The following is a 61,455-nucleotide window of genomic DNA, read 5'->3' on the forward strand; positions in this document are numbered from 1 at the left end:
AGAAGAACAATTTGCGTCAGTCTAAAATTACCATCACGCATCAAGGAACGTACCTGACGTCAACAAACCTGAAGTCCCTCCCATATTTAACTCTACTAAGCCAACCACGGGAGTTCCGCGTTCAAAATACCAATCGTTCGTTTATTTGTATGAGAAAAGATTTGTCGGTGGCTGGGGAGGAAACGAGCCGAAGCGCGGATAGGTGAATGTCGGAAGAGAAGGGGAAAACCTTCCGAGTCCTGAAACAATTTTCGTTTCGAACAGCTCGTCCTGCTGGTGGGGAGGGTTGCATAAATATTCGAGGTTGCGCATCGTGCTCGACATAGCTGGAAACTGCTGGCAAGCGAACAAGTGGTGGAGAAGGAGCACCAGGACCTTAGTTTCGCCACAGCTCAGTACCAGTTGCGCTCCATACGAGTATTCATCCAACCTGCTCGAAAGGGTGGAATTCCAACGTGAAGACATTGAGTTCGGTGACATCGGTGAGTTTAAATCCACTATATCTTCTATGAAATCATCGTGACGCTAAATGTAGTTACAAGAAATCATTCTAATTTATTTCTGTGTGTAATTTCTTTTCTTCATTTCGCGTGGTTTCTTACTTGGTCAAAAAGGTGAGGAACTTTTATGCGAGGATACTGTTGATAAATTTTCATCGTCCATCCTTTATTGAATTTATACGCAAGACCATCGACGTTGAGTTTCGCTCGATCATTGTCTATCGAATAATTATAAAATTTATTCTGATTTTTGTGCGTCTTCGGTCCTTTCCTTAGCTTTGTCCGATTCTTTTTTATTTGATCTGATTGATTGTAGCAATTTAAATACGAGGAGACTGCTGGTCAGTTCGAATCGATTATTTTCTGTGCAGTAATCGTAGCAAAATGAATATATTCTAATTTATACGTGTCCTTTGTCCCACTTTGTGCCCGCTCTTTTTCCCCTACTTTCTACTGTTTCGAGGCATGAATGAATCCTCTGAACTTGTTGCTCTGGCAGTGAATGAAAAGTGAAGTTTAGGATTGGAAAGTGAAATGAAAGTTTCAATTCCTCGCTTGTGTTTCACTTGTGGAAAGAATCTTCATCAGAAGTTTGACATTTTTGATAGACGCAAGTGTTTGTGCTTACATTTAGATTTTAGAAAGAATTTTGAATTGTATATGTCGATTACGTATATTGGTCATTTAAAAAAATCATAAACACTGTTCAAGCTTCTAAGGTACAATGAGAAAAATACAATGTTCATCATTTTATCTTTCCCATGCATTACTGTACTATTACTTAGTGCTGGAAGTTATAAATACCTCTTGTCGTAACTTATCAAAATGTTCTGCTCAATGATATAGTCCCATTCATCCCCTGTCATTCCCACCCACCATTTACATCTCATAACATAATAATAAAACAGTACTTGACATGATTAATAACATATTAAAAGCATCACCTAGAAGAGATGAATTATTTCATAATATAAACTTTCATGTTTATTAATCCCTTAATGTTTTTGTATTCTAATACTTTTGTATATCGCTTATGCTGTAGGTTGAATATGCAAATTAATATTTTTATAGATATAATTTAAATAATACTCGATAATAGCACTGGATAATATTATATCGAGTACTATTCCTCGAATATTTTACACGTTTTTCCATATTACATAATGGAACATAATTTTTGTCTAAATTACGATGCTTCTAATTAAATTTAAATATAAACGAAAGATTGCTTTCCTTCAAAGTTATTGAAATTCGTAAGAAAAGCGAAAGACAAAACAGAATCGATGTATCGATTAATTCCTTAAAAATTTCTACTCGATAACTGGCCCTTAACATTTCACGAACTATACGCGTTTTAATATTCATGGTTACAAGAAAGTAAGAAGAAAGAAGCCGAAATAGGTCGACGCGTGTTAGCGGCATATTTTTTATTCATGTACCCACTTCAAAGTCGTCTATACATACCTCACCGACCTAATACGAACAGCTCTCTTTTCGGTCTCCTCCCTTTTATTTCTCTCGCATTTTTCTTCTTCCATTTCCTCCTGCCCCCCCCCCTCTCACTCTCTCTCTCTCGTTCGTTCCTTTGGCCTGGATATTTTTCGCGTGGTTCGAGCAACGATGAATTTCCGTGCCGCGAAATTGATGACACGAGGGATAATGAAAATTTATCGAGTATAATAGCCGACGTTCTGATCAAAGACCAAGCCAATCCGTGCCTAAAAAAAAAAAATTTTTGGATACCGTCAATGAAGCTGTATTATATTTACATATAAACTATATTATATATGGGACGCAGGTGTTCTATATTAAACATAGCTAAATATAGGTAAATGCAATTAAATAGAGTTAAATATACCGTAATGAAATATATTTAGTTTATGAAACTTTTCCTAAATTAAATGGGAAAATTATTCGCATAGTTGGAAATTCGTATAGTATCTATAATAAAAATTTATAAAATAACAAGACAGCTCAGAGGACTTTTCAATATTTTTTATTTCGATATATATACTGCATTTCCATTAATCTTCGTTTCAGATATTTTTAAAAGGTACTTATTAATATCACTTCTAGTCATTTTTTAACATCATTCGATAAAGTTACATTAACAAAATCCTGTTTTTCAATTATACCATTTACTACTCTTTATCTTCATGATTATAATTGATTATACAAGTATCCCATATATCGTAATGAAGCAATTGTGTATAGTTGCAGCATTGTAAAGTTATGACTCTGAGACAACAAAATCGTAAAAATTCTTAAAAAAATTGGCTGACAGAATATCCTACCAAGTATTATTTTCAGCGAAGCAACAGGTTTTGTCAAACGTATAACCTTTATAAATTTCTGACGTAAAGTATTTCAAATCTATCTTCTCCAAAAAGAAGAACGTCGTAGGATAAAATTGTACATTTTAAAATGTACATTGTAAAATTATACATTTTCGATTTATTTCTTCACGTAGAAAATTTTACCTTATCCTTTATAGTACGATTAATGAGACACACTAAATATTTGAATGCTACGAAACTCGTAAGAACCAGTTGTACTATGCTTTAACCAGTTACACATACTAAACGGTATCAAGTAACTTATCGATCAGTATCGCTTTCCTTTAATATGAAAGAACGAAATAAACGTAGAACAGAATTTTTACGAACAGAGAAAGTATTAGGTTGTCCGGAAAGTGTCTTTCTTTCGCAAGCGTGTCTTTTACAACGATGCACCTTCGTACAAACGTAAAACCAAGTCTGTGAAATTTATCTCAACAGAACAAATTGGATCGTACGTAATTCGACAAAATAATATAAAACAAAAAAACGTTGTGCGTCTATTATTTCCTCATAAAACGAAAGAAACTTTTTGGACAAGCTAATAGTTTTCGAAAGATTTACGACTTGTCTATGGAAGACGAGGGATTGAAAGAACGCCGAAGAATGAGGTTCAATGGATGAACCAGCAGGAAGTTCTCGAAGCAGCCGCGAATCGCGAGTACCCCCTCGAAAAGAGATGAAAGTGAATCGAAACTGTAAGACTGTTACGACTTTTCCTCTCCGATATTCGTGAATTGAATCACGGTCAACTCAGCTTGAAAGAGAAGTTCGATTAAAAATCTTCTATTGTTAAATTCCTTAGTCACTCAGGCAGATCCATGCGATTAACTCTTAATTAGTATTCTTGGTACAGCAATAGTTACTCAATTTTAGAGTTTCAATAATATACGTTGATTTGTATTTCGTACTTTACGTAATAAGTATCATTGATATTATTTACGGCGTAACACTAAATAATAATTTAAATTTCAATATTGAAATTCTGTAATCATATATTAAAATATTGAAATTGTATACTGACAGTATTTCATTCTGTTAGCTTAATTTGCTCAGGAGCCACGCTGATCACCTTCATAAATTCAAGCATAGAGAAAAATAACAGAAAACAATTAAAAACGCTTTTGAAAATTTACCTTGGAGCCTGTGACTTTTTACAATTCCTTGCGATAGATAATTGCAAATTTGGAAAAATAGATCGTTCGTTTTTTAGCATGCTGAATATTAATTATATACTTAAATAATTAAATCGAGGAATTTTATATTAATTTTATATTTTTCACAAGGCTGATCAGTTTCTCGTGTGAAAATCTCAATGAAAAGAATTCATATGCTATTGTTAAATTAATCCTCGTCTTAAATCCTCGTTACTGATCTAATTTATACAAAATAAGGTTACACACTTGCAACAATAAAGAAGCTATAGAGCGGCGAAGATATCCTCAAAGAAGGAGAGAAGAATCAATTATACGAGCCATTATTCGCCACTTACCTAATCTTAAATCTAACTGCAATTGTCCTTTGTTAATTTTATGATTTCCATTACGCGAATCGAGTTGAGTGTAAAAATTCTGTTTTACGACTAAACCATATTTACGACTAAACGAATCCTTACAAAACATATATATAAACATTATAATGCAGAGATTGGAACACAATTCAATTTCGTGGACAGCATGTGTTCGTGATCAATCGACGCGTCAGATAATTTATTATTGAATAAACTGGCCGGTGGCGTCTGCGTTTCATGATTGGCAAGTCGATAACGATACAACCGATAGGTAACCGAAGTAAATGTTCTACATCTGCGAAGTAAACGTTGTTCTACTAAGCTTTCGACGAGTGAATATTACTCTTCTTTCTTTCCATCGATAAATCGCGTATCTCTTAGTAACATTCAACTAAATTTTACAAATTTCACCATAGGCAGAGTAATTCTATAGCCGAAAGATAGAAAAAAAGAAAAAAATGGAACAGCGAAGGAACCAAGTCAATTTCCCTCTTTCATCCAGTTTCAGAGCGAAATACGACATATATGATATTTTCATGCTTCAATTTACGATCAAAGGATATTCAGAGTCGCAACTTTTTATCGAATCGAAACTCCCAAGCTGCATGTTTCACGCAGAGGAAATGGGAGAAAGAGTTACATAAACACTGATAAGTGAGCCAGTGAGAAGTTAAATTGATCGATTCCATTTTTAAACAAGTTTTTTCGTTCTAAGATCCGATCGACTAAATCGCTACACTCACTGCTGATATTTATTTAAATTTATGTTTTTATAGAGCGCGACGAAGGAGAAGAACCTAGACAGAAATTTATTTTACTTACTGAACTATTAATAGCTGCTAGACTTTGCATATTTGTACACTTTCGCGCGTATTTTTACATCTTTCAATTTACGGTACCACAATGTCGCTATAGAGACCAATATAATGTTACTCTAGAGGCTTTCACTGCTCGAATTGTCACAATTATTTTTTATACTTCCGATCCTTGATCATGCCAAAGCGTTATTTTTAAAAAATAAAATATATAATAGAAGTGTGTATAGAACTGTTGAAAGGGTCCGTGTAACAGACTTTCGTCGATGATCTATACAACTAAAATTCTTAATATTAAATTCAATTCGTAGAATATTCAAATCTATTTATAGTTTGATCGAATCTTCGATTATAAATCGACGTAAAATTTTTGGGTACTACAAGCGTAGCCATCGTTCAGTATCTCGTAAACGTCTGATGAAGAAGTACATGTTACAAGGCTTATACGTCAAATCTATAGAACACCTGAATATAACTGACTTCCCAATATTTCAATATTCCAGGTCCCATAGCTATATCGGATGTCGATTAATACGAAACATGAGAAGTCAATCAATCGATATGTTCAATGGCACGTAATCTTGATAAAAGCTGTACAAACTTGCAGTCCTTTCCTTGTTTATAACGGGAAATTGAATACTTTGTAATTAAATTGTAGAAACAGAAGCAATAAAATGTTGCGTGGCCTGTCGCAATAACGTAACGAATCGATATAATGGTTGCCACAGATTAATTAATTAATATCAATCCCGCGATCCTCCATCGCAGCTGTCTTTATTTCCGCGTAGTTTGTATCGAATTCGTCGCGTTTCATCGTGAGAAATCTTCAGCCGTTCCAAAAGTTTCGTAAAGATTAATCCTTCATAATTGAAGAGCGGAAGTAGATAAAGTTGCCAGTATCGAAACTAAAGTTTTCTGGGAAACGACTGTTTATGAGAAATTGTTTGTTTATGGGAATGTTATTTATTAGAAAAATATAACGATACTTATTTATTACGCATATTATAATACTTTATATAATTTTACGATATCTCTATTCTATCGTTTCAAAGATCTGTTAATTAACGATAAAAAAAATATCTTCTTTATATCTTAAGAGAAGATATGTAAGTCCATTATGTAGTTTGCTTAAGAAGGTCAGTAGAGATTTTCTTATCTGATGGGATAATTGAGGCAGATTTATCTACGCACATGTTCAAGCACGATGGAGGGAGTTTGCTGGCACATGGTGCACACAGTCTAATTTAGGGAACTAATCGTATAACATACATCATACACAACCTATATCACGTATGAAACGTTAAAAACTGTACGAATTATTATGATTACACTTCCCTTCATATTTAGTGATAATAACCTTCATACAAACAACCTCTTCAAGGAAAAACAAAATTCTTTTTCGAAAATGGCACTTCCAATTCTTCTTATTCTCACTATTTAATTGCTAGCCGTATCAAGTAACAACGAAAAAAATAATAATATCTAAACGTTAAGCAGGTCCATATTTTGGGGGATACAATTAAAAAAGTAAATCGTCGGTGGAATATCAAGAATTTTGGAAGATATAATTAGAAAGGTACAACCTGGGTAGAAAATTGTACTCCTTATCGAGCATTTTTGAAAATATAATTGAGAAAGTGGAATCTGGATAGAAAATTGTTTTACCTACGAAGCATTATAAAAAGTAAGTTTAATAAAACTATACCTTGGACATTTCATATATTTTTTCATATTATACGCATTCGTTAAAATTTTACACTCCCAAACATCCTGCTATACTTGCACAAAAAAGCGCAGTCTAGTAATATCCCCCTCACTGCTCCTCGCATTTTCTTTCTAATCATCTCTCGTTCGCTTTTCCTGATATTATTCTCAGCGTAAGTTCAGAGTGGCGGTTTTTAAACTCAGGAACGCGCGGCTGTTCGTTAAATGAAATATCAAACGTAAGAATTGCCGCAGTCTTAACGCGAGATAATTCATTTCGTGGCACAGAGCGCACGTCGTTGAATATTAATTCATATCTCATATAAGTTGCGAATAAAAAAAGCAGATAAAAGAGGACAAAAATCCGATAATTACCGCGAATCTTTACGCAATTTCAAGAAATACAAAAGAAATTTGTTTGTAAGCATGCTACTAAGTATTATTAGAAGTACTGTACTTTCGATATTTTACATATTCTTGCATATTTTCTACATTTTTCTGTATTTTTGTATCCTTAAACTTTCCGTAAACGCGTAAACGTCTGCGCTCTGACAATGACAAGGAAGATTCTACTGATAAAAATAAAGCATCGAATTTCACCGAACTCTCAGCAATGTAATTCTCAGATCACATAAATTAAAAAGAAAGAACAAAAGAAAATACAAATATATATATATATATACATACGTAGCCACAAATCAATTTGGATCACGACAGATAAAATAGGTAGCAATAATGTCTCCACGAACATTATCATAATTTATTGGAATTTACATAAAAGCCAAAGAATGCTATTGTTTCAATGACACGGCGTTTTGTCGAGTTAGATAAATATGAATTGTGTGTTTGAACAAGTGTTCGGTCGTGTTTCACGCGACGAAAAAGGAAATCACAAGACAAGGTGTCGCCTCGTTGGAAGCAACAAATCGCAATACGAGGGTGGAAATTGGGTGACACCGGGAGGATTACGAGTGATGAAAAATCTGTCGAGAGCGTGAAAGGCTCGCGGTCACCGGGTTTCTCCAGTTCTGTCGCTTTTAACGCCGAGTTCTTCCGCTTCGAGGATAGAAGCTGCGAAATATCGAGGCCATTGTCCAAAGATTTTCAAGAATATCCGATGCAACGTCTTGAAATTTACGAGAGCAAGTCTGATAAATTCTTATCTCTGGTCCATTCGTGGCCAATTTTTTAATACCCTCGTAACTTGTAACGACAAATAAAAATATTGGTACAGGCCAATTTTTTTTTGGATAAAATCTTGTGTGAATTTACAAAAAATACGATTCTTCGTTTAATTTTTTTCCCTTATTGTCTTTACATATTTGGAGTTTAAACGCGTTACAAGTACGTTTTTTTTTTAACATGATTACGTAGAATTCTTATTCTGAATAAATTATTTGTTTCCGCTTCATAACTGTTTCTAAATTACAGCGCATTTAATCTTGGAATGCACAGTAACATTTTATACTTTTTACGTTCTAAGGAATTTTCAGGATCGGTTAAAAATTAAATTACAGTAATGGTAATACTCGATATTAATGTCAGACGTGGATACTTCACTGTTTTGTATAATAATTTGTTATCTTGGCATCGATCAAGGTATTTAATATACAAAGCGTACAGATTAATAAGAATTTTAATTAATCCTTCTTCTATAGTATTCACCGTTCTTTTCGAGCTCGTACCATTTCAAATAGACTTTCGAATAGATTTCAAAGATTTGTCTGTTCAAATAAAACGCGATCTTTTTTATTTCCCTATCAGTCGTGCCGTTACTGTTCCGTAGTTTCCAACAGATTGCAGATTCGTTTAAAAAACATTTGTAACGAAAAACAAACCCACTCGCAGAAATGTTATTCAATATCGCATTTATAACTTTCATAGACATCCCCCTCTCATTGCTATCATTGTAAACAGATTGAAACTTCGTTTGCAAACACTCGCGATTAAAAAAAAAAAAAGAAGAATTAATCTTAAACAATTTTATCTTGTGTTCCATTTATAATTTTCATAATTGTCTTCCCGACGTTGTATCATTTTAAATGGCTTTTTTCTATCCATCTATGTTGCAGCGAGATCAACGGTCCTAATTACTAAATTGCACGATGTGTTCATACAAATTCACTTTTTATGAACGCGATGAAACGAAATGAAACCTAAGTAGAGATTTGTTTTCTCATCAAGTATAACGAGTTTTATACTTTGGATAGATTGCCTCGTTGTGAGAAGGTCTTAATCGTTTATAATTGCGATTAAGTAATTGCAATAAGTCATATTTTTAAGAAACGTTCTCACATGCTGTCACACACTCTAATTAGAAAAGGATCATGAAACATTCGGTTTATGATATTATTTGTTTGTAAATCTTCCTGCTTCCGGAAACTTTTTTAGATATGAAAATATTTATATACAAAATTAAATATTTTTTTCAATATCAACACTTCTTGCGTTTATGTTGTCCTAGTCAGAATTATATTATTTCGTATATCCTGTTGCTTTTTATATGATAGTCCTCCCGTTGGTAACGGATTCGTTATCAAGCCTGAGGCCCTCGTCACTAGTGTAACTATCGACAATAAAGGTACCCCACGCGCGACCGGGCGATGGAGAACTTCAACGCAGAACCGCTACCTCCCGCGAGCCTTCCCCGGGAGGGCGCCTCGAGCTCGGACTCGGAATGTGACTCGAGCTCGGATTCGGATTCAGACTCGACATCAGAAGTGGCATCCGAACACACGTTGTCGGCACGGGATCGTAAGAGTATCGTGCGCGCACTAAAGCGGTCGCTAGGGAAGAAGAAGAGGAAGAAGAAGAAGAAAGGACACCGGGCAACCTGGGTATCGCTACCGCGCTTCAACCCCGAAGCCGCGGACGCAGATCCAGCCGCCTGGTGCACAGCCGTCGGCCTGCTCATGAGGGACCACCCCCTGAAAAACAGCGCACTGTATTCTGCCCTAAACCGTGCCCTAGAGGGTCCGGCAGCGTATTGGCTTACGCAGATAATGAACGGCGACGAGCTCACCTGGCCAGATTTTAAGGAACAATTCGCCGCGCACTTCGGTGGCCAAGAAGTAGCAGCCGCGTCGCTAATCAAGGTAACCGAGGAACTACCGCGGGACGGCGAAACACCAGGAGCGTACGGAAATCGTATCATCACCCTCCTGGGGTCGAAGTGGCGAAATTCAACCAAGGAAGAAGTACTCGCCGCCACCGCCCTCCATCTGCTGGGCTCGCGCGATGAACGTTTTACGTTTAAAACTAGTCGTTACTAGCGCTCACGAGTGACATCACGTCGGTGACACAATTCCAAAGAGAAATGAAGCCCTTCCTATACACGGAGTGGCCCCGCCCCCGCCGTGGAGGTCATTAGCGAGCTCCGGAAACAAACGAGGCAGGTCACCCGCCCCCTGGACCAGGTGTGGCCACTGCGGTATTTACGGACATCCGACATTCGAATGCCGCAAGAGGGCGAAGTGGGAACCGAAGAAGGACCCCCGACGCCCGGAGGAAAGCCGACCGGCTGCACCACCAAAAGCGTTGTGCTTTCACTGCCACATGCCGGGACACATCGCGTCTCGCTGTCCATCGCGGCGAGAAGAAAAACATTGCCCCGAGGACGAGCGCCGGGTCGATGCCTGCGTGGTGGAAGCCCCGACGGGTAGACTAAGCCAGCAGGCCACACACGAGGACGTGTAAGTGTCAGGATGGCCGAGTCGGAGACGAAAGGACGCCGGGGCCCCTCTGGAACTTCAGGACAACACCCTAACCTTGCAACCTAGAGCCTAATATAGCCATAACGAAACAATCGCAAGTATCCAAACCGATAGCAATCGTACGTCGATCGGAGGATCGTGTGTACTGAGACACTCGACCGGAGTCTTGTTTCGGTGGCGTCGTTGGGATGACGAGCAGTCTTGCTAGAGAGCTGATCGGTGAAGGAAGTCGAGTGCCTTACGAGCAGGGAATGGTGCACGTGTGAGTTAGAGCAAGGGAACCTGTCCTCCCGTTGGTCACGGATTCGTTATCAAGCCTGAGGCCCTCGTCACTAGTGTAACTATCGACAATAAAGGTACCCCACGCGCGACCGGGCGATGGAGAACTTCAACGCAGAACCGCTACCTCCCGCGAGCCCTTCCCGGGAGGGCGCCTCGAGCTCGGACTCGGAGATTCAGACTCGACATATATATTATTATATATATTATATATACTATTATATCTATATAATATATGTATTTATATCTATAAATATATGTATAAATATATCTATTTAAAAAAATAAAGTTGACCTTCATATATCGCCAATAATATCGCGTGCGTAAAAAGAAACTAATTACATTTAATTCTTTTTTACATTTATTTATTTTTTATTATTTTCTTTACAGCTAGTTACATTTAATTATTACATTTACATACATTTAACTATTATTACATACATTTACATACATTTAATTATTATTTTTTTCATAATTATATCTCGTTTGAAATATTTTTCGACATAATTAATTGTTTCAAAAACACATATTCCAGCCTTCTAAATGATTTATTTTGCGTATTATACGAATTATTCCATCTATAAATAAATTGTTCTCTATACACACAAACACGCACACAGTCTGTTAATTACACGAGTTAATTGTATCATTTTTCTGGATAAGTTGACAGAGCAAGGAAAATGAGCGACGAACCTACCTACAAACTAATCTGCTTCAATGCCCGTGGTAGTGCCGAACATATACGGTACATATTTGCATACATTGGCATCGAGTATACCGACGAGAGGATCCCCGTAGAACTCTGGCCTGAATACAAGGATTGTAAGCGTGAAGAATCGATTTTTACATTCATCGTTCAACTCTCAGATATCTACCATTTACTCAAACTTTTCTGTATATAAAACTTTCGTTTCACGTGCAGGCTAAACTTACTTAAAGTAAAATTTCATACGGAATAAAGTCGAACTTTTCATTAAGTTTTGCTTCCGTAATATCGTGTTTATCGAATACCAACTTAATTCACTTACGATTCTCGAATTTTTGTGTTGCAATCTTTATTGTTTTCAATGAATCGAAGCATTTCGAATATTTTGAGAAAACCGTAAATAGGTGACTTAAAATAGGAATACAAAAATACTTCTACGTTTCTCGTTAATTTAAAAACTTTTTAGGACTTGTCGGAAAAAAAGGATAAAAAATTGAAATCAGTTCGGAAATGAACAAGAACATAGCTAAAAAGTCGAAAGAACAAAGCAGACATAAAATTCGATCTTCCGTTGCGACATTTCTATCGTAAATAGTATAATAAAAGTTTTACGTAGCATAGTCTTCGATATAATCTTATATGTCGCTTGCAGATAGAGAAACAAAAAATCAACGTAAGTCTGTAAATCAATCCTGTCGGTGTAAAACACAAAATTACGTTCGCAAGAGACATTCGATTTATATTCCTTGCATTTCAATTTTCATTACAAGAACCGTGTACATTTTCTAATATTTTTTCCGTGTCTGGTATTATCTTTTATCCTTGATTTTAAAAACTTTGGGTTCTTCCCAACAGTCAAAAACACGCGATACCCTGTCCATCGTAATCGTAAGAAAAGAAAAAAAGGAGAAAGAAGACATTTCTGTATTTCTTTACTAGGCCATGTTGATTAAAACCGAAATGATTTCGATTCATCTATTCACAAGAACGCAACGGCCTCGGAAGCTGTGTTGTGATTTCCTATCGATCGTTTCCCTCTACACAGTGTTCATATGAGCCATGTTTGTTCTTAGCAATGCCTTATAAAAAGCTGCCTGTGCTGGAGGTAGACGGGAAACCGGTAGCGCAGGGTAACGCTGTGGCGCCTTACTTGGCGAGGAAGTACGATCTAACGGGAAATTGCAAAGGGGATGCGCTGATATGCGAAGTGCTCGTCGATACTCTTGAAGATTTGGAGCAAGGTGAGTAACTGATGAGATGACTTTGCATTTGTGTCACCACAGAGACAGACGTTCAAGAATTCATTGTGAAAAGACGAGTACAAACAAGATACGTATGTCTTTCCGTTAAGCGAATGTTACAGTTTGTTTGCAAAAGTCAGTTTTTAGATTATAGAATCGTAGATAGAATTTAGAGGATAGAAACTTTTAGTAGTCACTTTTAGTTTAGTAAAGTCTTATCGACAATAAGCAGACTACGTTATGATACAACGATTCCAACTGAAGATTTCTATCGACATCACGAATTCGATGGCTTCCAAATTTTCTTCTCTGCGATCTCAGACGCTCATCTCGAAAGAATCTTTTAGATCCCCCGACAAACACTCGACTCAGGTTATCTATTATCGTAATCTTCTTACGGGATTTTTTTTAACTGCGTTGCGTTAACGAATAACGGGATAACATCACGTTTCTCTCAACGCCTTTCAACGTTCTACAACTTTTATTCTTTGCAAATCCCTGTCTCTATATGATAAACGCTGGTTATCCGCGGAAGGAGCGAGGACAACGAAGTGTTACTCAATGATCAAAGACAGGAAGATCCTGGTACGCGATAACGTTACTAATTTCCAATTACGATATGTGTGATTACGTAACATCTGCTGTCTGCATAATGCGTTAACGATCCGCGCGTTGATCGCATAAATATAAATCGAAGGGAATGGAATCGCTCGAAACTCATGCAACTATCCGCAGGTGTTTAAAATCGTGTTTTTACACCGCCAACGTAACGTCACGCCAGTCGAATCGAAAAATTATTACTAGACAGAGAAGGTGAACAAAAAACGAGGTAAATAGGCTACCGATTGAATAATATCATAACGATCGTATCTCTGGTTTTTGCTCGTCTTTTATATTTGTTTCAAATGTATAAAATATAATCGTATCGATATCGTCCACGATTAAAGCCATCCATCCGCCATCGACGAGGAACGAACGATTATATTTTATCATTTATGAGAATCCTTCTCTTCTCTTCTTTCTCTATTTACGCCCCTCGCCTTGCTTCGTACCGCCGATGATTCACAATTCGATGCACCTGAACAGCTGGAACGTCGCAGATTTTTCCGTACGATAACAAACGTGTTTTTGATGGCCTGCTTTAAACCGTGACGATCGCCATGACGTGCATCAATTGTCGAATGATGTAGTGCGACGATACTCGTACGCAACTTTTTTTTACGCTGTTTTTTCCTCTATTTTTTTCTTCCTGTGTGTTATCACATGATCATGAGATACCTGTATAGAAGATGCAAAGAGTCTGTGAAGAATTTACAGATATTTAAGATTATCATAATGATTAAGCAAAAGCTAAGACGCAAAATATTGCTCAAGATGTAATTATGTAATATTTACTCAATTTCTAGAAGACTGTTTATATCTTGTTGTTATTCTTGATATGGAGATAAATATAGTATACTTTATTAAGACCTAGATAAAAGACTTTTTTCTCGTTTCTCTTCTCTTACTTAATCACTAAGAGTTATATAAAGTTTATTCGATAATTCTGCTTCTCCTGACCTTTCCACAAATGGTTGTTTATATCTCGACATTCTTGGTACTTTTAATCAAATTTTAATAACAGTACTTTACTCGTCAGAAGTAAATAAAAAAGCTCTAAGTAGAAGCAAGGATTTACTTACCTTTCCTTTCTCGAATCTCAGTTAGCAATGTTGTTCCTCTTGAAAGATTTTCCAAGTTTCCAAGACAATTTCCACGCTGGTAACATTGTATATATTTCAAGTATCGTGAACCACAGGAACTTGTTGAGACAATATTGAAGAAAGCAAAGAGAATGAAGAAATTGTAGGAACTATGAGAGGCTACTCCTTCTTTCACAACTTATTTTCTCTTCGTTTGGGGGGAAAAACACAAATGAACGTAACGGTTGGTTTCATATACGTTTCAGATATCTGCTACTATCGCATGGAGGAGGATCCTGAAAAGAAGGAAGCGAGGAAGAATCAACTTTTGAACGAAACAATACCATTTTACTTGACTAAATTCGACCAGATTATTGGCGAAAATGAAGGATATATCATTCCTTCTATCGTAAGATTTTTTATCCAAATTTAATGTTAAAATTTTTAGTCTTTGTGCAAACTGGGCCATGTTGTCCATAAAAAATTATTGAAACTTTGTTGCGACAAGACAGCTTTAATTGTTGAGAGCAGAGTGTATCTTTAAAATTCACTCCTGTTAGTTTATGTACAAATGAATTTGCCAAGATTTTCAGCTTTTAGATAATTATTCATGTATCTTCCTCATCAAGTTTGATAGAAATTATTACTATCGTAATCAAAGCAAAGATTAAGATATGTAAAATCATTTCTCTGGATATGACACTCTTGTTTAATGAGTGATAAATGATACCATTCGAAATATCATATTTATATAATATATAATGATACTTATAAGTGTAATCACTTAAGTACAGATATCTGAATTTTTCTCACTGTCACTGACATAGATACGTATTATCGTTCCTTAGATTACCTGACCAGTTTATTTCTTTCATCACTGTGTTATTATATAATAATAATAAATAGTCACATTAAATTAATTTAGTATGATTATGTTGTTTAATAATACGTGTTTCATTGCAAAATATTTAGCGATTGAAGGGCTCATAGGAAACATGAAAGTGAAAGAATACTAGAATCTAGAGTTTACGATTTCAATTTCTTTAACGAGATATTTATCATATTACACAATTCCTGTAAATGTATTTGTAATTATATCGCCGAAGAATTGTATTTAATTAAGCTATGAAGTTGTGGAATCGTGAGAAGGATTATTTTTATAGAACTGTCTAATTTCCATTCGACATTGATTCAGGATACACATTACTCTTTTTTACATAATACCAGTTTTGTCATTTTTAATTAACAAATACCTCCAAAGGTTGAAGTTTCTAAAATTAACCATTAAATTCTGACAATAAAATAAAAATCCAAATTCTTCCTAAAAAGCTAGTGATCTTTAGTTAAGAGTTCGATTTTTCACATTTTTCAAGGTAAATTAAAAAAATTGTTTAATAGAGGAAGTACAAAATAAATGTATACAAACCTTTTTTCAGACGACATGGGCGGACTTCGTCTTTGCAGCAGCCCTTGAAAATTTTGAGTATATATTTGGGGCAGCTGCTTTCGATCAATATCCAGCTCTGCAAACATTGAAGAATAGGATTCATAGAATACCCGCCATTTCTGATTGGCTGGGGGACCATCCTGCCAACTACAAAGGCTGCCCAGCATGTAAAACACTATACACGAACAGATACCCTAAGCTCAGAGCAAAAGAGGTATCCAACCAAACACCCAGCCCGCCGAAATTCACGACTACCCCAACCCCCTCAACCAACCAAACACCCAGTCCTACCAAATTCATCTCCACCTCAACCTCCTATGCCCAAGCAGTACAAGGCATCCAAAATAACCCGAACAGCCAAAGGAATCTTCCCCAAAACAGTGTCCCCAACCCACCTAACACAGACAACTCCTCAAGGCTTGAAAAGCAAATAGAGAAACAATCAGAGCAAATAAATCACTTGCTATCGCTACTAACACTCATCGTGGAAAAATTAGCACGCCGCGACTCAAAATAAAACCAAGGCGCATAGCACTGTGGAACGCCAACGGTCTAGCGCAACACAAACTTGAACTAGAACTCTTCTTAAAACACCAGCAAATCGACGTAATGCTCGTATCGGAAACCCACTTCACCGACAAGAGCTACCTGAAAATAAATGGTTACAAATTCTACCATACCCAACACCCCAGCGGAAAGGCCCACGGTGGCACCGGAATAATAATCAAAGCAAGTATTAAGCACTACGAACTTCCATCATTCCAGAAAGACTACCTCCAAGCAACAAACGTAGCAATAGAAGACTGTCATGGCTCAATCACCACCTCAGCAGTATACTGCCCTCCCAGACACTTCATCGTCAAAGAAGACTTTGATAACTTCCTGGACACCCTGGGCAATAGATTCATAGTTGGAGGAGACTATAACGCCAAGCACAACCAATGGGGCAGCAGACTGGTTACAGCAAGAGGCAAAAACCTTTTAAACAGCATAATAAACAACAACCTCAACTACCTCACCACATACGAACCCACATACTGGCCCACTGACACCAACAAAATACCCGACCTTCTCGACTTCTTCATAACTAAAAATATCCCATCAAGACACGTCCAGATCAACTCCTCGGCTGATCTCTCCTCTGATCATTCTCCCGTGATAGCAACAGTCAGTTCAACAATCATCGAGAATACACCTAATGGCTCCATTCACAACCAACACACCAACTGGCAGCTCTTCAAACTAAAAAAACTCTATTGGCTCACGGGCCGACGCTCCAAACTAAACATACAGAATAAAATTACCCTCTACGAGACCGTAATAAAACCTGTCTGGACCTACGGAATCCAATTATGGGGAACAGCAAGTAACTCCAACATCGAAATACTACAACGATTCCAATCGAAAACGCTAAGAGCCTTAATAGACGCACCTTGGTATGTTACCAACGAAACCATCCATCGCGACCTCAAGATACCTACAGTCAAAGAGGAAATAGCAAAATATAGCGACAGATATAGCAAAAGAGTCAACAAACACCGAAACCCCCTAATCACTGGACTACTCGATACGACGGACCAGATTCGCAGGCTGAAGAGGCACTACCCGCTAGACCTAAACGTTAGATTCATTTAATTATCCAAATTAAGCATATGCACTTACTTATAATACTTATAAATTATACCTATCTATAATAAGTATTAACTTATTGTAAATAAACAGCCATGTCACTGCGCCACGCCAGAAAAATTACTGAAAATTCTCAACGCGAGAATTGATTGTAATTTCAACAAATAAATAAAAAAAAAAGAAAAAAAACGTGCATTAACGTTTTCAAATCCATTTTTTATTTTCAAAGAACATCATATTTGTACTCGGTATTGCCAGTAAGTATCATGAAGAGACGAAACGAGTATCTCGAGTTATGTATTGTTTAAAATAGTATATAGACATCTAGATATAACATTCAATGATTTTTCCCTCACTTATTGTAAATTATTGATATTGTAAAATTATAATTGTAAAATTATATAGTAAATGATATTGTAAAATTAAATAGTAAATTCACACGATGTTCAAATATTTCGAAATAACGATAGACCAAAAGCTGTTTAAACGAGACAAGAATTAATCGTGCATTTTATTAAAAAGTTAAGTACGGATAAAAGAAAGAAAATTTTCGAACTTTTTTCGAAAGAACATACATTTATTATAGAACATACATACATTTATTATATATTGTGTTCTTTCAAACACAATAATACCTTCCATAAAGGAGCACAGCTCAGATGAGACTTTTTATAGTTAAACTTTTAACGTACTCATAGACACGAAATTTTTTTTTTAAATAGAACTGTTACATTTTACGACACGTATAACATCGAACATTTACCAACATAGCGATGCCAGTGTCACGTAATTTTTAGGGTTGGTTGGTTGGTGGAAATAAAATATAGTTGAGTCGTAACACAACAATTAACTTTGTTTTAATCAACCTTTATTGTGAATTCACCAATCACAATGTAACATGCACTGAATTAGCATAAATCACAATTCACTCCAACCACGTTATGTAAGACTTAGTTACAACAATACATTAAGTACGCGACTTATAAGGGTAGAGACCGATATAGATATGTTGACTATTCTAAGGATACAGAATAAGTGAAGTTTTACTGACGATACTGTGTCTGAGGAAAGCTAGGGGTGGGTGTGTCTAAGGACACGGGACTATCGGATTTGTTGATGACAATTTTGGTTAAGGAAGTGAGGGCAATAGACACCGTCTCCGATTGGATAATAGGACGGTTGGAGGACCAGGAAGGGTTTTAGCCGCCCTCGCGAGAAAGTTGCCAACGGAACATACCAGATGTGGAGAAAACCAACTTTCTAAGCTAAAACGTGGTAGACAATAAACGTAAAGGGAAATTTAAGACAGGAAATACTCGCTTGGTCCGAAGGACCTTAACTATAAAAATGCCAAGGCCCCTGGTGGGCACTTAAGACTATTGAGGGTGCGTGCCAAGGATATGCAGACATCTGGGTGCCATCCTGTCCGTGGTGTGTGGCCTGGTCTCTGATGTGAATTGACGTTACACCAGCGTACATATATATGTAATATCGTGATATAATGTATTTACAAGGAGTGGACAATAGAGATGTTAATCAGACAGAAAAAGACGATTGTTGTTCAACCTGAACTATTCACGCCAAACGTACAGAAAACAGCGCAACTAAATAACTAGATAGCGACTCGACTTTTACCAAAACGCAATCAACACTCTCTCGGCAACGCCACTCGCAAACTCTGTCTCCGCTCAACTCGCACTCGGCTCCTCGACTCACACTCTGTTTCTCGACTCACACTCTGGCCGTTGTCGCATTCTATTGCCTTTTTCCTAGGCCCACCGCACACGTGTTCTGCAGACGCTCGTAGCCAGGGTCACGTAGATCTTTTCCACGAAACTATGCACTTGAAAAGACCGATGACACATTGATGGGCCCGACGGCGTTTCGGCTCTCCCGACATTGTTCATAGTTCGCCCGATATTTCTTAGGCCTTTCGTCCACGATACTACATATATGTAGTGGTGTACTGGTCATCTTTTTTCCACACGTTTTTAGCTTTTTAGCTGTTTGTGAATGGGCGCCTAATCAGCCAATCAGAAATGGCCGGTATTCTATGAATCCTTTTCTTCAATGCTCGAAGAGCTGGATATTTATCCAAAGCTGGTGCCCCAAACATATACTCGAAATTTTCAAGGGCCCCTGCAAATACGAAGTCCGCCCATGTCGTCTGAAAAAAGGTTTGTATACATTTATTTTGTACCTCCTCTATTAAACAATTTTTTAAATTTACCTTGAAAAATGTGAAAAATCGAACTCTTAACTAAAGATCACTAGCTTTTTAGGAAGAATTTGGATTTTTATTTTATTGTCAGAATTTAATGGATAATTTTAGAAACTTCAACCTTTGGAGGTATTTGTTAATTAAAAATGACAAAACTGGTATTATGTAAAAAAGAGTAATGTGTATCCAGAATCAATGTCGAATGGAAATTAGACAGTTCTATAAAAATAATCCTTCTCGCGATTCCACAACTTCATAGCTTAATTAAATACAATTCTTCGGCGATATAATTACAAATACATTTACAGGAATTGTGTAATATGATAAATATCTCGTTAAAGAAATTGAAATCGTAAATTCCGCAGATAACCAGCGTTTATCATATAGAGACAGGGATTTGCAAAGAATAAAAGTTGTAGAACGTTGAAAGGCGTTGAGAGAAACGTGATGTTATCCCGTTATTCGTTAACGCAACGCAGTTAAAAAAAATCCCGTAAGAAGATTACGATAATAGATAACCTGAGTCGAGTGTTTGTCGGGGGATCTAAAAGATTCTTTCGAGATGAGCGTCTGAGATTGCAGAGAAGAAAATTTGGAAGCCATCGAATTCGTGATGTCGATAGAAATCTTCAGTTGGAATCGTTGTATCATAACGTAGTCTGCTTATTGTCGATAAGACTTTACTAAACTAAAAGTGACTACTAAAAGTTTCTATCCTCTAAATTCTATCTACGATTCTATAATCTAAAAACTGACTTTTGCAAACAAACTGTAACATTCGCTTAACGGAAAGACATACGTATCTTGTTTGTACTCGTCTTTTCACAATGAATTCTTGAACGTCTGTCTCTGTGGTGACACAAATGCAAAGTCATCTCATCAGTTACTCACCTTGCTCCAAATCTTCAAGAGTATCGACGAGCACTTCGCATATCAGCGCATCCCCTTTGCAATTTCCCGTTAGATCGTACTTCCTCGCCAAGTAAGGCGCCACAGCGTTACCCTGCGCTACCGGTTTCCCGTCTACCTCCAGCACAGGCAGCTTTTTATAAGGCATTGCTAAGAACAAACATGGCTCATATGAACACTGTGTAGAGGGAAACGATCGATAGGAAATCACAACACAGCTTCCGAGGCCGTTGCGTTCTTGTGAATAGATGAATCGAAATCATTTCGGTTTTAATCAACATGGCCTAGTAAAGAAATACAGAAATGTCTTCTTTCTCCTTTTTTTCTTTTCTTACGATTACGATGGACAGGGTATCGCGTGTTTTTGACTGTTGGGAAGAACCCAAAGTTTTTAAAATCAAGGATAAAAGATAATACCAGACACGGAAAAAATATTAGAAAATGTACACGGTTCTTGTAATGAAAATTGAAATGCAAGGAATATAAATCGAATGTCTCTTGCGAACGTAATTTTGTGTTTTACACCGACAGGATTGATTTACAGACTTACGTTGATTTTTTGTTTCTCTATCTGCAAGCGACATATAAGATTATATCGAAGACTATGCTACGTAAAACTTTTATTATACTATTTACGATAGAAATGTCGCAACGGAAGATCGAATTTTATGTCTGCTTTGTTCTTTCGACTTTTTAGCTATGTTCTTGTTCATTTCCGAACTGATTTCAATTTTTTATCCTTTTTTTCCGACAAGTCCTAAAAAGTTTTTAAATTAACGAGAAACGTAGAAGTATTTTTGTATTCCTATTTTAAGTCACCTATTTACGGTTTTCTCAAAATATTCGAAATGCTTCGATTCATTGAAAACAATAAAGATTGCAACACAAAAATTCGAGAATCGTAAGTGAATTAAGTTGGTATTCGATAAACACGATATTACGGAAGCAAAACTTAATGAACAGTTCGACTTTATTCCGTATGAAATTTTACTTTAAGTAAGTTTAGCCTGCACGTGAAACGAAAGTTTTATATACAGAAAAGTTTGAGTAAATGGTAGATACCTGAGAGTTGAACGATGAAGGTAAAAATCGATCCTTCACGCTTACAATCCTTGTATTCAGGCCAGAGTTCTTCGGGGATCCTCTCGTCGGTATACTCGATGCCAATGTATGCAAATATGTACCGTATATGTTCGGCACTACCACGGGCATTGAAGCAGATTAGTTTGTAGGTAGGTTCGTCGCTCATTTTCCTTGCTCTGTCAACTTATCGAGAAAAATGATACAATTAACTCGTGTAATTAACAGACTGTGTGCGTGTTTGTGTGTATAGAGAACAATTTATTTATAGATGGAATAATTCGTATAATACGCAAAATAAATCATTTAGAAGGCTGGAATATGTGCTTTTGAAACAATTAATTATGTCGAAAAATATTTCAAACGAGATATAATTATGAAAAAAATAATAATTAAATGTATGTAAATGTATGTAATAATAGTTAAATGTATGTAAATGTAATAATTAAATGTAACTAGCTGTAAAAAAAATAATAATAAAAAATAAATAAATATAAAAAAAGAATTAAATGTAATTAGTTTCTTTTTACACACGCGATATTATTGGCGATATATGAAGGTCAACTTTATTTTTTTAAATAGATATATTTATACATATATTTATAGATATAAATACATATATTATATAGATATAATAGTATATATAATATATATAATAATATATATGTCGAGACTGAATCTCCGAGTCCGAGCTCGAGGCGCCCTCCCGGGGAGGGCTCGCGGGAGGTAGCGGTTCTGCGTTGAAGTTCTCCATCGTCCGGTCGCGCGTGGGGTACCTTTATTGTCGATAGTTACACTAGTGACGATGGCCTCAGGCTTGATAACGAATCCGTGGCCAACGGGAGGACTATCATATAAAAAGCAACAGGATACACGAAATAATATAATTCTGACTAGGACAACATAAACGCAAGAAGTGTTGATATTGAAAAAAATATTTAATTTTGTATATAAATATTTTCATATTTAAAAAAGTTTCCGGAAGCAGGAAGATTTACAAACAAATAATATCATAAACCGAATGTTTCATGATCCTTTTCTAATTAGAGTGTGTGACAGCATGTGAGAACGTTTCTTAAAAATATGACTTATTGCAATTACTTAATCGCAATTATAAACGATTAAGACCTTCTCACAACGAGGCAATCTATCCAAAGTATAAAACTCGTTATACTTGATGAGAAAACAAATCTCTACTTAGGTTTCATTTTGTTTCATCGCGTTCATAAAAAGTGAATTTGTATGAACACATCGTGCAATTTAGTAATTAGGACCGTTGATCTCGCTGCAACATAGATGGATAGAAAAAAGCCATTTAAAATGATACAACGTCGGGAAGACAATTATGAAAATTATAAATGGAACACAAGATAAAATTGTTTAAGATTAATTCTTCTTTTTTTTTTTTAATCGCGAGTGTTTGCAAACGAAGTTTCAATCTGTTTACAATGATAGCAATGAGAGGGGGATGTCTATGAAAGTTATAAATGCGATATTGAATAACATTTCTGCGAGTGGGTTTGTTTTTCGTTACAAATGTTTTTTAAACGAATCTGCAATCTGTTGGAAACTACGGAACAGTAACGGCACGACTGATAGGGAAATAAAAAAGATCGCGTTTTATTTGAACAGACAAATCTTTGAAATCTATTCGAAAGTCTATTTGAAATGGTACGAGCTCGAAAAGAACGGTGAATACTATAGAAGAAGGATTAATTAAAATTCTTATTAATCTGTACGCTTTGTATATTAAATACCTTGATCGATGCCAAGATAACAAATTATTATACAAAACAGTGAAGTATCCACGTCTGACATTAATATCGAGTATTACCATTACTGTAATTTAATTTTTAACCGATCCTGGAAATTCCTTAGAACGTAAAAAGTATAAAATGTTACTGTGCATTCCAAGATTAAATGCGCTGTAATTTAGAAACAGTTATGAAGCGGAAACAAATAATTTATTCAGAATAAGAATTCTACGTAATCATGTTAAAAAAAAAAAGTACTTATAACGCGTTTAAACTCCAAATATGTAAAGACAATAAGGGAAAAAAATTAAACGAAGAATCGTATTTTTTGTAAATTCACGCAAGATTTTATCCAAAAAAAAATTAAGATTTTTTGAAGAACGTACAAGACGGAACACGAACAATAAAAAAGGGATGTTAAATACAAAAAATAGATTGAAATTTAGATTATGAAATATAAAAAAAATGATATTGCATAATTTACAATTATTTTCGATAGCTTACGTCAGTATGTTGGAGTGTAAACTATAAAATATTCAAAAACTGATACCATTTAGAGATAGTTTAGAAAAACAATAAATTGCGGAAACCGATAGTTAAAACTCGATACGATCGATACTCCAAAACTCTAATCCTAATAATTACTCAGCAATAATAACCGATAATTCATGTTGATTAATGTTTGAACTCCGTTTTTTTTTCTGTATGTGTATACAAATTTTGTACAGTTTGATAAAGCGAAATTAAATTATCATCTTTTTGTACTACTTCAAACATTGAGATTTGTCATCTTCAAGGTCGATCACACATAGTTTCAGATTGCGGAGTTGCAAGGGTAATTAATTTTGCAATCGGTTTTCCTTTGATACAGATGTGAATACAAATAGCCATTGATTGACAATATACCGAAGCAATTCTAGTTTAATTTGAAGTCATCGATCCTTAGATATTTTTGGAAGAATAGTAAAAGTACAGAGAAAACAAGAAAAAATGGCGTTAACTAAAAGATAGCTCCAATGTATCTCATAAATATTATCTATATATCATTTGTAAGATGTAAGTGACCAAGATATCGAATTATACAAAAATTGTATGTAATGATTAATACTTGAACGTTACTTACATTTATGTACATGAAAATTTGATCTTTTATTAACTAAGTTATTGATCGACAAAATGACTTCCTACATAATTCTCCGCCTGAACTGAAATGCATATTTTTTTTTACGCAAGCCTTATGTGTAGCTAGCAACGAGCAAACAGATTAATTACTTTACACACGGTCGTATCTTGTTTGCTGTAGGCGAGTTCTCTCGTGTAATCAACGAAGTACTCAACTTTAAAGCGATAACAGAAGAACATTATTGTATCGATAAAAATCATGCTTTTTTCAAAGAAATATGTAACTCGTATTTTTTTTAAAGCAACCCTCATAACGTATTGAATAAAATAATCATACATTTTTTTTTGTTCGACATTTGTAAAATACGATATTATCAAGATCACCAAGGAGGTAATCTTCAATTCTTAATGAATATAATAAAAAACATAATTAATGATTGTTTGATGGTTTTATTATTATCTCTATAATACAAAAGCACAACATCGTGTCAACAGTTTATATAGTTCGTATGTTTCTGTAGGAATACACAAATAATAGTTCTCTATCACAACGTAATCTAAAGGGAAAACCCTAACTAAATGACAAAAATATCGGTAATAACTGGAACTAATGAATGTTAAAAGCAATCAGTATATTCCATACAAACTTCCATCAACACGATTCGTTCTTCATTCTCTCAACACACTAAGACCGCAATCTTTAAACGCTTATAAAACCATAAGCAATCGTGAAGTTTAGAATTCGCTAACTGGGCGTCTCTCAATCCAGTTTTTGATCTTGGGCAGAAGGAGGACCTTTTTCTCCAGCAGCTTCAGATTCTCGTAATTCTCGATCAGATCAGACTTGTACATAAAGTTCAAATAATCGAGCAGAGCAACGAATGTTAAATCAGCCCAAGAGAGAGTACCATCGTAGAAGTAGCCGTCATTTTCCTTCACTTGCTGGTCCAAACGTTCTAAAATGAACGGCAGCGTCTCTTCAGCAGCCTTGCGTTTTGCAGCTTTGACCTTCTCGTCCTCCTCATAGTGGAAGGCGGCAATTTCTGAAAATTTGTTTTCAGTTAAATACTATTCGCTAATGTTATACTAATTTGAATACAGTGTTGTGCGAAATTTAAATGATACTGAAGATAGAATTACAATCCTTTTTAATCCTTTGTCTTGTATTGTTGACATACGTGTATCGTTCGATTAAATCAAATATTAAATCGGATTTCAACTAATAAATACCTGAACAGATACGTACTATCTGTTATCAAGATTCTCATAAGATTTATGCAAAACAGCACTGGATACTCACTATGACGAATATCATGAATAGTATCAACAATGGCATCAATATGAAGATTTGCCCAGTCAGTCTTTCCAGTTAAGTCATATTGTTTGGCTAAGTAACGGCAAATAGCTGTAGACTGAGCAACCTTCCTTCTATCAGCTACGAGCATAGGAAGCTGGCCATAAGGAGTCACTAAAAACATACAACTAATAGAATCAAAGATTCTATCGAACAAACAGATTATGATGCTTCTTAAATATCTAGCTTCCTGTTATCTGTTTTGGAAAGATATAATTTAATTTATTGATAATTTATCAGCAAACAAAGGGCATTGTCTCCTTAACAATACCTATTGTTCTCCCACATATCTTATAGAGCAATGGAGAGTAAACAATAATCTCTGTCATACTCTGCATAATTGTGTTCTACTTTATTTAGCTACTTTAGTTAAATTAGGAAAGATGAGATTTAAGAAACAGAATTTCTTTAAATTTTAAGCTTACAGGGCTTTATTTCTGGCCAGACGTCCTTTTTGATACGTTCATCTTCAAATGGAATACTAGCATAGCTGAAGAAGAACGGATTGGTTCTGCCAATGCCGTAACTGGGAAGTAAGTCAATTTATAGAGCGGCATCTTCCTGGAAGTATAATATATACAAAGTAAAAACAAAGAATCATTGATGACAAGAATTATATTATTACAAATTATGAAGTATAAGACAATTTAAGTAAAAAGCATCAACTACTAACTACTCGCATAGCTATTTGTATCTTTATATTTTAATATAGCTTAGATATAAAAAGAATATTATTTTTGGATGTAATAATGTATAAACTTGCGCCAAATATTATAACAAAATATTGCACTTTCTATTTAAGTAGGATAGACATATTACCGGCATTTATCTTTTTTCTATAGCAATGAAAGTGTTTATAAAAAAGTTTATAAGAAAACTATCAATTAATGCAAACAACGCATTTCAAAATATTAATTACATTCGCACGATTCGTTATCTCTAGTATTAATTTAACCATATGGTTCTATACACCCAAGACCCTCTAACAGTAATTTAGTACCATTACTAGTCGTATGTACAATGTATGTTTGTATACAACTTTCGTAACTACAAAACATTCAGCATGATTATATATTCTTCCAAACTTAAGAAACATTTTCTAATTGCATACTTAAATTTATCGATCAATTATGAACATATGATAACATTTATTTCTTTCAACTACTAATTTTCAAATCCTCTGCTGTTCCGTTAATTGAACGACGCGCCGACTTTTCGTACAAGTATCTTGTATCTTATCTGTATTATTTAGTTATCAATAAAGAAGAAACATTTTCTAATTGTATACTTAAATTTATCGATCAATTATGAACATGTAATAACATTTATTTCTTTCAACTACTAATTTTTAAATCATCTGCTGTTCGGTTAATTGAAGGATGTCGGCTTTCTGTAGAAGTATTTCATATTTATTATTTAATTATGAATAAGGAAAAAACATACAAAATATAGTTTTTAAACGGTTTATTATTTATAAAGAGAAACTTTGACTCAGGATATATATACTATATATATACTACTTACTTACAATTTTTTTTTTAAGACTTCAAAGTCGAAACAAGCACAGGAAATTACCAAGCCGGTTAACAGAAACTCGAATGAGACAAAAATAACCTTTAGATCAATATATGTTCTTCTTCCCCCCTGTTGCTTCCACGTAACTCTTATCCTATTGGTGGAGCTGTGCTGATATGTGAAATTATGACTACATAAAAACATCCGGAAAGACTCATTGAATGATTTTATAGTTTAAGGTTAATAAATTTCCATAAATTAAAGTTGAAAATTTATGAGAACATGTTTTCTGTAACAAAACTTAGTAAAAACAAACTAGTAAGGTTTATAGATTCTTTAATGATTATGTATGTATTCATAAACTAGTTCGATAAACATCGTTCGATAAAACGTCGAACAACACACAACATTGAAGCGCGAAATTTCAAATTCAAGGAAAGATAAATAACAAATATTGCGAACAAATGATATTAAATTTACAATAATCTCATGTAAAAAAAAATAAAAGGGATAAAAGTAGTACAGAAGATAGAAAAATCTATAAAACTGGTGGCTGGGAAATAGAAAATATATAAATTTATGTTATTAGAGTTTAGTACTTCTGTCGATCAATGTGTTACGACCGTTCGCGGAGAGACGCAGTCGCAGTAACGAGAGGCGTAAATTCTCGCTACGATTCGGTGAATCGACGCCGCGAAGTAGTCGTTCCCCTGTTTCGGTTAAGATAAGAGGTGGTTAAATGAATATGACACAGTATAGTAAGTTATATTTCACCGTTTATTCCAACAACTTATAACGAAGGCAGTTACGCTGGTGCGTATGTACGAGATGAATAAGTGACTGATCTGTGGGTGTGTCCTACCCGGTGGAAGGATATTGACCGTTCGAAGGATGTAAAATCAGAACTGTCTTGGGAGACGATGCTGTCTCGGAGGAAAGCTAAGGATGGCTAGCGCACGGGACCATCGGATTTGTTGGTGACGATTTTAGTTAGGATTTTAGTTCAAGCTGAGTTGACCGTGATTCAATTCACGAATATCGGAGAGGAAAAGTCGTAATTCACAATATTACACACAATAATACCTTCACATAAAGGAACACAGCTCAGATAGAACTGTTACATTTTACGACACGTATAACATCGAACATTTGCCAACGTAGCGATGCCAGCGTACATATATATGTAGTGGTGTACTGGTCATCTTTTTTCCACACGTTTTTAGCTTTTTAGCTGTTTGTGAATGGGCGCCTAATCAGCCAATCAGAAATGGCCGGTATACTATGAATCCTTTTCTTCAATGTTTGAAGAGCTGGATATTGATCGAAAGCTGGTGCCCCAAATATATACTCGAAATTTTCAAGGGCCTCTGCAAATACGAAGTCCGCCCATGTCGTCTGAAAAAAGGTTTGTATACATTTATTTTGTACCTCCTCTATTAAACAATTTTTTTAATTTACCTTGAAAAATGTGAAAAATCGAACTCTTAACTAAATATCATTAGCTTTTTAGGAAGAATTTGGATTTTTATTTTATTGTCAGAATTTAATGGATAATTTTAGAAACTTCAACCTTTGGAGGTATTTGTTAATTAAAAATGACAAAACTGGTATTATGTAAAAAAGAGTAATGTGTATCCTGAATCAATGTCGAATGGAAATTAGACAGTTCTATAAAAATAGTCCTTCTCACGATTCCACAACTTCATAGCTTAATTAAATACAATTCTTCGGCGATATAATTACAAATACATTTACAGGAATTGTGTAATATGATAAATATCTCGTTAAAGAAATTGAAATCGTAAACTCTAGATTCTAGTATTCTTTCACTTTCATGTTTCCTATGAGCCCTTCAATCGCTAAATATTTTGCAATGAAACACGTATTATTAAACAACATAATCATACTAAATTAATTTAATGTGACTATTTATTATTATTATATAATAACACAGTGATGAAAGAAATAAACTGGTCAAGTAATCTAAGGAACGATAATACGTATCTATGTCAGTGACAGTGAGAAAAATTCAGATATCTGTACTTAAGTGATTACACTTATTAGTATCATTATATATTATATAAATATGATATTTCGAATGGTATCATTTATCACTCATTAAACAAGAGTGTCATATCCAGAGAAATGATTTTACATATCTTAATCTTTGCTTTGATTACGATAGTAATAATTTCTATCAAACTTGATGAGGAAGATACATGAATAATTATCTAAAAGCTGAAAATCTTGGCAAATTCATTTGTACATAAACTAACAGGAGTGAATTTTAAAGATACACTCTGCTCTCAACAATTAAAGCTGTCTTGTCGCAACAAAGTTTCAATAATTTTTTATGGACAACATGGCCCAGTTTGCACAAAGACTAAAAATTTTAACATTAAATTTGGATAAAAAATCTTACGATAGAAGGAATGATATATCCTTCATTTTCGCCAATAATCTGGTCGAATTTAGTCAAGTAAAATGGTATTGTTTCGTTCAAAAGTTGATTCTTCCTCGCTTCCTTCTTTTCAGGATCCTCCTCCATGCGATAGTAGCAGATATCTGAAACGTATATGAAACCAACCGTTACGTTCATTTGTGTTTTTCCCCCCAAACGAAGAGAAAATAAGTTGTGAAAGAAGGAGTAGCCTCTCATAGTTCCTACAATTTCTTCATTCTCTTTGCTTTCTTCAATATTGTCTCAACAAGTTCCTGTGGTTCACGATACTTGAAATATATACAATGTTACCAGCGTGGAAATTGTCTTGGAAACTTGGAAAATCTTTCAAGAGGAACAACATTGCTAACTGAGATTCGAGAAAGGAAAGGTAAGTAAATCCTTGCTTCTACTTAGAGCTTTTTTATTTACTTCTGACGAGTAAAGTACTGTTATTAAAATTTGATTAAAAGTACCAAGAATGTCGAGATATAAACAACCATTTGTGGAAAGGTCAGGAGAAGCAGAATTATCGAATAAATGTTATATAACTCTTAGTGATTAAGTAAGAGAAGAGGAACGAGAAAAAAGTCTTTTATCTAGGTCTTAATAAAGTATACTATATTTATCTCCATATCAAGAATAACAACAAAATCTATAAAACTGGTGGCTGGGAAATAGAAAATATATAAATTTATGTTATTAGAGTTTTTTATTGATTTGCATAAAAGAAAATTATTTATTTTCAATGTTGATTTAGGTGACTAAATTAGCAATGATATTATATGAAATTTTCAGCAGTAGTTAAGTACTTCTGTCGATAAATGTGTTACGACCGTTCGCGGAGAGGCGCAGTCGCGAGGAAAACGCGTCAGCGAGAGGCGCAGTCGCGAGGAAAACGCGTCAGCGAGAGGCGTAAATTCTCGCTATGATTCGGTGAATCGACGCCGCGAAGTAATCGTTCCCCTGTTTCGGTTAAGATAAGAGGTGGTTAAATGAATATGACACAGTATAGTAAGTTATATTTCACCGTTTATTCCAACAACTTATAACGAAGGCAGTTACGCTGGTGCGTATGTACGAGATTTTTTTTTTTTTTATTTATTTGTTGAAATTACAATCAGTTCTCGCGTTGAGAATTTTCAGTAATTTTTCTGGCGTGGCGCAGTGACATGGCTGTTTATTTACAATAAGTTAATGCTTATTATAGATAGGTATAATTTATAAGTATTATAAGTAAGTGCATATGCTTAATTTGGATAATTAAATGAATCTAACGTTTAGGTCTAGCGGGTAGTGCCTCTTCAGCCTGCGAATCTGGTCCGTCGTATCGAGTAGTCCAGTGATTAGGGGGTTTCGGTGTTTGTTGATTCTTTTGCTGTATCTGTTGCTATATTTTGCTATTTCCTCTTTGACGGTGGGTATCTTGAGGTCGCGGTGTATTGTTTCGTTGGTTACATACCAAGGTGCGTCAATTAGGGATCTTAGCGTTTTCGATTGAAAGCGTTGGAGTATTTCAATGTTGGAGTTACTTGCTGTTCCCCATAGTTGGATTCCGTAGGTCCAGACAGGTTTTATTACGGTCTCGTAGAGGGTAATTTTATTCTGTATATTTAGTTTGGAGCGTCGGCCCGTGAGCCAATAGAGTTTTTTTAGTTTGTCCTTTAGTTGCTTCCTTTTATCTGAGATGTGTGTCTTCCACGTTAGTCTCCTGTCCAGGGTCATGCCCAGGTATCGGACTGTGTCCCTGCTAGGAACTGTTGCATTGTTGATGGTGACCTGGGAGCAGGTTTGTTTTCGGAGCGTGAAGGTTACATGTGAGGATTTCTTTTCGTTGACTTTGAAGCCCCATTTACGAAACCACTTTTCCATGGAGTCGAGACTTCGCTGGAGAGTGGATGAGGCTATTACCGGGTCTGCGTGGGTAGCTAATAGCGCTGTGTCGTCTGCAAATGTCACTATTGTTATATCGTTTGATATAGGTAGGTCGGCAGTGTAGATGGAGTACAGTAGGGGTCCGAGGACACTACCTTGGGGTATGCCGGCTTCTATTGGGAATGTTGCGGAAGTGGCGTCTAGGCATTTAACCATGAATTGTCTATTGGTTAGGTAAGATTTTAGGATGGAGTAGTAGGGGTGAGGTAGGATCTTTTTAAGCTTGTATAGTAGCCCTTCATGCCATACTTTGTCGAATGCCTGTTGGATGTCTAGGAAAACCGTTGAGCAATATTTTTTCTTTTCGAGTGTTTGGCTGATCGTATGAGTTAAGCGGTGGATTTGCTCTACTGTAGAATGATGTTTTCGGAAGCCGAATTGGTGATCTGGGAGTGTTTTCAAGTTCTCTAGGATTGGAAGGAGTCGGTTCGTGAGCATCTTCTCGAATAGTTTGGACAGGGTAGGTAAAAGACTGATTGGGCGATAGGAGCAGGTTTCGTATATCGGTTTACCGGGTTTAGGGATGAGGGTAATCAATGAGATTTTCCAGGCCTTAGGATAGTGTTCCAGGCGAAGGATAGCATTAAAAATCGATGTGATGAGTGCTATCCCTTTTGTGGGAAGTTCCTTGATTGCTCTATTGCCTATTAGGTCGTGTCCTGCTGCTTTCTTGGGGTTTAGGCGACTGATTGTTTCTATAATCTCTGCAGAGGAGAAGGGTTCGATAGGAGGGGACATTTGGAAGGGGGTGTGCAGGTATTCAGTAACGTCCGCGGCGGCTTGGGGGGAATGGGGTTTGAATACTTTTGACAAGTGTTTGGCAAACAGGTCGGCTTTTTCTATAGGGCTTCGCGCCCATCCACCTTGCGGACGGCGGATAGGTGGGATTATTTGTGGGGGGCGTGTGAGTTTCCTGGAGGCCTTCCATAGTGAGTAGTTGGCGTCGGCTGTGGGGGATAAGCTGGCGAGGTATTTATGGAAACAGTCGTTTTTATAGTTTCTTAAGGTTCTGGATAGCTTTCTAGTTGCGCTGTTAAGTTTGCGTTTGTCCTCCGGTGATCTATGAGTCTGCCATACTCTTCTTAGTCTACGTTTTTCTGCTATTTTTTTTAGTATGTATTGGGGATATTCTTGTTTGCTGCTAGATGGCTTTGTCGGTGTGGAGAGGCGGATTGCGTTTATTATGCTCGTGTTTAAGTATTCCGTGGCTGCTTCGATATCTTCCTTTGTTTTTAGTGGGGTGAAGGCTGAGGTTGAGTGTGTAAAGACTTCTCTGAAGAGCTGCCAGTTGGTGTGTTGGTTGTGAATGGAGCCATTAGGTGTATTCTCGATGATTGTTGAACTGACTGTTGCTATCACGGGAGAATGATCAGAGGAGAGATCAGCCGAGGAGTTGATCTGGACGTATCTTGATGGGATATTTTTAGTTATGAAGAAGTCGAGAAGGTCGGGTATTTTGTTGGTGTCAGTGGGACAGTATGTGGGTTCGTATGTGGTGAGGTAGTTGAGGTTGTTGTTTATTATGCTGTTTAAGAGGTTTTTGCCTCTTGCTGTAACCAGTCTGCTGCCCCATTGGATGTGCTTGGCGTTATAGTCTCCTCCAACTATGAATCTATTGCCCAGGGTGTCCAGGAAGTTATCAAAGTCTTCTTTGGCGATGTAGTGTCTGGGAGGGCAGTATACTGCTGAGGTGGTGATTGAGCCATGATAGTCTTCTACTGCTACGTTTGTTGCTTGGAGGTAGTCTTTCTGGAATGATGGAAGTTCGTAGTGCTTAATACTTGCTTTGATTATTATTCCGGTGCCACCGTGGGCCTTTCCGCTGGGGTGTTGAGTATGGTAGAATTTGTAACCATTTATTTTCAGGTAGCTCTTGTCGGTGAAGTGGGTTTCCGATACGAGCATTACGTCGATTTGCTGGTGTTTTAAGAAGAGTTCTAGTTCAAGTTTGTGTTGCGCTAGACCGTTGGCGTTCCACAGTGCTATGCGCCTTGGTTTTATTTTGAGTCGGGGCGTGCTAATTTTTCCACGATGAGTGTTGGTAGCGATAGCAAGTGATTTATTTGCTCCGATTGTTTCTCTATTAGCTTTTCAAGCCTTGAGGAGTTGTCTGTGTTAGGTGGGTTGGGGACACTGTTTTGGGGAAGGTTCCTTTGGCTGTTCGGGTTATTTTGGATGCCTTGTACTGCTTGGGCATAGGAGGTTGTGGTGGAGATGAATTTGGTAGGACTGGGTGTTTGGTTGGTTGAGGGGGTTGGGGTAGTCGTGAATTTCGGCGGGCTGGGTGTTTGGTTGGATACCTCTTTTGCTCTGAGCTTAGGGTTCCTGTTCGTGTATAGTGTTTTATATGCTGGGCAGCCTTTGTAGTTGGCAGGGTGGTCCCCTTGGCAGTGGATGCATTTCGCTGGGGTTTCCGGTGATTTGGCGCACTGGTCAGTGGAGTGAGTGCCTGCGCATTTAACGCAGCGGAAAGTATGGTTGCAGTATTTCTGCGTATGACCGTACCTTTGGCACCTTTTGCACTGCACTATTTCTTTTTTCACGAGCGGTGGTTCGATCTTTACTATCGCGTTCATTAGGCGACTGATGTTGTAGATTTCTTTATTGTTCGGTTTTTGTTTAATGTCTAGGAAGAATAAGGATAACGGGTCTTTCGAGACTCTGTGCCTTATATTACTTACGTTGATGACTTCGTGGCCGAGTTTTGAGAGTTCGTATTTGAGTTCGTCTATGTCTGCTGAGTGGTGTATGTTTCGTAGGACCACCCGGAAAGGCCTTTCCTGTTTGAGTTGGTAGGTGTGGAAGTTGGCGTTCAGGGTCCTGAGTGTCTTGGTGAGTTTTCTGTAAGCTTCTGGGTTCGTCGATAGTATTTTAACTTTATTGTTGCTTATCTTAATGTTATATTCCTCCTTGCTGATATCTCTCTCTAGGGACTTGGTCATTGTCTGTATATCAATGACGTCGTCCACGAATATTGGTGGGGGAGGGGGGATTCTCTGTGAATGTTGGTTTGGTGGCGGTTCTACGATTTCTATGGCGTCGTTTGAGGATTCCAATACGGCGAACCTGTTGTGTGTGTTTATTTGCGTTGCTGTTTCTATTTTCCTTTTCTTTGTAGTGTTAGCGTCGTTAGTGCGGAGAGTTCTGCTACACTGCTGCCACGGGGGGGGGGGGGGGGTGTAGCGCGGGGTAGCTGCGAGTCTGCTCCGGAGAGCCTGGTCGCGGTTGCTGGGCCATCATCCAGCTAGTTAATTCGGAATGAACAACTAGTCGTGAGGCTGTGAGGCTAGTATTCGAGTTGGGGTTAAGTGCGTGGGATTTTCTTCTCCCTAAAGGGTAAGGGAGGGACACTTAGCTGTGTTCTCTTTCGACGGTTGGGCGACACGTGTTGTTTTCGGACTATGCTGGGCACTAGAGACACGTCTGCACGCTTCGGCATTCCACAGCGAACTCCTGTCGCTTTTAACGCCGAGTTCTTCCGCTTCGAGGATAGAAGCTGCGAAATATCGAGGCCATTGTCCAAAGATTTTCAAGAATATCCGATGCAACGTCTTGAAATTTACGAGAGCAAGTCTGATAAATTCTTATCTCTGGTCCATTCGTGGCCAATTTTTTAATACCCTCGTAACTTGTAACGACAAATAAAAATATTGGTACAGGCCAATTTTTTTTTGGATAAAATCTTGTGTGAATTTACAAAAAATACGATTCTTCGTTTAATTTTTTTCCCTTATTGTCTTTACATATTTGGAGTTTAAACGCGTTATAAGTACGTTTTTTTTTAACATGATTACGTAGAATTCTTATTCTGAATAAATTATTTGTTTCCGCTTCATAACTGTTTCTAAATTACAGTGCATTTAATCTTGAAATGCACAGTAACATTTTATACTTTTTACGTTCTAAGGAATTTTCAGGATCGGTTAAAAATTAAATTACAGTAATGGTAATACTCGATATTAATGTCAGACGTGGATACTTCACTGTTTTGTATAATAATTTGTTATCTTGGCATCGATCAAGGTATTTAATATACAAAGCGTACAGATTAATAAGAATTTTAATTAATCCTTCTTCTATAGTATTCACCGTTCTTTTCGAGCTCGTACCATTTCAAATAGACTTTCGAATAGATTTCAAAGATTTGTCTGTTCAAATAAAACGCGATCTTTTTTATTTCCCTATCAGTCGTCCCGTTACTGTTCCGTAGATTCCAACAGATTGTAGATTCGTTTAAAAAACATTTGTAACGAAAAACAAACCCACTCGCAGAAATGTTATTCAATATCGCATTTATAACTTTCATAGACATCCCCCTCTCATTGCTATCATTGTAAACAGATTGAAACTTCGTTTGCAAACACTCGCGATTAAAAAAAAAAAAGAAGAATTAATCTTAAACAATTTTATCTTGTGTTCCATTTATAATTTTCATAATTGTCTTCCCAACGTTGTATCATTTTAAATGGCTTTTTTCTATCCATCTATGTTGCAGCGAGATCAACGGTCCTAATTACAAAATTGCACGATGTGTTCATACAAATTCACTTTTTATGAACGCGATGAAACGAAATGAAACCTAAGTAGAGATTTGTTTTCTCATCAAGTATAACGAGTTTTATACTTTGGATAGATTGCCTCGTTGTGAGAAGGTCTTAATCGTTTATAATTGCGATTAAGTAATTGCAATAAGTCATATTTTTAAGAAACGTTCTCACATGCTGTCACATACTCTAATTAGAAAAGGATCATGAAACATTCGGTTTATGATATTATTTGTTTGTAAATCTTCCTGCTTCCGGAAACTTTTTTAGATATGAAAATATTTATATACAAAATTAAATATTTTTTTCAATATCAACACTTCTTGCGTTTATGTTGTCCTAGTCAGAATTATTCGTATATCCTGTTGCTTTTTATATGATAGTCCTCCCGTTGGTAACGGATTCATTATCAAGCCTGAGGCCCTCGTCACTAGTGTAACTATCGACAATAAAGGTACCCCACGCGCGACCGGGCGATGGAGAACTTCAACGCAGAACCGCTACCTCCCGCGAGCCTTCCCTGGGAGGGCGCCTCGAGCTCGGACTCGGAATGTGACTCGAGCTCGGATTCGGATTCAGACTCGACATCAGAAGTGGCATCCGAACACACGTTGTCGGCACGGGATCGTATGAGTATCGTGCGCGCACTAAAGCGGTCGCTAGGGAAGAAGAAGAGGAAGAAGAAGAAGAAAGGACACCGGGCAACCTGGGTATCGCTACCGCGCTTCAACCCCGAAGCCGCGGACGCAGATCCAGCCGCCTGGTGCACAGCCGTCGGCCTGCTCATGAGGGACCACCCCCTGAAAAACAGCGCACTGTATTCTGCCCTAAACCGTGCCCTAGAGGGTCTGGCAGCGTATTGGCTTACGCAGATAATGAACGGCGACGAGCTCACCTGGCCAGATTTTAAGGAACAATTCGCCGCGCACTTCGGTGGCCAAGAAGTAGCAGCCGCGTCGCTAATCAAGGTAGCCGAGGAACTACCGCGGGACGGCGAAACACCAGGAGCGTACGGAAATCGTATCATCACCCTCCTGGGGTCGAAGTGGCGAAATTCAACCAAGGAAGAAGTACTCGCCGCCACCGCCCTCCATCTGCTGGGCTCGCGCGATGAACGTTTTACGTTTAAAACTAGTCGTTACTAGCGCTCACGAGTGACATCACGTCGGTGACACAATTCCAAAGAGAAATGAAGCCCTTCCTATACACGGAGTGGCCCCGCCCCCGCCGTGGAGGTCATTAGCGAGCTCCGGAAACAAACGAGGCAGGTCACCCGCCCCCTGGACCAGGTGTGGCCACTGCGGTATTTACGGACATCCGACATTCGAATGCCGCAAGAGGGCGAAGTGGGAACCGAAGAAGGACCCCCGACGCCCGGAGGAAAGCCGACCGGCTGCACCACCAAAAGCGTTGTGCTTTCACTGCCACATGCCGGGACACATCGCGTCTCGCTGTCCATCGCGGCGAGAAGAAAAACATTGCCCCGAGGACGAGCGCCGGGTCGATGCCTGCGTGGTGGAAGCCCCGACGGGTAGACTAAGCCAGCAGGCCACACACGAGGACGTGTAAGTGTCAGGATGGCCGAGTCGGAGACGAAAGGACGCCGGGGCCCCTCTGGAACTTCAGGACAACACCCTAACCTTGCAACCTAGAGCCTAATATAGCCATAACGAAACAATCGCAAGTATCCAAACCGATAGCAATCGTACGTCGATCGGAGGATCGTGTGTACTGAGACACTCGACCGGAGTCTTGTTTCGGTGGCGTCGTTGGGATGACGAGCAGTCTTGCTAGAGAGCTGATCGGTGAAGGAAGTCGAGTGCCTTACGAGCAGGGAATGGTGCACGTGTGAGTTAGAGCAAGGGAACCTGTCCTCCCGTTGGTCACGGATTCGTTATCAAGCCTGAGGCCCTCGTCACTAGTGTAACTATCGACAATAAAGGTACCCCACGCGCGACCGGGCGATGGAGAACTTCAACGCAGAACCGCTACCTCCCGCGAGCCCTTCCCGGGAGGGCGCCTCGAGCTCGGACTCGGAGATTCAGACTCGACATATATATTATTATATATATTATATATACTATTATATCTATATAATATATGTATTTATATCTATAAATATATGTATAAATATATCTATTTAAAAAAATAAAGTTGACCTTCATATATCGCCAATAATATCGCGTGCGTAAAAAGAAACTAATTACATTTAATTCTTTTTTACATTTATTTATTTTTTATTATTTTTTTTACAGCTAGTTACATTTAATTATTACATTTACATACATTTAACTATTATTACATACATTTACATACATTTAATTATTATTTTTTTCATAATTATATCTCGTTTGAAATATTTTTCGACATAATTAATTGTTTCAAAAACACATATTCCAGACTTCTAAATGATTTATTTTGCGTATTATACGAATTATTCCATCTATAAATAAATTGTTCTCTATACACACAAACACGCACACAGTCTGTTAATTACACGAGTTAATTGTATCATTTTTCTCGATAAGTTGACAGGGCAAGGAAAATGAGCGACGAACATACCTACAAACTAATCTACTTCAATACCCGTGGTCGTGCCGAACATATACGGTACATATTTGCATATACTGGCATCGAGTATACCGACGAGAGGATCCCCGAAGTACTCTGGCCTGAATACAAGGATTGTAAGCGTTAAGGATCGATTTTTACCTTCATCGTTCAACTCTCAGGTATCTACCATTTACTCAAACTTTTCTGTATATAAAACTTTCGTTTCACGTGCAGGCTAAACTTACTTAAAGTAAAATTTCATACGGAATAAAGTCGAACTGTTCATTAAGTTTTGCTTCCGTAATATCGTGTTTATCGAATACCAACTTAATTCACTTACGATTCTCGAATTTTTGTGTTGCAATCTTTATTGTTTTCAATGAATCGAAGCATTTCGAATATTTTGAGAAAACCGTAAATAGGTGACTTAAAATAGGAATACAAAAATACTTCTACGTTTCTCGTTAATTTAAAAACTTTTTAGGACTTGTCGGAAAAAAAGGATAAAAAATTGAAATCAGTTCGGAAATGAACAAGAACATAGCTAAAAAGTCGAAAGAACAAAGCAGACATAAAATTCGATCTTCCGTTGCGACATTTCTATCGTAAATAGTATAATAAAAGTTTTACGTAGCATAGTCTTCGATATAATCTTATATGTCGCTTGCAGATAGAGAAACAAAAAATCAACGTAAGTCTGTAAATCAATCCTGTCGGTGTAAAACACAAAATTACGTTCGCAAGAGACATTCGATTTATATTCCTTGCATTTCAATTTTCATTACAAGAACCGTGTACATTTTCTAATATTTTTTCCGTGTCTGGTATTATCTTTTATCCTTGATTTTAAAAACTTTGGGTTCTTCCCAACAGTCAAAAACACGCGATACCCTGTCCATCGTAATCGTAAGAAAAGAAAAAAAGGAGAAAGAAGACATTTCTATATTTCTTTACTAGGCCATGTTGATTAAAACCGAAATGATTTCGATTCATCTATTCACAAGAACGCAACGGCCTCGGAAGCTGTGTTGTGATTTCCTATCGATCGTTTCCCTCTACACAGTGTTCATATGAGCCATGTTTGTTCTTAGCAATGCCCTTTAAAAAGCTGCCTGTGCTGGAGGTAGACGGGAAACCGGTAGCGCAGGGTAACGCTGTGGCGCCTTACTTGGCGAGGAAGTACGATCTAATGGGAAACTGCAAAGGGGATGCGCTGATATGCGAAGTGCTCGTCGATACTCTTGAAGATTTGGAGCAAGGTGAGTAACTGATGAGATGACTTTGCATTTGTCTCACCACAGAGACAGACGTTCAAGAATTCATTGTGAAAAGACGAGTACAAACAAGATACGTATGTCTTTCCGTTAAGCGAATGTTACAGTTTGTTTACAAAAGTCAGTTTTTAGATTATAGAATCGTAGATAGAATTTAGAGGATAGAAACTTTTAGTAGTCACTTTTAGTTTAGTAAAGTCTTATCGACAATAAGCAGACTACGTTATGATACAACGATTCCAACTGAAGATTTCTATCGACATCACGAATTCGATGGCTTCCAAATTTTCTTCTCTGCAATCTCAGACGCTCATCTCGAAAGAATCTTTTAGATCCCCCGACAAACACTCGACTCAGGTTATCTATTATCGTAATCTTCTTACGGGATTTTTTTTAACTGCGTTGCGTTAACGAATAACGGGATAACATCACGTTTCTCTTCAACGCCTTTCAACGTTCTACAACTTTTATTCTTTGCAAATCCCTGTCTCTATATGATAAACGCTGGTTATCCGCGGAATTTACGATTTCAATTTCTTTAACGAGATATTTATCATATTACACAATTCCTGTAAATGTATTTGTAATTATATCGCCGAAGAATTGTATTTAATTAAACTATGAAGTTGTGGAATCGTGAGAAGGATTATTTTTATAGAACTGTCTAATTTCCATTCGACATTGATTCTGGATACACATTACTCTTTTTTACATAATACCAGTTTTGTCATTTTTAATTAACAAATACCTCCAAAGGTTGAAGTTTCTAAAATTATCCATTAAATTCTGACAATAAAATAAAAATCCAAATTCTTCCTAAAAAGCTAGTGATCTTTAGTTAAGAGTTCGATTTTTCACATTTTTCAAGGTAAATTTAAAAAATTGTTTAATAGAGGAGGTACAAAATAAATGTATACAAACCTTTTTTCAGACGACATGGGCGGACTTCGTATTTGCAGCGGCCCTTGAAAATTTCGAGTATATGTTTGGGGCACCAGCTTTGGATAAATATCCAGCTCTTCGAGCATTGAAGAAAAGGATTCATAGAATACCGGCCATTTCTGATTGACTGATTAGGCGCCCATTCACAAACAGCTAAAAAGCTAAAAACGTGTGGAAAAAAGATGACCAGTACACCACTACATATATGTAGTATCGTGGACGAAAGGCCTAAGAAATATCGGGCGAACTATGAACAATGTCGGGAGAGCCGAGGCGCCGTCGGGCCCATCAATGTGTCATCGGTCTTTTCAAGTGCATAGTTTCGTGGAAAAGACCTACGTGACCCTGGCTACGAGCGTCTGCAGAACACGTGTGCGGTGGGCCTAGGAAAAAGGCAATAGAATGCGACAACGGCCAGAGTGTGAGTCGAGAAACAGAGTGTGAGTCGAGGAGCCGAGTGCGAGTTGAGCGGAGACAGAGTTTGCGAGTGGCGTTGCCGAGAGAGTGTGGATTGCGCTGTTTTCTGTGCGTTTGGCGTGAATAGTTCAGGTTGAACAACAATCGTCTTTTTCTGTCTGATTAACATCTCTATTGTCCACTCTTTGTAAACACATTATATCACGATATTACACTTTTTGGGGGCTCAGCCGGGATTGGACAAGACAGAAAACGAAACGGTTTAACAGAGCTATTCGAGCTAGTTGTGAATTTACCGGTACGCGGTGCGGTAAAAGACGATATCGTTGACGGTTTAAGTTCGTGTAGTGTGAAAAATGACAAACGTCGGGGACGAGCGATTGTCGGGTGAAGAGGGTTCGACGCTGGAGGAGCTGAGGAGTAAGCTCGCGCGAATGAACCTCCCTATATCGGGTGCGAGGTCAGTGCTGATTGCAAGGCTGAATCGGGCGTGTAGGGCTGGACAATCGTATCGTAAGGGATCGACGGGCGGTGAAGAGCTAACCGGTCAACGAGATTTAGAAAATGTACAGAGAGCTGAGCGTGATTGTAACGAAGATGAAGATTTTGAGAAAATGAATACGAAGGAGTTGAAGGAGCGCCTTGCTAGTTTGGGTTTAAAAACGACGGGAAGAAAAGTAGAATTACGCGCACGGCTACAAGCGGCCATGGATGGTAACGACATATCGTCGGAAGAAGAAAGCGACGACGAAAGTGAGGATGAAGATGACAAGAAAAACGCAAGAGGATACAAGAGAGATACGCGAAGGGTGTATCAGGACCGTGATGAATATTGTCGAAGGGCATGCGTTGGTTCGACACTGAGTTTTAGAGACGTCGAAGATGTATTAGAGTCGTTTAGTGGCGACAAAGGTGAAAATGTCGAACGATGGTTCGAGTCGTTCGAGGAAGTCGCTGATACGTGCGTGTGGTCGGATCGGCAGAAGGCAGTCTACGCAAGGAAGCTGCTGAAGGGATCAGCGAAAATATTCGCGAGCTTCGAGTGTCATGCCAGGACTTGGCATGAGTCGAAGAGGGGGCTAGTGAAAGAATTTTCGAGGAAAGTCAACAGTAGGCAAGTTCATCAGAAACTTGAAGAAACGAAAAAGGAGAGTGATGAAGCATGTTTGGCTTACATGTACCGTATGCTCGAAATAGCCAGCCATGTGGACATGGAGGAGGAAGCAAAGGTGGAATACATAGTGGATGGAATAATAGACGACGAGAACAATAAGGCTGTATTGTACGGCGCTACGTCAATCAAAGAGTCGAGGAAGAGGTTAGTGATGTACGAAGAGCAGAAGAGTCGCAGAGCAAAGTCGATCGTGAAGCCGACTAAAACCCAGAAGAACGGGAAGCCCAGTCAATCTGTAGACGCAATGAAGAAAAGAAGATGCTTGCGGTAGTGAGGATCATCTAAGTGTTAAGTGTCCGGAGAGGGGAGAAGGTGTTAGGTGTTTCGAGTGCAGCGGATTTGGACATATTGCAGCGAGGTGTACGGCACGACCGAAAGAGACTTGCGTAGTGTCAAGATCCGAAAAGGGGAAGTATGTGAAGGAAGTAATCGCAGGAATTAAGCTTCTATTCTCTGAAATTACTCTCAAATCTCAGAGTCAACCCTTCAAATTCTCCACACTGGATCTTCGATTCTTAATATTTGTAATATCGTAGAATAGTTTTGATTGGAGATCGGCTGAAATTAGAAAACACCGTGTACGTCGTCTTTCGTGGTTTGTTTACATCCAAGAGCGCCCAGTAACAGTGACGCGAGAAAAGATAAGCAGCGTCAAAACAGAAGTACGGTTCCACATTTCAAGGAGTGGCAATCGAGAGGCCAGAGTATGTGAGCCGAAAAGTGTGTGTGTGTGTGTGTGTGTGTGTGTGAGAGGACGAGAGCAAGAGCGAGCACGACCGAGCAGGAGTGTATTGGCGAAGATCAGAGCTAATTGAGTCGTCGAAGAGTAGAGTCGTTAGAGGTTTCGAGTCGTCGAAGAGTAGAGTCGTGAGAATTGATAGAGTTGTTAGAGAGAGAGAGAGAGTGTGTGTGTTAGATTCGTTGTGACGAGAGCGATCAAATAACTGTAAAGTTATTTGATATAGATACGAGTATTGCATTTAGTTTCCGTTAAATAAATATCGTTCTCTGTCCAATTTATATTTGTATATTCAATTTAATATTAATAAATTGTAAGTAATCGGAAAAAAATTTCTATCCTTATTTTCCGATATTACATATTTGAAGCATAAATTAAAAATCGACACATTGACTACTTCAAAGAAATTAGCCCGAACGAGACATAACTCGTTCATCGTGGTTTTCGCGCGAAGTAAATATGCGGTTTCTCAATCGTTGTGAGATTCCAACGACATTAATTCTGTCGAAACGGCGACGCGCGACGATCGCACATTCTGTTGCTAGCGAGTGCTTGCAAATCGCGACGATATCGAGCGTAAAGACTAAGCGCAAAAATGGAGGACACTCGGCGGGGAATTGGAAATGCTCGATGACGAAAGGTATTTCAAGGTGTAATTACATCCACATCCAATTGGATCGCACCTTCGTTCGGTTGCTAGGTCAACAACCTTCGATGTTATTCAAATAATGCAACGGCTGGAGCAGCCGGTAGCGAGTCGTAAAAGTTTCAATAAAACACGTTCCTGCTAGTGAACGTATGTTAAGACTTACACCGAGTTTTATTTCGCTACGCCGTTTACTAGTTCGAAACGATCGATTGCATAATAGTAGCTGTTTCTTTCATCTCGGAAACACGATCGTAAACGGTGACAACGATCCAGCTTATTCCTGATCGTGTTAATTTCCACGCAAACTTTGTAAACATTATACGTCGCGACGCTCTCGTTAACGCGTCATTCCCTCCAACTCGAAAGTCTTGCAACTTTGGTGATCCGTTTTCTGTGTAAAATTGGTTACGAGCATCAGGGGACTTATCGTCGTAATCGGTAAATTGTTTATTAAGGATCTACAGCTTTTAAGGATTTCTCTCTAGAGATTTAGAGATTAGAATTTTCATTAACGCGTTATCGTATCTCTAACTCGATCTTTTTTCGTGTAAATTGGTCACGAGACTTACGAGCTTCGTTGTAAATAGAAGATTAGTAATATTTCGTAGTTTCGTGATAGTATATAGACATTTTAGTGCTTAAACGCGCAATTTTTAGTTCGCTTTTCGCTCGCATCGGCGCTATGAAACGGATCAATATCTCAACACTTTCCTTTAGTTCTACGAATCATCTTTCGACCGGCTTTTCTTGGCCTACCGTTTCCTAACGCTGTCCTAATACTATCGTCTTGCTGAGATCCTTTTTCCGATTGTATCTTCTGCTTATTTTATTATAAATCCGAACTTTCATTCACGTCGTATGTTTTACAGCGTAAAATCCGCTAGAGCGTTCCAATAAATGTAACCAGTAGGTGCTCTAATACTCAAACGCACCTGTGCGTATCTCTGCATATTTGCTGAAAAAAAAGATGAATCTTACGTTACATTTTCAATATGCGTAATAAGCCGAAAATTTCTCTGATGCTAATCCTTCGTAACAAAAGGATGGCATCACTATATGCATGAAAATAGCATTTGGCAATCGTTAGAAACACAATACATGGATATATATGTAGTTGCCAAATTAACCTTCGCGGTGTTCAAAGTGAACGGCTAGAAACGATTGCTTTTTGCTATACGCGCATGGTTCGATTGCACCATAATTCGTTATTAAGACGTTTCGAGAGAGGCAAAGGATGTGGTGTCGCAACGTGTTGCGCTCGCACAATGCTCCTTGGATAAAATTCCCGGAGCGCGTATTATCGCGTACGCCGCGCGAACGCGTTGAACCTTCGCGCAAACAATGAGAGCGTGAACGCGAAAAAATAGCGTTGAGCACGTAACATTCGGCCTGATATCGTTGATTGGCCGCGAATCGTCAACGTGCACGGGACAGTTTTACGTAAAGACATTCGATCCGTACAATTATGTCAAGACGTCGACCATAGAACGTACTACGTTGATGCAATTAAAATTTCAATGAAACAGGAGAACGCGCTAATAACTAGTCACCCCGTTGTTGACCATAACGTACAAATACTTTTGTTTAAGAGCTGCTCGTTAGTGTTTACCGCGTGCAGCGATTAAGTGACGAACAAATTACGTTCAAAGGGTATAGAGCTCGTTCTCGATTAAAATTCTCCTAACTTTCTAATGGTATTAGAAATTATAACTTGAACGTATGTACGCGACTGGCAATAAATATCAGGACAGCCGCGGATATTTAGTATAAATCGAATATGTGTTCCATTGTCCTTAATTTCTTTTATTATCGATTATTATTATTATAATTTTTATATTAATATTAATATTATTTAATATTTTAATATTAATATTATTTAATTTATTCTATTATTGATTCGTTCCATTCCGTTTACGTCATAATACGTAGCCTGCGGATTTTTACGCATATTTTTCAGAATATAAAGGAAGCGAAAGAAAAAACTAGAAGCTGGATAAAAAATTGTTTTACCTCGATTAAACGTTACAAAGCGTGCTACTTTCCGATGTTTTATATATTTCCACGTGTCACACGTGTACTTTGCAATTTTGCCCTTTCAGATTTCACAGAAATGCATAAAACTTCCGTGACCTAATTTTTTGGCACGTGCACGTGCTTCAAAATAAATTCGATGATATTAAATACCAGATTATAGGAACCAGAAATGAAGAGTTCTACAACGATGGAATGGGTAAATGATTGTCGATCAGACGAAAGACAATAGCAAACAACGATATAGCGATGATTAATTAATGGAAGATTTTTTCCTTTCAGCAAACAAAAATAGAACTTAACGAACTCAGTAATTGATAAATGATTACGTATAAGATAAGTGCATTTTCCAACTGTGAGTCATAGTTAACGTTTAGTTTAGCCTAGGTAGGATCTTAGCTTTGGAGTAAATAAGTATAATAGTAGCAAAAAATCGATAGAATTGTTAAAAGGCTGTGACTAATCCTGGTCGACTGGTCAGTTATCATCTGAATCTATTGTTATTTTGCTAGTATACTTTTCGAATCATTTTCAGCTATTCTATGGGCAAGCATTCGTTTCTTTCGCGCATGCCACGTATCATCATGCCATCGCTCATTAACTCGTTTTTGAAAGCTTTTACCGGCGAATGAAAAACGTAACGTACACTTGCATAATGCGTTCGAAGTGTTCGTTCGTTCAATATTCATGTAAAGGTTAGGCGATACGCGTGATAAGTCGCGATGCTACGAGATGTGATTAGATGCGGATGTTAATATCTTGTAAATACCTTTCCTCGACTATGATAATCATCGAACACTAAGAATTTCGCAAATCGATGCAATTAATCGGTGATCTTGTGGGAAGAAATTTCGATATCACGATAATGTTAACGATAGTATGTTAATTACGACTAGTACCGTTACTGTTACATTGTTTCATAATTAGTATTAGTTTAATATAGTCAACGACTCCTCCGCAAGCATCCGTGCAAGTGTTATTTATTATTATGCTCACCTTCTATTGGAAAGTTCTTGCCTTGCTCAGCAAGTCTTTTTGATTTTTTTCCTGTAGAACTTCCGCGTGTTACCGATTTTTATGCTATGTACGTGTTTGTAGGAGAACTTTCTCTGAGCCGCGAAGTTTTCTTTCGACGATTCAACGATCGAAAATCAAAGAGAACCAATGTTCTCTCTTTCGATAAAGTATGTGATGATAGCCATTGCCAAAATTATTGATATATTTATCTGGTTGAAGACAATCTAGCAAATTATACAGCAAGCCTAATGAAATAATAATAATCTTTATCATTAAATTGCGCCATTATTTCATAATTTCATTGAAGGATAATAGAAATTCACGAAGCCTTCAAATTGGATTTCATATTATAATAATGTAAACATCGTTTGACGGTATTATCTGGTTGTGAATAGGGTTGATTTGATTTAGACAGCGCCAGTCATCATGACATCGACTTCCTATCTCGTTATGTAACATTCATCAGAATAACAGACGCAATTACCGTCACTGAATTATCTTAATGACATTCGTTATTAATGAGTAAGTGTTTTCGACATACGTCGGAGGTCGCAAATCTTGGATCATCTTTCTTTATTATCTGTTTAGATCCAATCCAGTTCCCTCACAGAACTTCTTTCCCTTCAATTTACCTAATTTAATAATTCTTCAAAATTTTCTCATTTTCATTTCTCATTGCATTGTTTATTATATATTCTACAAACCCGTATGAACACAACGCAATAAATTGACACGATAAAAGCGTTGAGATAATAACCACGAGACAATACTCGACAATAATAGTACGAGACAATAATAATCGAAAAGGCTGATGAAACAAAGGAATGAGTAATTTGTAAAGACAGGAAAACAGCAATTAACGTACATCCAGCTACAATTGAAAATAACTTTCTTCGCTTTAAATGAAATTCCAATCAAATACGTTTTATCAGACTCGACTAACAATCAATATTATTAGCTCAACAAATACTCGAGATTCCCAATGTTTTTTGTCGAGTTTCAAATAGAACGTTAATTACTCGCTTGTCGGAACGTCCATCGGCATCGAAGACCGTGAACCAATCTACGTTATCTTCTCCTTCGTTTCAGGCTGTCGCTGGCGATACCAGTCAACCGCGAAGGTTACTCGAGATGCAGCATGTACGATGTAAATTACACGGAAATTTTGCTAAATGGAAGCCACGTACCGGACCCATCGTGGCCAACGAAAGATTGCCAACAAGGATGGGAATTTAATTATACCACCGTCCCTTATGCGTCTGTGGCATCCGAGGTGACAGAAAATGTTCGACTTGTAATTTCCTGCTTTTTGAATATTTTATCTGTTCCTATCAATCAATCCCTTTATACTGTGTATGTCGTATTCGATTATTTGCATGATCTATTTCGATAAAAAATAAGCGTAGTGTACAATTTTTGGAAGGAAAGAAGAACGATGGAAAGGGTCGAATAAACGTTTGTGGAAAGATCGATAGTTCAGAAGTGGGAAAATTAACAATGTCGATTTCCACAGAGGAAAATTATAGTACGTAACAGAATTACTAGTACATATTGCAGTAATAATTAGTGCATGTAGTGAAATTACAGAGTACATTCTAAATTCAAGCGTTACATTGCCATATAAAATACAATCGAATAAATATTTATAAAAATACTTAAAGAAAAAAAAAAGGATAAAAAATTTCGAATTATGAAAGCTGATAAAACTAGGTTGCGATAAAACTGAAAATGAAAATACCGGATTGAAAAGAAACTTTAATAAAACGTTATAACGAGCAACAGCGCGAACACGCAGATTTGTTCGACATAAATTGCAAGACTTTTTGCTCCAGTGGATTTCCATGAACTTTGCGTCGCTCGTCAGGAGGAGAATTATTCATCGAGGGGTAGGAAGCATCCAAGGGTCTTAAGCTTCTCCTTCTTTTTTCCTCAAAGGGAAAGAAAAAAGGACAGAGGCGCGCTTCATTAGGAATTTCGAAACTTTGATCGAAAATTCGTTTAATCGAGGCGTTGAAATTGCTATAAGATTTCTGTGATGCTGATCGTGATCAGAAGTAAATCATTCGACTGTAGTTTTCTGTTGCAGCTGGGATGGGTTTGTCAGTATGATGCATTGCCAACCATAGCTCAAAGTATCTTCTTCATCGGCGCTATCTTCGGAGGATTAATTTTTGGATGGGTTGCTGATCAATATGGAAGAATACCAGCTTTGCTCGGAGCTAATTTAATGGGATTTCTCGCTGGGGTGGCTACTGCGTTCACGGGTAGCTTCTGGCAGTTCACTTTGTGTCGTTTTTTCGTTGGATTCGCCTTTGATAATTGCTTCACTATGATGTACATATTAGGTAACCGTTTTTCAATAATTTCTTTTTTGCCCTGGAATTGAGTTTGAAAGCCACACAGTGGCTACAAAAAGTACTTGTACGTATGTATCCTTATTTCCCAATGAAGCGTCTCTCTTCCTTTTTTTTAAATCAGTTTTTACGTTTCATTTTGATAGCATTAATTATTTATAAGCATGTATGAAAGTATTACAAATGATACGAAAGCTAATATTTTAATCAGTCTTATCTTAAGACTTAGTCTTAATTAATTGGTATATATATAAATGCTGTTCTAAATACGATGGTGTACAGTTACTTTTTGTAATTACTGTAAGCAGGAAGATCTCTAAGTTTAAATAACAAAGTAATCTCTACAACATACTGTAAAACTGTTGTTATGCTTGATTTACGACTGACGTTTCTACAAGTATATGAATTTTGCAACAGAACTCACGTTGCCATGCAACAATTTAAATGAAATTGAAAACCATTCAAAGTTACGAAGAAAGATGCTTAAATACATATGAATATACATGAGGTCATACATATTTATTTTTTAACTGCGGCGTTTATATCAAAGAGAGGGAGAGAGACAGAGAAAAATTAATTTTCCTGTTTTATAAGAATTTCATGCAAGATAAAAATATGAAACTTTAAGATATTTGGATTTATATATACCATTGAATATTTATAATATTTAAAGGTAGTTAGTTCGCAATCATTTTCTATACTAATATTTTCCCTCTATACTCGCGATCAATTATAATTTTGTTTTCTCTTTTAACGAGACAATATTCTGATTACAAAGGATTAGTTGTTCAAAATTGCTTTTCATTTCTGGACAACTATAGCATACCAGGGTTTTCATAAATTTTCACTTCCCAACGGAAAGCGAAGGTAACGAATGAATGGTTCTACAACGAACGCTTCCACAACTATAAATCTATGTATATATATATACATACATACATGTATATGGTTTTAATTAAAATGAACATCTTCTTCTAGCAAACTTATTTAAAATTCGTAAAAATATCACATAATAATATAAAACAATCAAGTAACATTTTAAATATTCCATTGAAAATTCTAATAAATTGTTTAATATAAGATCGATATAATTCATGCTGAATTCATTGTCTGATATCCATAATACAGGCAATTTATAATACAAAATTTTATTATAACTCTACATGAAAAAATTTCAATTATAATACTGTAGAAATATATTTTCCAGTTATTGTTCTAATATCAATATACTGAAGAGAAAATCTAGACTAGTCTCTGTCTTGAAAGATATTTTATACCCTGAAAGTACAGCGTTAAGACCCTGATTGAAACTTTTGAAGAGACTCTGTTGAAACGTAAGAACGCTGATTGAAAGTTCATCAGACGAGTCATTGAAACGAGTTTTCTTGATCGAATAGCAAGTTTGTCCTGCAGACAGCATTCCAATTGTGAAAATCGAGACCAAAGAAACTCAGGTGACGTGCATTAACCCTGAATCGATGACTCAAGCCGAGGTTGGAAAAATTTACGATTTGTTCGACAAAACAAGGCCAAGTTGACGAGATTCGTGAGCAAGTGGCTGGTTCGTTAATGATTTGGCGTTCGAATTTTCTTATTTCTATTCTAATTATCAAGGTCGATTAAACGATTGATCACGAATATTCGACGGAAATATTGAGAAAGAAGGCTCGATCTGTACGAGTGTAAATCGTATTTTAATCAATGACTTGAGAAAGTGAGGTATTGATTGAAACTAAGATAAGTGATACTAATTCGTTTCGAGCGCGTAACAAATTACATCATCGGATTCATTGATTTGCAAATAATTCTATATTCAGTTCCGTATTTATAATCGAGCGTAGCGAAGATAAAATGAAAGGGACGTGATTATCCGAGGGTCTCACAACTAGAGGAAAATCGATGGGAACGAGGAAATCCTTAATTATAGAAACTGCGTAGAAAATACCGTGGAAAATATCATATATATTTTAATAGAAATATTTTTGCACTTTTTTTTAAACATTAAAACTTTAGAGCTTTAGAAGCTTTATGTATTAGTATATGTATTTATACAGACTTTGAAATTCATAACAAATTTCTCTAGATAGATGCGGATTTTTTGTATTGTTTCGTATGTATACTTGTGTCACTTTTCTTTCTAACGATATTTAGTTAAAAAGTTCGTCTATATCATTTATAATAGATTTTGTTTTTATTTATATTAATGTTAATTTTATATCAATAAAAATCACTGAAATTTTCAGTATCATCATTATTTAGTATCATCGAATTTCTTTCTTCTTTATGTTCCATATTATTATTAAAATTCTCTAATAAACATTCAAATATCCTATAGAATATTTCCATTATTTTTCACGTATTATTTGCAGTCATATTTTCCATATTTTATTATCGATAAAGTTTGAGTTGGTTCTTTAAATTCCTATTCAACATTCCAGCTAACCAGTCGATATCAATAACACGTGCCTTCCTGCACTTCCTGCCAGGATTTATAACTTATTCAAGCAGAACCTCACTCGACCAGCTCGTTGAAAGCGTAGAATTCGATCAACTTCATACAACTCACATACAAATTGCAGATAATGCTAACAGTGGGAGGAAAATATGAGACTGCAAAGCGTATAAACCTAGTAGTTTATAAAAGCATTTACATATTTACCACAGAAAAATTATATGTATGTAGAATATGTGTTATATAAAACATTCTGAAATTTCATTAGCATTGTAATGATTATATTGGTAAAGTTTGAAGCATTTCTGAAGATGCACATAGAAGTTACGAGATATTTAATGCAAACATTTATTTAGTACAAATATACAGCATAAATAGTTATCTTAAACATGTAATAAATGGTTATCAAATATCGGGATTTATTAATATAATAAATGTTTGACTATTTTTATAATTAAATATTTTTGTAATTACTGTGAAATATATAATTACGCTAAATAATTTTGTATCTTGTATATAGATTTTTAAATTTACTTAATTGAAACTCTGCATTATAATAACCGTATTTATAATTCTGACGTCATATTCGATATAATTATTATATGACTTTATTACGATCCTAATGAAATTCCAATATATTCATGAATATATAACAGAAACGTAATAATACTTTGTTGTACTAATTATGATACCATCATATATAATAAATATAAATAAATAAAAGATGTCTATAAATGCTAAGATACTTTTACGAGCCAACAGGCGAGAAGGAAGAAACGAAAGAAAAGAAAGAAGAGAACGAACGTTAATCAGTTTCGAAACGTTAACAACGTCCTTGCGTTGGACGGTGCTCGCGTTTATCGATCGGTCGCATTGCGAGATATCGGTCAGATTATTATTATTAATACGATCGTCTGTAATTTATCTTTGCTAACTGTGCCGCACGGAATCTTCGTTTACAATAAATGAGTTGTCGCTTTTGATCGAACGGTAACACGATATGAAATTACAGGGTGACGGAAACAGCTGGGAGAAAAGCGAATACTTTTTCTGCGCGAATAATGTAATGTTAAAGGCAGTAAACCTTGAGAGGCGAAGTGATGAAACGAGTGGTCTCAGAGAAGCTTCTTTACGTCTTCTTCTCCTTTCTGTATCCTTTCTATGAGAATAATATCTCGTCTTCAGAAGAGATCTCCTCGCCCTATCTACGCGTTGTAAAGGCAATACAAACCGAATGATACATATATTTAAAAAACGATATTTTGTTGGTTCTATGAATATTGATTTTTATAACGTGAGGTTCTTCTACTCTTATTTTCTATTAAATTAATGATACATATATTTTAGAATGGCTGTCGCAATGGTGATGATGATGATGGTGATGATGATTTGCGAAAGATGTTGAAAATTACAGACAGCATAAATAATATTTAGATTTCATGGAAGTTGATTTTTGTAATGCGAGGTTCTTCTATTCTTATTTTTCATTAAATTTCTATGTAGAAAATTATTAAACATTTGGATATAACTGGGAGATTATTTCCGTTCATGCGTACCGGAGTTACTCGATGGTCTCGTACCGAAGCTGATAACCAACCCAGATTTTCAGGAAAGCGATTAATAGCTTAAAATTTATTCGTGCGAGATAATAATCCAAAATGTAGTTAAAGTTTTTAAGCATTGTTTGTTAGGATTACGAGAAAATGATGAATTAACAGTTATGTATAGACACGTTATATATATGTAGGAGGTCCAGAGCGTATTGGGAAAATTTACGGCGAATTAAACAGGAAATTCCGAGATATTTGCTCAAAATATCTGATTTGTGGAATTATCCTATAGCTATTTTATTTAATAAAAATTAATTCAGGTAATTTTAGAGAATAGAAATATCTGAAACTCGTGATTTAAACGAACGTTCGTCATTTTGGTTTATTATGAATTATAAATTGGTTCATTATGAAGCATGAAAAGTAAAATTCAATGGTACAAAGTGATTTTAAATAAGGAAGCGAGTTCCATGGTAAACATGGTTCGAGCATCGCAATTATAATAAAGCAAAAAAAAAAAAAAAGAAACAACCACTGAGCGGTAATTATCAGGAAGCCACTAGTTACAACTAATTGAAGGTGATTCCGGATTAGAAGCAAGCCACTATTAAGTGGCTAACACGGTTGCTTCATTAAGAGCAATTACTCCCTATTTTACGGCAACTACAAATAGACGTTGTTCACTATGATATATTTCCACGTGTTTATCGCATCTTGTCCTGTTATGCGATTAAAGAGTTACAACCTTGCGTTTCTAATTTATTGGACGTATACGCACCAGACATTAATTTCGTCTACGTATTCGTGAAATTGCGAGATTCATTCATCGCGAAGGTCAGTTCAATTGTTCGAGATAACTTCTCATCGTTTTAATCTGTTTTCTTGTACGAAAATAGAGTAATATTTACTTGTCATTGCACTGTGGATATATATCGATATGTTCGTTCAGGAAGTCAATTGTTTTCATCGAATTAGACTCGACTTTCCGTAGAGAATGTTCGTTTCGACATAAATATGTATCTCAGGCTTATCGATCTTTCAATATCTACCATAAATAGCTTAACAAGGTAACACACGCTCGTGTTTGAATTATGTAAATGATCCTTTGACTCTAACGATTCGTTTATTCACAGTTAATTTATGATATTGCTAGTTACGCGTGATTCTACCTTTTGTATCTTTAAGAAATACAGGGTGATTGGTAATTGGTGGTACAAGCGGAAAGGGGGTGATTCTACGCGAAAAAAGAAGTCGAAAATATAGAATAAAAATTTAAAAATTTAAAAATTTAAAAATTTTAAAATTTTAAAATTTTAAAAATTTTAAAAATAACGTCAATTGAGACAACGATCTACAGTGAGATCCGTTATAACGAGACGTGATAAAGTGCACGCGTACCGAGCGAAAATTCAAAGTCGATTTTCTCGAAAACAAAGCCTCAAACGAAAAATTTTTATTCTATATTTTCGACTTCTTTTTTCACGTAGAATCATCCCCTTTCCGCGTGTACCACCAGTTACCAACCATCCCGTATAATTCGTAAATAGAAACGTATTCTTGTCGATAAGTATCGAAACACTTACGGAAATTTAAATGGGCTTGAACAATCATCGGGAAATTATTAAAGTCCTTGTTATTAGATCTAAACACGATTTAATCGTAGAACTAAACACGTTTGTTAAATTAATCTATATACTGTATATCTACTTTTTATATATTTGTAACTCAAATTTTTCTTCTTCATATTGCGTTAAGTTGCCCCAAAAGTTTCTTTCGTTTTATATTATTTTATTGAATTACGTATGATCCATTTTGTCCCAATGAATATAATTCAATAAAATAATATAAAACAAAAAATAGTATGCGTCTATTATCTCCTTACGAGACGAAAGAAATTTCTGCGACAACCTAATATATTGTTCCATTCTTTATTCACAGAATATTTCTTTCACAGATGATTCTTCTAAATATTATGTTTTTTATTCCAGTATTAGAATACGTTGGACCAAAGTGGAGGACATTCGTGGCGAATATGTCGATCGCAATATTCTTCACATTTGCAACTTGCATTCTACCCTGGATCGCCTATTATTTGGCCGACTGGAGGATGACCTGTATTGTCACCTCGGTTCCTCTTGTTCTAGCCGTAGGTACGCCATGGTTGATACCGGAAAGCGCTCGATGGCTGGTCAGCCAAGGTCAGATAGACAGGGCCATTAAAATCCTTGGTAAATTCGAGCGAATCAACGGCACCAAGGTGCCCGATGACATCTATAGACGATTCCGGGTAAATAAACCGATTACCGCAATCTTTTCCGTATTTTCTACTTTTACGATCTTTCCTGCTTTATGTGCGTTCTATAAATACCAATTTATATGCCTTTAAGCATATCATATAATCATTTTCTTTGAATAGAAGTCTAATTGGGTCTTTTACGTAATGAAAATTTGTTTACAACCTAGTAATTTTATATCTTATTCATCACCTAAATTGCCAGCGATAAATTGCTGTCAATTTCTGTTATTGTCTGTTATTGTCTATTTCTGTAATGTTATTTATTGAATTTGTATATTGTTTTTATCTTTGAAAATTTTTATACAAATAGATTAAACATTTGGAAACTGCTCAGTCTATGAATAGATCATGGCAATATTAACATTAATGTACGATATAAGGAGATAATCGACTTTCAGAGGTTTGATGTTTTATAAAGTAAAATGAAAAAATTTGCGAACGTCCAAGTAAACTATTTCGAAAGGATCGTCTCATACAAATATAACATAAACTTTCTTCCGGATTTTATCGTAATCTTTGTACACATAACAGATTCACATAAATTTGTAAGAAAAACAGACAAACGACATTAACTAGTTAAAAATTTGCTAATAACAGGAAACCTGTGCCAGAATCTGCAAAGAGGAGGAAGCAGACAAAACGTACTCCGTGTTGGATCTATTTAGAACGCCACGACTACGGAATATCACGATTCTATTTATTGTTATTTGGTTCGTATCGCTATTAAACAGATATCAAATAGATTGACGTAAAATCGGAATTGTATCTTGTAAAAATCTCACGAACAGTTTTATATCTTTTGTCTAAAAATACTTCATTTCTGAAGCAAGGAATTTGCTTCTCACATGAAATATGATAGCGTGCTTTTCTTTATCATATGAAATTGTTTTACGAAATATAGGATGGCGATTTCTTTGGTGTTCGATGGTCACGTACGAAACGTCGATAATTTAGGCCTGGACGTGTTTGTTACGTTCACGATTGCTGCAGCAACCGAGCTGCCTGCTGACACGTTCCTCACGCTCGTTCTTGATCGATGGGGCAGAAGATGGCTGGCGTGTGGTTCCCTCGTCATTTCTGGTATCTTCAGCATCTGGGCTTCTGCCGTTTCCAATAGTTCGTACATTTCGTTTTTATATATTCACCCTTCTATATTACTGATCAATCTTCTAAATAACCTAAGTCGATAATTTTGACTTAATCAGACGAATATTTTTCATTCGTATAACATTGTGCTTTTTGAAAGGAAGAAAATGTATATTTTGGAATATTTATAACATGCAAATGCTTGTAGATTATTTGCTACATTGCTAGAATAGTTTCCAAGCCCTATCATGTATCCGTTGTATAGATATTTTATTTCCCCTTCTACTGCTTTGATCATAAGATCGCTTCGTATTTCCGCATATATCAAAGGGCGTTGGCAATAGTCCTCAAAATGATGGGCTTCAGCGCTCCAACAGTGCTATATGGCTTTCAGTAGCCGTAATCCATAATACAATCCCTTAGATTCAAATTGGCTAGATTAACGTTTTATAGATAAGAAGCTTATTGCTTGTGCTTAGCCTGGAGCTAAGCACGCTTATATTAAGCTTAGCAAATGCTTGTATCAACTATTGCAGACAACCAGACAAATTACAGACAGATAAAATAATTTCTTCCCTTTTTATTCCTTAAAATTTTCTAAAATTATTTCATGAAAAATTAGAATTAAAAACTAATGCTAAAATTTTTTTTTCAGGTATATATACAGCTTCTCTGGCAATTCTCGGTAGATTTTGGATAAACATTTCATACAATATCGGTCTCCAATATGCGGCTGAAGTATTACCAACTGTGGTTAGAGCTCAGGGTGTAGCTTTGATACATATAATGGGATACGTTGCTAGTATCCTCGCACCCTTCGTAGTCTATCTCAATGTTGTGTCCTCGTTCCTACCTCTTCTTGTGCTGGGCACACTCGGAATTATGGGCGGTCTTCTGACTCTCTTTTTGCCGGAAACATTGAATAAGGATCTTCCGCAGACGCTGCAGGACGGCGAGGATTTTGGAAAAGATCAGAAGATGTGGGATGTACCTTGTATCGGAAGGTAAAATCACATAAAGGAACTTTCGGTCTCCTTTTTTCAAAGATATTCACAGATCTTCAAGCTCGAAGTTCAAGATTCTCAAGCATTCTGTTAGATCTACATCTTCGTATGCTTTCGTATTACTTTCTTCTTAAAATCTGTTAAATCTCTCAAAAGAAAACTGGACTATCTTCTTTCTTCAAATGCTTTTTAAATCTTTTGAACAGAAGAGAAGGATCGAGTTGGGAAGTTATTCAAATCTTTAAGCGATTGGATTCAATATTTTTAAACGCAATGTTTTGACAGGAAACGCGAGGACGAGGAGACACCACCGGTCGCCATGTTCCGATCATTTTCTAGATGCAGTGCGAGGAATTCGATGAGAGCGTCGCTTCGCGGTGAACCTTTAAGGAGTAGCATGCTACGGAGATCGAGTATAAAATCGAGGAAAAGCGAAAACTCGATCACAGAGGTCGAAAGGCTGTAGCGAAACGTTCACCACGAAGTACAATATTTGTCGCGTTGATCTCGAGCAAAGAATCTTTAGTCTTCCAAAAACGTGCAATACATGTATTAGAGTAAGACAAGTCACTGAATCCAGGAATCTTAAATTCCACCGTCATTAATATTCATTATCACAAAACAGCGGATTTTTATGCAATTATGGGTGATTCGAAGATACGAAAATTTATAGAATGCGTATGACGCAAAATTTTGTAAAATATCCAAAAGTACAGCACTATCGATGATATTTAATGGATAGAAACATACTTTTGCCCAAGTCCTTTCGATTGTATCAAATCTTTCAATTGTATTATTGTATCCACGAAAATATGCATTTGAATAAAGATCCGCAATGCAATTATCATCGCAATTTTTCATCAACAATGATTGATTAAAAATTCACAATCATTAGGCGAGCGAATAGAAATTAGAGTAAGAACGTAGGTTAAAATAATTGTCGTAAATTGTCGTAAATTGGTAGTTAATGTTAAAAATTAGTACTTTCCTTTGTTATAAAAGTTCCTGAAATTGTTCGTACAAAAGCTCCATCTTATAGAATATAGTGCAATAATCGTTATACTAGTAAAATAATAACATCATAAATATACAAAATATATTAACGAGATGAAAATAATATGGACAACGTGGTATATGGCCACGAGTTTTGTACATATGTACGTGTAAGTATTTGTAGATCGATTAGCAATCGCAGAGACCTCGTGCGCATGTCACGCGACGAGATAGCGCGATTATTTTTATTATGATGTAAATCGTTCTTAGATGTTTTGTAATAAAACTTGCCAGTAAAACCTTCGCTGGATTCTGCTAATAGTTCTTCACCACTTGTTCCTTAGTCGATTGAATTAACGATACAAATAAGTATGAGATTATCTTAGGAAATCTCATTAATATTTTTGTCGACATCTGCGACGTAAAAGCGGGGTAATAATATTTTGAAGTTTTGACGACGCGTTGCTTACTATAGATATTGTCTGTACAGGATTCATCAATTTTTAGAGAGCCTAGTCTCGCCGAGATGGAGATAATCCTCTTTAAAGCTGAACGTTTTAACACGTAATCCCACTAGCAAGCCATTGCAAAAATGATATTTCGATTAATGATGGAAAATCGCTTTTGAAGACAGAAAAATCTTCTTCGAAGGAAAAATTTGACCTAAATCTTTCGAATAAAATTAACGTAAAATCTGTGTTACGCCACGAGGCTTACCACAGGCTGTATTTTCTAACCGTCGCTCGCGGCCCTACAGTGTCGCAGGCAGACCGCCCTATCTGCCCGTCGGATCATATACAACGTATCGACGAGAGCATAGTTGTTGCCAAGCAGCGAGCTCTAGAAACGTCGATTTTTGACCGTTACGTTTTTCACACAAGAAGAGGCATACGTGATCATAGGCGCGAGCGGTGGCGTGACCCGAGCATAGTGGGGGTCATCTTCCAAATGAGACAAAGGAATAATCGAAGGGGATCAGTTCCTTCTGACGAGTCAAACGTGACACTTCGACAAATCTGACGAGCAAACGAATTTATCTAGAGATATCGTAAAGTCGAGTCAAATTTCTGTAACATATTCATCATATTATTGTAAAATATATCATTCTATGTTAACCTGTTAATACAGTGTTACATTCATTAAACCACCTCTGTTGTCTTAACCGAAACAGGGGAACGACTATTTCGCGATTAACATAATTCGTCGATTAACATAATCGTAGCGAGAATTTACGCCTCTCGCTGACGCGTCCTCGCGACCGCATCTCTCCGCGAACGGTCGTACCAACTGTAACAAAGCATTTATTGACAAATTTAATATCTTTCTCCATAATCTCCATAAATCTGCAATACCCTTCCTTTGTATTTGTGTGCGTTATTGAATTGAATAAGACACCGATATAACAAGTTATAAATCACAGTTTATTCCAACAACGTCTCTCCGCGAACGGTCGTAACAATCTGTATATAAAATCGGTAATTCCAGCATTCAACATGCTGTATATTATAATGCCAAGTTCACGTTATGTTCATAAAGAGTACAGAGATAATATTCCAAGAAATTTCTCCCTAGAAGTGCTTGAAATCTCTTCTTGGAGAATCTTAGAAATGCGCGAAGAATATTCCAATTTCAGAGTGTTTCGAGAAATATCGTCGAGCTACAAATACCTGGAATTCGAATCGCAGCGAGTATTCGACGTATGCGTGGGAGTCGTTCGTGCTGTTACAGTGGAGAAACATGTTTTTGTTTTTACGGAGGTACAATTCAAGACTAATTGTAGATGTAACGCGATTTAAAGCTATAATAAGCGTGGAAAAACCATTCGCGATCGGCCAATTACTTTTTCCACTGTCAATTTATTAATTACGATTGCTTCTGAAAGTTTTCCTACGCGTAACTGCTAAACGAGAATTTTCCCATAGATCCCAGAAATTTCGTACACTTACTTTGCCATACCAGCTACCACAAGCAACCAAGAAAATATCGATGTCTTAATTTTCGCAACTTTCAGACATTCTTGAAATTTAGATAAATACAAATACAAATGCAAAACAATGCCGTTATAGATAAATACAAAAATTTCGAAGTTTTCCGCTTCTCAGAGAAATTTTGCTTGCATGTGTACGCAGTGCTCAGAAACTCGGCAGATTTAAGCCTAAAAGGATTAAAATTCGATGAAAAGATTACGAGATAATAAACTTCAAAGTCGATTACCACGGAAGTTTACATCGTGTGAAAGATTAAAAGGAATATTCTGACGAGCAGCTCTTAATAGTTTCAGCGTCTAATCCTCTAAAAACGTGACATTAATTGTTCGTGCCAAAGAGGCAGCTACGAATTGCAAAATATCGCGAGAATTCGATCTCGACGGGCGTAGAAAAGGCAGGGGCGGGAGAACAAAAGAGGATAACGTCTCAGATTTAAAAATACGCTTGTCACATGATTTTTAAAACTTGTTTTTTTCGGTATCTAAAGCACACTTACAAAC

At 36.6% G+C, this 61,455-nt stretch overlaps 3 protein-coding genes, 2 long non-coding RNA genes and 1 pseudogene across 10 annotated transcripts; 2 read left to right on the forward strand and 4 right to left on the reverse strand.

The window, feature by feature from the left end:
- Positions 1-488: 488 nt before the first annotated feature.
- LOC126877263 (uncharacterized) lies at positions 489-2,232 on the reverse strand. 2 transcript variants are annotated; one of them, XR_007694888.1, is made up of 4 exons: positions 1,965-2,232; positions 1,305-1,444; positions 603-992; positions 489-525 (listed from the first exon to the last, which is right to left on the reverse strand). It is a non-coding gene; the product is annotated as an uncharacterized LOC126877263 (long non-coding RNA). The 2 variants fall into 2 exon arrangements; XR_007694887.1 differs by having other exon boundaries at positions 489-992.
- A 4,479-nt stretch (positions 2,233-6,711) lies between these two features.
- LOC126877261 (hematopoietic prostaglandin D synthase-like) lies at positions 6,712-41,271 on the forward strand. Its single transcript, XM_050640076.1, has 4 exons — positions 6,712-6,845; positions 11,521-11,679; positions 12,637-12,804; positions 41,195-41,271. The coding sequence occupies exons 2-4, from the start codon at positions 11,538-11,540 to the stop codon at positions 41,230-41,232; spliced, it is 348 nt and encodes a 115-aa protein (XP_050496033.1). The 5' UTR covers positions 6,712-6,845; positions 11,521-11,537; the 3' UTR covers positions 41,233-41,271.
- LOC126877262 (uncharacterized) lies at positions 12,762-41,266 on the reverse strand. 3 transcript variants are annotated; one of them, XR_007694885.1, is made up of 3 exons: positions 41,185-41,266; positions 14,487-14,782; positions 12,762-14,082 (listed from the first exon to the last, which is right to left on the reverse strand). It is a non-coding gene; the product is annotated as an uncharacterized LOC126877262 (long non-coding RNA). The 3 variants fall into 3 exon arrangements; XR_007694886.1 differs by lacking the exon at positions 41,185-41,266 and adding an exon at positions 15,913-15,948; XR_007694884.1 differs by lacking the exon at positions 41,185-41,266 and having other exon boundaries at positions 14,487-14,868.
- LOC126877260 (hematopoietic prostaglandin D synthase-like) lies at positions 20,423-22,428 on the reverse strand. The gene is made up of 2 exons (XM_050640075.1): positions 21,800-22,428; positions 20,423-20,842 (listed from the first exon to the last, which is right to left on the reverse strand). Exons 1-2 carry the CDS (start codon positions 21,939-21,941, stop codon positions 20,667-20,669), a joined length of 318 nt encoding a protein of 105 aa, XP_050496032.1. The 5' UTR covers positions 21,942-22,428; the 3' UTR covers positions 20,423-20,666.
- LOC126877259 (glutathione S-transferase-like) lies at positions 25,079-26,563 on the reverse strand (annotated as a pseudogene).
- On the forward strand, positions 28,150-58,802 carry LOC126877258 (organic cation transporter protein-like). 3 transcript variants are annotated; one of them, XM_050640071.1, is made up of 8 exons: positions 28,150-28,275; positions 48,322-48,526; positions 49,319-49,577; positions 55,577-55,875; positions 56,482-56,594; positions 56,786-57,000; positions 57,626-57,974; positions 58,260-58,802. In XM_050640071.1, exons 2-8 carry the CDS (start codon positions 48,371-48,373, stop codon positions 58,438-58,440), a joined length of 1,572 nt encoding a protein of 523 aa, XP_050496028.1. In that variant the 5' UTR covers positions 28,150-28,275; positions 48,322-48,370; the 3' UTR covers positions 58,441-58,802. The 3 variants fall into 3 exon arrangements, with proteins under 3 accessions (XP_050496028.1, XP_050496030.1, XP_050496029.1); XM_050640073.1 differs by lacking the exon at positions 28,150-28,275 and adding an exon at positions 30,868-30,971; XM_050640072.1 differs by lacking the exon at positions 28,150-28,275 and adding an exon at positions 44,067-44,622.
- The last annotated feature ends 2,653 nt before the right edge of the window (positions 58,803-61,455 follow it).

The sequence above is a fragment of the Bombus huntii genome, unplaced genomic scaffold (genome assembly GCF_024542735.1).
Source record: "Bombus huntii isolate Logan2020A unplaced genomic scaffold, iyBomHunt1.1 ctg00000139.1, whole genome shotgun sequence".
NCBI classification, from domain to species: domain Eukaryota; kingdom Metazoa; phylum Arthropoda; class Insecta; order Hymenoptera; family Apidae; genus Bombus; species Bombus huntii.

Coding starts and splice junctions, on each gene's coding strand:
- LOC126877261 (XM_050640076.1), top strand. CDS start 11,538: ATGAGCGACGAACCTACCTACAAACTAATCTGCTTCAATGCCCGTGGT. Junction 11,680..12,636: donor CTGGCCTGAATACAAGGATT/GTAAGCGTGAAG, acceptor GTTTGTTCTTAG/CAATGCCTTATAAAAAGCTG. Junction 12,805..41,194: donor TCTTGAAGATTTGGAGCAAG/GTGAGTAACTGA, acceptor ACCTTTTTTCAG/ACGACATGGGCGGACTTCGT.
- LOC126877260 (XM_050640075.1), bottom strand. CDS start 21,941: ATGAGCGACGAACCTACCTACAAACTAATCTGCTTCAATGCCCGTGGT. Junction 20,843..21,799: donor CTGGCCTGAATACAAGGATT/GTAAGCGTGAAG, acceptor GTTTGTTCTTAG/CAATGCCTTATAAAAAGCTG.
- LOC126877258 (XM_050640071.1), top strand. CDS start 48,371: ATGTACGATGTAAATTACACGGAAATTTTGCTAAATGGAAGCCACGTA. Junction 48,527..49,318: donor TGACAGAAAATGTTCGACTT/GTAATTTCCTGC, acceptor TTTCTGTTGCAG/CTGGGATGGGTTTGTCAGTA. Junction 49,578..55,576: donor CACTATGATGTACATATTAG/GTAACCGTTTTT, acceptor TTTTTATTCCAG/TATTAGAATACGTTGGACCA.